Genomic DNA, 72,089 nt, shown 5'->3' with positions numbered 1-72,089 from the left:
GCTTGATCCTCTTACACGGGAGGAATGAATTGTTGAGACTACTAACATTATCAATCATACATATGTTTTTAAGTTACTTCTCCTATTAGAGTATGACCACTTTGAAAACAGGAATTTCCATTAATCATCCTAATACCCTCTGTATAGTGTTTAAAAAGTATATATATGGAATATTTCTAAGTTACATTGAAAGGGAAAATACTTATATGACTCAACTATAGGGTCCATCTCTGACTAGTTCTATTATTGCTGTTTCTATTTCCACCCACCTTTGATACTGAATGTAAAGAAAAAAAAAAAAAAACGAAAGAAAAAAAGAAACAACAGCCAGAGTCTGATGCTCTGGATCAATTTAGTCATTTTTCAAAACAATATAAGACTATATATTCACAGTGTATTAATGGATGCAATAACGTGCTCTCCATGTGAGCAGAAAGGTAAGCATTTTTAGGGGTATGATTTCTAAAAGCTCTGCATTCTGTTGCCAGAGTTTAAGGGATATTCAAAGATTGAAATTGGGGGTTCTTGTTGGTCCCAGGGGGTAAAAATTCCTGTAATTGAGATTCACACTGAGAATATAAAGTACTTTAAGATGCCATTAACTTCAAATACTCACACTCTATAATACATTAAATCTAATTAATATGACATTATAGAAATATGTAGTATACAAATGTTCTTTAAGCTATTTACAATAGTGAATATAAAAGTGCATTTGGCATCAGGGAACATATTAACTTAATTGTAGAAGAAAAAAAAAAAAGCCACGGGCTGTAGAGAAAATCCAGTACAAAGTATATTTGAATATATGTTCACTATTCTCATGAATAGCATGGCCAATTCAATTCATTGAAAGTGAATGACTTTCAAATGGACTAGTTTCACAGGACCGAAAACTGGAATAGAAACAAGAGAGGACAAAACAAGAATAGTATACCTCAGTTATTTATTGATTGTTTTATTTTCTTCAATTACTTTTGTTGCTGTTTTTTTTCTCTCTTTATAAATTGTTTTCTCATTGGCATTGCTTTGATATCCCAAACAAACAGCTGCCAAATTTGCCAAAGGTCAATTGAGTTTTTAATGCTTTGTTTTGTGTTAGCATTGTTAAAATCACTAAATGAATTTCTAACAAATCACACTAGTGGACTGTAGTTGATTTGCCATGCAAAACAATCTGCCGGAATAAAGCTCTCTCTGGTTTCACAATATCTTGAAACAAGTAGGCATTTTAAAGATAAATATGCTATGATCATGCTTAAAACTAGATGTAAAGCACAAAAATGACTAATTGCATAAAACCCAATCAACTAGAAGGAACTATAACTTCTTTCCCTCTTCCTCTCCCTCTCCGGCTATATCAATCTTTCTGTGAAGAGTCTAATAGTTACTGAATGAAAGGAAGGACCTCCAACAAATGTGCAAGCTTTGTTATATGTGTTGTTGTGTATATGTATAGGAGTGACTAATTTAGAAACAACAACAAAAAGTAGACCTGTGTCATTTATCAATCTCATTATAAATGTGAGCCGATCAAATCTCCCCAAATTATAATCAGACTCACAATATAAAATTGTTCTTTCACATCTCATATCCATAAATTGCTAAAACTTCATTGTCTCAATAATGTGTATATGTAAAACATTTTTTTAAAATTACTTCACCAGGACTGAGGACCAGGATCGGGGCGGCTGCGGGTGGGAGAAAGGAGAGGAGATAAAAGGATAGGCAGTGACAGAAAAGGGGGAAAGAAAGGAGCGGGAGAGCACGCGGCTGTAGGCGGCGGAGCAGGCGAGGAGGAGGGAGCCAGCTCCTCTGGGTGGGAGCGCCGGAAGCCGGAGTCGGGCTCCCCGGCCGGGGATCAGGCTTAGAGTACGGCCGTGGCCCGGCAGGGCAGGGTGAAGGGGCAGGGACGCCCGAGGGGGCCCCCCTGGGAGCATCGGCGGACCTAAGGCAGGGCCAGCCCGGGAGGACCGCAGGGCCACTCCTCAGGCCCCGCTCCGGGGGCTCCGGCAGGCCGGGGCCAGGGGCCTTTGTGAGCGCCCCAGGAGGGCGAGAGTCGGGAGTGCAGAGCCGAGTGTGCGGCAGCGGGTGTGTGTGCGCGCCCGGGTGTGCGCGTGTGTGTGCGAGTGTGAGCGCCCAGGAGGGTGGGAGCGCGCGTTAGGGATTCTGCTGGCATCACAGAGTGGAGAGCAGGAGGCAGGAGCGGGGCGCGCAGGGGAGCGCGGGGCCCTCCCGTGCACACGCATACACACCGCGCGCGCTCACACACACATACACATACACACACACGCACACACGCCCTCCCTGCCTCGCTCATTGCCGCGGCCACCATCTCAGAGACAAGCCCTGCGGAGCGGGAACCCAAGCCGGAGCGGGAACAGGAGGGAAACGGAGCCGGGGAATGCGGCCCCAGAGCGGAGCTGCGCGCGAACTGCGCGCCCGGGACGCCTCCTGCTCCCACAGGCCCTGAGGCTCCTGTGCCCACAGGCAAAGAGAGAGACCGAGTCAAACTAGGCTGATCCCCCAGCAGCTGCACTCCCCAAACGCCTGTCCGACCTGAGTGGCTGGGTAAGATGGCGGAAGAGTAAGACGCGGAGATCACCTTCCTCCCCACGGATACACCAGAAATACAGCTACACGTGGAACAACTCCTACAGAACACCTACTGAATGCTGGCAGAAGACCCCAGACCTCCCAAAAGGCAAGAAACTCCCCACATACCTGGGTAGGGCAAAGCGGAGAGATCCCCGCACAGAGGATCGGTGCCGAGAGGCACTCACCAGCCCGAGAGGTTGTCTGCTCGCCCACCAGGGCGGGCGGCGCTGGAAGCTGAGGCTCGGGCTTCGGTCAGAGCGCAGGGAGAGGACTGGGGCTGGCGGCGAGAACTCAGCCTGAAGTGGGCTAATGTGCCACAGCTAGCCAGCAGGGAGTCCAGGAAAACTCTGGAGCTGCCGAAGAGGCAAGAGACTTTTTCTTCCCTCTTGGTTTCCTGGTGCGCGAGGAGAGGGCATTAAGAGCGCTGCTTAAAGGGGCTCCACAGACGGGCGCGAGTCACGACTGAAAGCGCGGAGCCCAGTGACGGGCGTGGGACGCCGGGGCTGCTGCTGCCGCCGCCAAGAAGCCTGTGTGCGAGCGCAGGTCACTGTCCACACCGCCCTTCCGGGAGCCTGTGCAGCCCGCCACTGCCGGGGTCCAGGGATCCAGGGGCGGCTTCCCTGGGAGAACGCACGGCGCGCCTCGGGCTGGTGCAACGTCACGCCGAACTCTACCGCTGCAGGCTCGCCCCGCACTCCGTGCCCCTCCCTCCCGCCCGGCCTGAGTGAGCCAGAGTCCCTGAAGAGGCTGCTCCTTTAACCCTGTCCTGTCTGAGCCAAGAACAGACGCCCTCCGGCGACCTACACGCAGAGGCGGGGCCAAATGCAAAGCTGAGACCCAGGAGCTGTGAGAACAAAGAAGAGAAAGGGAAACCTCTCCCAGCAGCCTCAGAAGCAGCGGATTAAATCTCCACAATCAACTTGATGTACCCTGCATCTGTGGAATACATGAATAGACAACACATCATCCCAAATTGAGGAGCCCGGAGTCAGTGCTGTGCCTCTGAGGTGGGAGAGCCAACTTCAGGACACTGGTCCACAAGAGACCTCCCAGCTCCACATAATATCAAACGGCGAAAATCTTCCAGAGATCTCCATCTCAACACCAGCACCCAGCTTCACTCAACGACCAGCAAGCTACAGTGCTGGACACACTAAGCCAAACAACTAGCAAGACAGGAACACAACGCCACCCATTAGCAGAGAGGCGGCCTAAAATCATAAAAAGTCTGCAGACACCCCAAAACACACCACCAGACGTGGACCTGCCCACCAGAAAGACAAGATCCAGCCTCATCCACCAGAACACAGGCACTAGTCCCCTCCACCAGGAAGCCTACACAACCCACTAAACCAACCTTAGCCACTGGGGACAAACACCAAAAACAACAGGAACTACGAACCTGCAGCCTGCAAAAAGGAGACCCCAAACACAGTAACATAAGCAAAATGAGAAGGCAGAAAAACACACAGCAGGAGAAGGAGCAAGATAAAAACCCACCAGACCTAACAAATGAAGAGGTAATAGGCAGTCTACCTGAAAAAGAATTCAGAATAATGATGGTAAAGATGATCCAAGATTCTATTTCCCAGATCCAAAATCTTGGAAATAGAATAGACAAAATGCAAGAAACAGTTAACAAGGACCTAGAAGAACTAAAGATGAATCAAGCATCGATTAAAAACACAATAAATGAAATAAAAAATACTCTAGATGGGATCAATAGCAGAATAACTGAGGCAGAAGAACGGATAAGTGAGGTGGAAGATAAAATAGTGGAAATAACTGCTGCAGAACAAAATAAAGAAAAAAGAATGAAAAGAACAGAGGAGAGTCTCAGAGACCTCTGGGACAACATTAAACGCACCAACATTCGAATAATAGGGGTCCCAGAAGAAGAAGAGAAAAAGAAAGGGACTGAGAAAATATTTGAAGAGATTATAGTTGAAAACTTCCCTAATATGGAAAAGGAAATAGTTAATCAAGTCCAGGAGGCACAGAGAGTTCCATACAGAATAAATCCAAGGAGAAATACGCCAAGACACATATTAATCAAACTGTCAAAAATTAAACACAAAGAAATCATATTAAAAGCAGCAAGGCAAAAACAACAAATGACACACAAGGGAATCCCCATCAGGATAACAGCTGATCTCTCAGCAGAAACTCTACAAGCCAGAAGGGAGTGGCAGGACATAATTAAAGTGATGAAAGAGAAAAACCTGCAACCAAGATTACTCCACCCAGCAAGGATCTCATTCAGATTTGATGGAGAAATTAAAACCTTTACAGACAAGCAAAAGCTGAGAGAGTTCAGCACCAACAAACAAGCTTTACAACAAATGCTAAAGGAACTTCTCTAGGCAAGAAACACAACGAAGGAAAAGACCTACAATAACGAACCCAAAACAATTAAGAAAATGGGAATAGGAACATACATATCGATAATTACCTTAAATGTAAATGGACTAAATGCTCCCACCAAAAGACACAGATTGGTTGAATGGATACAAAAACAAGACCCATATATATGCTGTGTACAAGAGACCCACTTCAGACCTAGAGACACATACAGACTGAAAATAAGGGGATGGAAAAAGATATTCCATGCAAATGGAAACCAAAAGAAAGCTGGAGTAGCCATTCTCATATCAGACAAAATAGACTTTAAAATAAAGACTACTAGAAGAGACAAAGAAGGACACTACATAATGATCAAGGGATCAATCCAAGAAGAAGATATAACAATTGTAAATATTTATGCACCCAACAGAGGAGCACTTCAATACATAAGGCAAATACTAACAGCCATAAAAGGAGAAATCGACAGTAACACAATCATAGTAGGGGACTTTAACACCTCACTTTCAGCAATGGACAGATCATCCAAAATGAAAATAAATAAGGAAACACAAGCTTTAAATGATACATTAAACAAGATGGACTTAATTGATATTTATAGGACATTCCATCCAAAAAAAACAGAATACACATTTTTCTCAAGTGCTCATGGAACATTCTCCAGGATAGATCATATCTTGGGTCACAAATCAAGCCTTGGTAAATTTAAGAAAATTGAAATTGTATCAAGTATCTTTTCTGACCACAATGCTATGAGACTAGATATCAATTACAGGAAAAGAGCTGTAAAAAATACAAACACATGGAGGCTAAACAATACACTACTTAATAACGAAGTGATCACTGAAGAAATCAAAGAGGAAATTAAAAAATACCTAGAAACAAATGACAATGGAGACACGACGACCCAAAACCTATGGGATGCAGCAAAAGCAGTTCTAAGAGGGAAGTTTATAGCAATACAATCCCACCTTAAGAAACAGGAAACATCTCGAATAAACAACCTAACCTTGCACCTAAAGCAATTAGAGAAAGAAGAACAAAAACATCCCAAAGTTAGCAGAAGGAAAGAAATCATAAAAATCAGATCAGAAATAAATGAAAAAGAAATGAAGGAAACGATAGCAAAGATCAATAAAACTAAAAGCTGGTTCTTTGAGAAGATAAACAAAATTGATAAACCATTAGCCAGACTCATCAAGAAAAGAAGGGAGAAGACTCAAATCAATAGAATTAGAAATGAAAAAGGAGAAGTAACAACTGACACTGCAGAAATACAAAAGATCATGAGAGATTACTATAAGCAACTCTATGCCCATAAAATGGACAACCTGGAAGAGATGGACAAATTCTTAGAAATGCACAACCTGCCAAGACTGACTCAGGAAGAAATAGAAAATATGAATAGACCAATCACAAGCACTGAAATTGAAACTGTGATTAAAAATCTTCCATCAAACAAAAGCACAGGACCAGATGGCTTCACAGGCGAATTCTATCAAGCATTTAGAGAAGAGCTAACACCCATCCTTCTCAAACTCTTCCAAACAATATCAGAGGAAGGAACACTCCCAAACTCATTCTACGAGGCCACCATCACCTTGATACCAAAACCAGGCAAGGATGTCACAAAGAAAGAAAACTACAGGCCAATATCACTGATGAACATAGATGCAAAAATCCTCAACAAAATACTAGCAAACAGAATCCAACAGCACATTAAAAGGATCATACACCATGATCAAGAGGGGTTTATTCCAGGAATGCAAGGATTCTTCAATATACGCAAATCAATCAACGTGATACACCATATTAACAAGTTGAAGGAGAAAAACCATATGATCATCTCAATAGATGCAGAGAAAGCTTTCGACAAAATTCAACACCCATTTATGATAAAAACCCTGCAGAAAGTAGGCATAGAGGGAACTTTCCTCAACATAATAAAGGCCATATATGACAAACCCACAGCCAACATTGTCCTCAATGGTGAAAAACTGAAACCATTTCCACTAAGATCAGGAACAAGACAAGGCTGCCCACTCTCACCACTCTTATTCAACTTAGTTTTGGAAGTTTTAGCCACAGCAATCAGAGAAGAAAAGGAAATAAAACGAATCCAAATTGGAAAAGAAGAAGTAAAGCTGTCACTGTTTGCAGATGACATGATACTATACATAGAGAATCCTAAAGATGCTACCAGAAAACTACTAGAGCTAATCAATGAATTTGGTAAAGTAGCAGGATACAAAATTAATGTACAGAAATCTCTGGCATTCCTGTACACTAATGATGAAAAATCTGAAAATGAAATCAAGAAAACACTCCCATTTACCATTGCAACAAAAACAATAAAATATCTAGGAATAAACCTACCTAAGGAGACAAAAGACCTGTATGCAGAAAATTATAAGACACTGATGAAAGAAATTAAAGATGATACAAATAGATGGAGAGATATACCATACTCCTGGATTGGAAGAATCAATATTGTGAAAATGACTCTACTACCCAAAGCAATCTACAGATTCAATGCAATCCCTATCAAACTACCACTGGCATTTTTCACAGAACTAGAACAAAAAATTTCAAAATTTGTTTGGAAAAACAAAAGACCCCGAATAGCCAAAGCAATCTTGAGAACGAAAAACGGAGTTGGAGGAATCAGGCTCCCTGACTTCAGACTATACTACAAAGCTACAGTCATCAAGACAGTGTGGTACTGGCATAAAAACAGAAAGATAGATCAGTGGATCAGGATAGAAAGCCCAGAGATAAACCCACGCACATATGGCCAACTTATCTTTGATAAAGGAGGCAGGAATGTACAGTGGAGAAAGGACAGCCTCTTTAATAAGTGGTGCTGGGAAAACTGGATAGGGACATGTAAAAGTTTGAGATTAGATCATTCCCTAACACCATACACAAAAATAAGCTCAAAATGGATTAAAGACTTAAATGTAAGGCCAGAAACTATCAAACTCTTAGAGGAAAACATAGGTAGAACACTCTATGACATAAATCACAGCAAGATCCTTTTGGACCCACCTCCTAGAGAAATGGAAATAAAAACACAGGTAAACAAATGGGACCTAATGAAACTTCAAAGCTTTTGCACAGCAAAGGAAACCATAAACAAGACCAAAAGACAACCCTCAGAATGGGAGAAAATATTTGCAAATGAAGCAACTGAGAAAGGATTTATCTCCAAAATTTATAAACAGCTCATGCAGCTCAATAGCAAAAAAACAAACAACCCAATCCATAAATGGGCAGAAGACTTAAATAGGCATTTCTCCAAAGAAGATATACAGACTGCCAACAAACACATGAAAGAATGCTCAACATCATTAATCATTAGAGAAATGCAAATCAAAACTACAATGAGATATCATCTCACACCAGTCAGAATGGCCATCATCAAGAAATCTAGAAACAATAAATGCTGGAGAGGGTGTGGAGAAAAGGGAACACTCTTGCACTGCTGGTGGGAATGTGAATTGGTACAGCCACTATGGAGAACAGTATGGCGGTTCCTTAAAAAACTAAAAATAGAACTACCATATGACCCAGCAATCCCACTACTAGGCATATACCCTGAGAAAACCATAATTCAAAAAGAGACATGTACCAAAATGTTCATTGCAGCTCTATTCACAATAGCCCGAATTTGGAAACAACCTAAGTGTCCATCACCGGATGAATGGATAAAGAAGATGTGGCACATATATACAATGGAATATTACTCAGCCATAAAAAGAAACGAAACTGAGCTATTTGTAATGAGGTGGATAGACCTAGAGTCTGTCATACAGAGTGAAGTAAGTCAGAAAGAGAAAGACAAATACCGTATGCTAACACATATATACGGAATTAAAAAAAAAAAATGTCATGAAGAACCTAGGGGTAAAACGGGAATAAAGACACAGACCTACTTGAGAATGGACTTGTGGATATGGGGAGGGGGAAGGGTAAGCTGTGACAAAGCGAAAGAGAGGCATGGACCTATATACACTACCAAACGTAAGGTAGATAGATAGTGGGAAGCAGCCGCAGAGCACAGGGAGATCAGCTCGGTGCTTTGTGACCGCCTGGAGGGGTGGGATGGGGAGGGTGGGAGGGAGGGAGATGCATGAGGGAAGGGATGTGGGAACAGATGTATATGTATGACTGATTCACTTTGTTATAAAGCAGAAACTAATAAAAAAAAATTTAATAGAAAAAAAAAATTACTTCACCATTCAAAAATCCTGATTTTTCACCTTTTGGACAGATCACTGGAATGAAAGTTGAATTATAAGTCAATACATATATTGCTATATTGCTCTCTCTATATATAGCATTTTTTGCTACTATATAAATGGAAAGGATGGTTCTGGATATTATATCTTAAATAAAAGTTTATGGGCTTCCCTAGTGGCACAGTGGTTGGGTTTCAGCCTGCCGATGCAGGGGACACAGGTTCGTGCCATGGTCCGGGAAGATCCCACATGCCGTGGAGCAGCTGGGCCCGTGAGCCATGGCCACTGAACCTGCGTGTCCGGAGCCTGTGCTCCACAACAGGAGAGGCCGCAGCAGTGAGAGGCCCACATACCGCAAAAAAAAAAAAAAAAAAAATTATGTAGCAGATAAAGAATAACATTATGAAACTCTACATTTTCCAGTGTCTTATCTCTATAAATAGAATTTCTAATGTCACTATTCTATATTCTATATTTGCTGTATTTTATATCAATGTGTATACACACACACACACACATATATATATATATATATATATATCATAATAAATACTGGAAATACACTTTTAAAACCATTTTGTTGCTCTTTCTTCTTCTTTTTTTTTTTGGGGGGGGGGTTACGTGGCCTCTCCCGCTGTGGAGCACAGGCTCCGGATGCGCAGGCGCAGTGGCCATGGCTCACGGGCCCAGCCACTCCGTGGCATGTGGGATCCTCCTGGACTGGGGCATGAACCTGCGTCCCCTGCATCGGCAGGCAGACTCTCAACCACTGAGCCACCAGAGAAGCCCTCTTTCTTCATTTTTGGTGATCAAAGTTTCCCTCTGGTATCATTTACCTTCCACCTGTAACATTTCATATCTATCAAGTCTATTGGCAAAATTTTCTCATAGTATTCAGTCATTTGAGAATTTATTTATTTCATCCCCTATCCTGAAAAATATCTTAGGAGACATTAAAATTAGGTTTGACAGTTCTTTTCTTTCACAATTGTATCTACATTGTCGCAATGTCTTTGCCACCTGTGATTTCTATTGAGAAATCCAGTGACGTTTCAATCATTCTGTCCTTGTATGTATTGTTTGGCTCTCGTGTTTTATTCTTGCTTCCTTCAAATTATTTTATTTATCTTTTGTGTTCAGCAGTTTCATTAAGATTTATCTAGTCATAGTTTTAGATTATCCTATTGGAGTTCCACTGAGCTTTTTCTGTAAATACAGTATGTACATTTATGTCTTACACCAAGTTTAGAAATTATTTCTTCATTTTTTTCTGGACAAATATCATTCTCCTCTTCACTTGAGATTCCAATGACATAAATACATTTGGATATTAGAACTTCAGGTACTTGTTTTATTTTTTAATTTTGTCTGTTCTTCATATTGGATAGTTTATGTTGCTCTAGCTTAAATTTAATTGAGTCTTTCCTTTATAACTTCCATTCTGGTACTATACAATTGAGTATTTTTTAAATTTCATATATTATATGTTAGTTATGAATTTTCCATTTGGTATATTGTTTAGCTTATATCCATTTAATAAATATGTCTTTCAATTCATTTCAAATGTATTTACCTTCATTTCATGGATCACAGTTATAGTAATATACATTGTGTAGTTGTCTGAGAAGTCCAATATTTTTGTAATACCAGGATTGAGTTCTGCTGGGTTTTTTTTTTTTTTTGAGAATTTGTTACATTTTTCTCATTCTTTATATGTTAACTTATGTGGGATTTTCTGAACATTGTAGATGTTATGTTTTATAGACTCCAGGCCTTGTTATAATATTTTGGGTACATATTTTTTAGAACACAATAATTCTGGTTACATTCACACTGAAATTTCTACATCATCTTCTGTGACAAATTATTCTAAATCAGTTCACTTATCAAAAAATGTGTCTAGGGGCCTCCCTGATGGCGCAGTGGTTGAGAGTCCGCCTGCCGATGCAGGGGATACGGGTTCGTGCCCCGGTCTGGGAGGATCCCATATGCCGCGGAGCGGCTGGGCCCGTGAGCCATGGCCGCTGGGCCTGCGCATCTGGAGCCTGTGCTCTGCAACGGGAGAGGCCACAACAGTGAGAGGCCCGCATACCGCAAAAAGAAAAAAAACATGTGTCTATTCTATCTTGGCTCTCTCCTGCATATTATCTGACAGGATTTAGCCTGAAACTGTGACCATGTGTAATCATCAGATTAATTATCAAACACTGTTTTATACTAGTTTGGTGTATCCCAACCAGCCAGAGTTCAGGGTTAAGTCTGAGTTGCGTACAGGTTAACTATCAGTAAACAACTACTGTAAGGTTTTCTACTTTCTAATATGTGAAATTAATCAATATGATATGCAAGAAAATATGCAAGTCAGAAGAAAAAGGAAGAAAAGAAAAAAAATATGCAAAGGATAGGAATGGCAGTTCTTCAAAGTGAAAGCCTAAAAGCAAACAAGAAAAGGGGAAGAAACATATAATCAGATCTGGAAAAATGAAAAGACAATGAATTACCATAAAATTAAAAAAAAATCAAAAGTCAAAGATTGTCTAACATGGCTAACTATGCTCTGTAGAAGTGTAAATTGATGCAAGCATTCTTGAACGAAATCTGGTAGTAAGAAGTGAATTCTTGTCTTGTGATCCAGCTTTCTATTTATGAATATATTTCTTTGAGGAAAACTTACACGTCTGTAGTAGGACTTGAATTAGAATGGTGTGTTATCGGTGAATGTTTGTCAATTAGTTGGAAACAATTGTAATGTCCAGCATGAAGAAATTTATGTATAAAATGTCATGGATATTTAGTATAAAATACTATGAGTCATTTAGAAGTGATTAACTTGATGTCTTTTGGCATACAGATAGATTTTTAAAATATATCTCAAAAGCACAGTGGATAGCTATGTAAAGGAGGATATTTTAAAAAATTAGGAGGATTATAGCTATCTTTGCTGGTGACACCTGTGTAGCTGACACCTCTTGATGTCTCAACCATTAACATTTTGTCATTCATTGGCACAAGCCAATGGTTTCTTACTGAAAGCACCTGGATTTCTGTCCAAAGACTTTCTCTGGTTTCACAAGTGTGCATGGTTTATGCTCAGAGCAAGGCAGAAATGAAAGCTCATCAAATATCCAAAGCCACTCCCAACCAATAATGACTAAACATTAGAGGATACCTACTCCAGATTCTTCTTGCATTGACAGGGACAGCTTAGCCAACTATGCTTTCTGAGAAGATCCAAAGGAAACTATTTCAACAAATGGGAAAATTATAATACTGAGGGGAGATCAGTGGCATTTTTTGAGAAATTTAGTGGTGGCTGTGCTCAGTAGACCAGATAGTAGGAACTGGATGCTACTATAACTTAGCTGCCTAAGTATAAATTTGGATAATGAAATTACAGAGTAATAGAGCAGGTTGGAGTGGAACTTAGCTGTTGACAACAAGTTGGATGTAATTATATTAATAGGTAGCAAACTAGAAATGGTTAACAGGGACATTGAATCATAGAGATCTGTGACAATAGCTTATTGAAGATAGTGCTCTAAGAACTTAGATGGACAGTCAATGAGAAAATTGTTTTACTTACACAACCCAAAAACTCAACAAGAGGTGGCCATAGAGTCAGCTCCTGCAATAGAGAGCCCCAAATTCTTTGCCCAATATCTGGATTTGAGACAGTTCTTAGACCCAGAGGTCCATCAATTGAATGGAACATTGTACTCTCTTGAAGACTGTATATAGCATCTATTAATCCCAACCCTTTCCTAGAGTGATATATGGCTATGTCCATATCAAACTGACTGTACACTGAAGGAAGGGGAAAAGGGAATACAAACATATTCTGAGAGATGTTGGTCTCACTTGAAATGATCACAGGAAAGTCCAAACACTCTCATTTATTCACTATTATATTAGGATCATATAGAGCAAAATGATAAGTGAAGTCCTTGCCTAATTCCTTCTCATAATGGATCTAATGGATGGGGGCTATTCTGTGGCAGTTCCTTTGTTCTTTGCATACTTGTAATAGATATACATGGAAGCTGAAAAACTTACATTGGTCCCTCATGGTGGAGTCATTAGAAAGAAAAGGCTAAGTGAAAACCCATGCAACTATTAGCCAACATATCCAAGAAAGTAACTGAGAAACAATACCAAACCTGGGTGAACTGGCTAATATTAGTGCCACTTCCAAAGACGTAAAGAATGCAGGTATGAAGGTCCCTATCAGATTGCAATTTAATTCCCAGTCAAGTTTCTGCAACAACCGGACAGATCACAGGATAGTTACAATCATTAACTAGTGGTATTTTATTAGAATACTACTATACTAACAACTTGGTACGTGACTCATTTTGGTGAATCAGTTCATTTTAATCTGCCTCAGGAAGAGGAATAATGATTATTATCTGTCTTTAACCAGAGCTTTGTTCAATCTCCTATATATTAACTAAATAATTCAAAGAGATATAAATCATTTTTACTTGATGCAGAACATGACGCTATATAAATATAATGTGTTGTTCACATTTCCCCATAATATTCTAGTTAGTTCAGAACATCTGAGAAACAGATACCAAAATAAGAATGAATGTGAATGTAATATATTGTGAAACACATGTTACAGAAAAAAAGAAAGGCAGCCAGAGAGGGCAGAAGAGCTGTGGGAATGCATTGCAGCCTGTGAAGGAGATAAAAATAAGGAGGCTGCATAGTCTCACACTGCAGTGTAGTTCTAGGAAGGTTTTGCCTAAAAGATCTGGATATATATATATATAGTGTGTGTGTGTGTGTGTGTGGTATGCATGCCTCTCACTATTGTGGCCTCTCCCGTGCTCCGGACGCACAGGCTCTGGGGCCATGGCTCACGGGCCCAGCTGCTCCATGGCATGTGGGATCTTCCTGGACTGGGGCAGGAAACCATGCCCCTGCATTGGCAGGCGGACTCTCAACCCCTGCGCCACCAGGGAAACCCCATCTGGGTATATTTGATCCAAAGTCTCAGGACAGAGGATTTTCATATCTAGTAGGTATGACCTACTGTTTTTAGTCATTGGTGGAGAGCTGCATGTGGGAAGTATAGCGTAAGCAAGAATGTGTTGATGGATTCAGAATGCAGCAACTGTGGCTGTCCGCCAAATACTTTCCATCAGCAGTAAATCTGAGTGGTGTATTTTTGTTACCACTACATTAATGTATACTTTATTTTTGAACATGCTAATTTCTCTACTATAACACCCTACTTAATCCTCTCTGCCTGAAACTCTGCTTGCTTTTGAGAACCAAAGTTAAATATCACCCTTCTGGGGATGAAGAATTTTGGAAAGGGGATATTCACAGGTATCAGTCTACTTCAGATTTGATTCTTGTTGAAAGTTATGTTATTTTGCACTATTTCTAATCTCATTCTATCTTATATATAGAATACAACTATCATGTTATATTTGATTTTATACACCTGTCAAAGTTCTTTGACATTATCGAATGCCCAGAATCAAATGCTTATATTCATATATCCGTGATTTCTAGCACATACTTTGGCTCCTAGTGATCACTTTTTAAAAAGAATATTTTATAAAAATAAAGTGATGTTAAAAATAAAATAATAAATGAATCAATGTAAGTAAATCTCTTTTTGTTTCTTTCACTTGTAGAACATTGATAATAGTGATTAGACATTATAAGAAAACATACTATATAGATTCTCAACTGATCTTTTTTTTTTTTCTGTCTTTTCTTCCCCGACTACTCCAGACAAATATAAAAGCTTCTATAAAACTGGTATTGTACTCACCATATATTATATGACGTTTGTTTACATTTACTTTCCTGTTAAGTCAGGGTCTAGATAACAAAAAACATTGTATTCCATTTGTATTTTTTTTTTCTTATCGATACTTTTTTTTAAACATCTCTATTGGAGTATAATTGCTTTAAAATGGTGTGTTAGTTTCCATTTTATAACAAAGTGAATCAGTTATACATATACTATGTTCCCATATCTCTTCCCTCTTGAATCTCCCTCCCTCCAACCCTCCCTCTCCCGCCTCTCTAGATGGTCACAAAGCACTGAGCTGATCTCCCTGTGCTATGCGGTTGCTTCCCACTGGCTATCTATTTTATGTTTGGTAGTGTATATATGTCCATGCCACACTCTCACTTTGTCCCAGCTTACCCTTCCCCCTCCCCATATCCTCCAGTCCATTCTCTAGTAGGTCTACATCTTTATTCCTTTCTTGCCCCCAGGTTCTTCTGACCACTTTTTCTTTCTTTTTTTTTTCCTTTTTTAGATTCCATATATATGTGTTAGCATATGGTATTTGTTTTTCTCTTTCTGACTTACTTCACTCTGTATGACAGACTCTAGTTCCATCCACCTCACTACAAATAATTCAATTTCATTTCTTTTTATGGCTGAGTAGTATTTCATTGTATATATGTGCCACATCTTCTTTATCCATTCATCTGTTGATGGACACTCAGGTTGCTTCCATGTCCTGGCTATTGTAAATGGTGCTGCAATGAACATCATAGTACATGCTTCTTTTTGAATTATGGTTTTCTCAGGGTATATGCCCAGTAGTGGGATTGCTGTGTCGTATGGTAGTTCTATTTATATATTTTAAAAGAACCTCCATACTGTTCTCCATAGTGGCTGTATCAATTTACATTCCCACCAACAGTGCAAGAGGGTTCCCTTTTCTCCACACCCTCTCCAGCATTTATTGTTTGTAGATTTTTTGATGATGACCATACTGACTGGTGTAAGATGACATCTCATTGCAGTTTTGATTTGCATTTCTCTAATGGTTAATGATGTTGAGCATTCTTTCATGTGTTTGTTGGTAATCTGTATATCTTCTTTGGAGAAATGTCTATTTAGTTCTGCCCATTTCTGGATTTTTTTTTTCGTTTTTTTTAACATTTATTTTTAAAATTTATTTATTTTAATTTATTTACTTTTGGCTGTGTTGGGTCCTCATTGCTGGGTGGGTTTTTTCTCTAGTTGTGGAGAGTGGGGGCTACTGTTCATTGCATTGCACAGGCTTCTCATTGTGCTGGCTTCTCTCTTTGTAGAGCACTGGCTCTAGGCATGAAGGCTTCAGTATTTGCAGCATGTGGGCTCTGTAATTGTGGCTCATGGGCTCTAGAGCACACGCTCAGTAGTTGTGACACATGGACCTAGATGCTCCATGGCAGCTAGAGATCTTTCCAGATGAGGGATCGAACCTCTGTCCCCTGCATTGGCAGGCAGATTCTTAACCACTGCACCACCAGGGAAGACCAGCTTTTTGTTTGTTTGTTTGTTTGTTTGTTTTTGATATTTAGTAGCATGTGTTGCTTGTATGTTTTGGAGATTAATCTTTTTTCAGTTGCTTCATTAGCAAATATTTTCTCCCATTCTGAGTGTTGTCTTTTCATCTTGTTTATGGTTTCTTTTGCTGTGCAAAAACTGTTAAGTTTCATTAGGTTACATTTCTTTATTTTTGTTTTTATTTTCATTTCTCTAGGAGATGTGTCAAAATGGATCTTGCTGTGATTTATGTCATAGAGTGTTCTGCCTATGTTTTCCCCTAAGATTGTGAAGGTGTCTGGCCTTACACTTAGGTCTTTAATCCATTTTGAGTTTATTTTTGTGTATGGTGTTAGGGAGTGTTCTAATTTCATTCTTTTACATATAGCTGTCCAGTTAACCCAGCACCAATTATTGAAGAAACCGTCTTTTCTCCATTGTGTATTCTTGCCTCCTTTATCAAAGATAAGTTGACCATATGTGTGTGGGTTTATCTCTGCGTTTTCTATCCTATTCCAGTGATCTATATTTCTGTGTTTGTACCAGTACCATGCTGTCTTGATTACTGTAGCTTTTTAATATAGTCTGATATCAGGGAGCCTGATTCCTCCAGCTCTGTTTTTTTCTCAAGATTGACTTGGCTATTCAGGGTCTTTCCTGTTTCCATACAAATTGTGAAATATTTTGTTCTACTTCTGTGAAAAATGCCAGTGGTAGTTTGATAGGGATTGCATTGAATCTGTAGATTGCTTTAGGTAGTAGAGTCATTTTCACAATGTTAATTCTTCCAATCCAAGAGCATTGGTATATATTTCCATCTCTGTATCATTTTCAATTTTGTCATCAATGTCATAATTTTCTGCATGCAGGTCTTTTCTCTCCTTAGGTAGGTTTATTCCTAGATACCTATTCTTTCTTTTGCAGTGGTAAAGGGGAGTGTTTTCTTAATTTCACTTTCACATTCTTCATCATTAGTGTATAGGAATACAAGAGATTTCTGTGCATTAATTTTGTATCCTGCTATTTTACCAAATTCATTGATTAGCTCTAGGAGTTTTCTGGTAGCATCTTTAGGATTCTCTATGTATAGTATCATGTAATGTGCAAACAGTGACAGCTTTAATATTTCTTTTCAAATTTGGATTCCTTTTATTTATTTTTCTTCTCTGATTGCTGTGTCTAAAACTTCCAAAACAATGTTGAATAATAGTGGTGAGAGTGGGAAACACTGTATTGCTCCTGATCTTAGTGGAAATGGTTTCAGTTTTTCATCATTGAGGACGATTTTGGCTGTGGGTTTTTTATATATGGCCTTTATTATTTTGGGGAAAGTTCCCTCTATGCCTACTTTCTGGACGGTTTTTATCATAAATGGGTGCTGAATATTGTCAAAAGATTTCTCTTTATCTACTGAGATGATCATATGATTTTTCTCCTTCAGTTTGTTAATATGGTGTATCACGTTGTTTGATTTGTGTATATTGAAGACTCCTTACATTACTGGAATAAACCCCAATTGAACATTGTGTATGATCCTTTTAAGGTGCTGTTGGATTCTCTTTGCTAGTATTTAATTGAGGATTTTTGCATTTATGTTCATCTGTGATATTGGCCAGTAGTTTTCTTTCTTTGTGACATATTTGTGTGGTTTTGGTATCAGAGTGATGATGGCCTCATAGAATGAGTTTTGGAGCGTTCTTTCCTCTGCTATATTTTGGAAGAGTTTGAGAAGCATAGGTGTTAGCTCTTGTCTAAACGTTTGATAGAATTCACCTTTGAAGCTATCTGGTACTGGGCTTTGGTTTGTTGTAAGATTTTGAATCACAGTTTCAAATTCAGTGCTTCTGTTTGGTCTGTTCATATTTATTTTTCTTCTTGGTTCAGTCTTGGAAGGTTGTGCATTTCTAAGAATTTGTCCATTTCTTCCTGGTATCCAATTTATTGGCATATACTTGTTTGTAATAATCTCTCATGATACTTTGTATTTCTGCAGTGTCAGTTGTTACTTCTCCTTTTTCATTTCTAATTCTATTCATTTCAGTTTTTTCCCTTTTTTTCTTGATAAGTCTGGCTAATGGTTTATCAATTTTGTTTATCTTCTTAAAGAACCACCTTTTAGTTGTATTAATCTTTGCTATAATTTCCCTTCATTTTTTTTTCATTTATTTCTGATCTGCACTTTATGATTTTTCCTTCTGCTAACTTGTTTTTTTTTTTTTTTCTTCATTCTCTAATTGCTTCAGGTGTAAGTTTTGGTTTTTTATTTGAGATATTTCTTGTTTCTAGAAGTAGGATTATATTGCTGTATACTTTCCTTGTAGAACTCTTTTTGCTGCATCACATAGGTTTTGGGTCATTGTGTTTTCATTGGCATTTGTTTCTATGTATGTTTTGATTTCCTCTTTGATTTCTTCAGTGATGTCTTGGTTATTAAGTAGTGTGTTGTTTAGCCTACATGTGTTTGTATTTCTTACAGATTTTTTCCTGTAATTGATATCTATTCTCATAGCATTGTGGTCAGAAAAGATATTTGATATGATTTCAATTTTCTTAAATTTACCAAGGCTTGAGTTGTGAGCAAAGATGTGATCTATCCTGAAGATTGTTCCATGAGACCTTGGAAGGAATATGTATTATTTGTTTTTGGGTGGAATGTCCTATAAATATCAATTAAGTCCCTCTTGTTTAATGTATCATTTAAAGCTTGTGTTTCCTTATTTATTTTCAGTTTGGATGATCTGTCAATTGGTGAAAGTGGGGTGTTAAATTCCCCTACTATAATAGTGTTACTGTCGATTTCTGCTTTTATGGCTGTTACTATTTGCCTTATGTATTGATGTGCTCCTATATTGGGTCCATAAATGTTTACAGTTTTTATATCTTCTTCTTGGATTGATCCCTTGATCATTATGTAGTGTTCTTCTTTTTCTCTTGTAATAGTCTTTGTTTTAACATCTATATTTTCTGATATGAAAATTGTTATTCCAGCTTTCTTTTGATTTCCATTTGCATGGAATATTTTTTCCATCCCCTCACTTTCAGTCCATATGTGTCACAAGGTCTGAAGTGGGTCTCTTGTAGACAGCATATATACGGATCTCATTTTTGTATCCATTCAACTCGTTTATGTCTTTTGGTTGGAGCACTTCACCCATTTACATTTAAGGTAATTATCAATATGTATGTTCCTATTACCATTTTCTTAATTGTTTTGGGTTTCTTATTGTAGATCTTTTCCTTCTCTTGTGGTTCCTGCCTAGAAAAATTCCTTTAGCATTTGTTGTAATGCTGGTTTTGTGGTTCTGAATTCTCTCAACTTCTGCTTGACTATAAAGCTTTTAATTTCTCCTTCAAATCTGAATGAGATCCTTGCTGGGTAGAGTAATCTTGGTTGTAGGTTTTTCTCTTTCATCACTTTAAGTATGTCCTGACACTCCCTTCTGGCTTGCAGAGTTTCTGCTGAAAGATCAGCTGTTAACCTTATAAGGTTGCCTTACATGTTATTTGTTTTTTTCCCCTTGTTGCTTTTAATATTTGTTATTTGTATTTAATTTTTGATAATTTGATTAATATTCATCTTGCTGTGTTTCTCCTTGGATTTATCATGTATGGGACTCTCTGTGCTTCCTGGACTTGATTAACTTTTTCCTTTCCCATAGTAGTGAAGTTTTCAACTATAATCTCTTCAAATATTTTCTCAGTCCCTTTCTCTTTCTCTTCTTCTTCTGGGACCCCTATAATTCTAATATTGTTGTGTTTAATGTTGTCCCAGAAGTCCCTGAGACTATTCTCACTTCCTTTCATTCTTTATTCTTTATTCTGCTCGGCAGAATTTATTTCTACTATTTTATCTTCCATGTCACTTATCCATTCATCTGCCTCAGTTATTTTGCTATTGAACCCTTCTAGAGATTTTTCAATTTCATTTACTGTGTTGTTAATAACTGTTTGTTTGCTGCTTAGCTCTTCTAGGTCCTTACTAAACATTTCTTGTATTTTCTCCATTCTATTTCCAAGATTTTTCATCATCTTTACTGTCATTTTTCTGAATTCTTTTTCAGGTAGACCTCCTATTGCCTTTTCATTTTTTAGGTCTGGTGCATATTTTCCTTGCTCCTTCATCTGTTCTGTGTTTCTCTGTCTTCTCATTTTGCTTAACTTACTGTGTTGTTGTCTCCTGTTTGCAGGCTGCACATTCATAATTTCCATTGATTTTGGTGTCTGTCCCCAGTGGCTAATGTTTGTTCAGTGGATTGTGTAGGCTTCTTGGTGGAGGAGACTAGTGCCTTGTTCTGCTGGATGAGGCTGGATCTTGTCTTTCTGGTGTGCATGTCCACGTCTGGTGGTGTGTTTTGGGGTGTCTGTGGCCTTACTATGATCTTAGGCAGCCTCTCTGCTAATGGATGGGGTTGTGTTCCTGTCTTGCTATTTGTTTGGCATAGGGTGTCCTGCAGTGTAGCTTGCTGGTCATTGAGTGGAGCTGGGTCTTGGCGTTGAGATGGAGATCTCTGGAGGTTTTCACCATTTGATATTATGTGGAGGTTGGAGGTCTCTTGTGGACTAGTGTCCTGAACACCACCACAGTGTCACAGCCCTGATGCCTGGCTGGAGCACAAAAAGCCTGTCCTCCACAGACAAAAAATAAGAAGATAAACTAAAGTAAACTAAAATAATGTTATTAATATAGAAAATAAAAAATAATAATTATGAAGAAAAACATTTTTATGTAATAAAATATATAATAATAAAGGACAGACAGGATCCTTGGGCAAATGGTAAAAGCAAAGCTATACAGAGAAAGTCACACACAGAAGCATACACATACACACTCAGAAAGAGAAAAAGGGGAAAAATATATATATAATCATTGCTCCCAAAGTCCACCTCCTCAATTTGGGATGATTCATTGTCTATTCAGGTGTTCCACAGTTGTAGGGTACATCAAGTTTATTGTGGAGATTTTATCCACTGTTCCTGAGGTTGCTGGGAGAAATTTCCTTTTCTCTTCTTTGTTCATACAGCTCCTGGTGTTCAGCTTTGGATTTGACCCGCCTCAGCATGTAGGTCACCTGAGGGCATCTGTTCTTTGCTCAGAGAGGATGGGGATAAAGGAGCCACTGATTCGGGGGCTCTGGCTCACATAGGCCAGTGGAAGGGATGGGTACAGATACTGGACGAGCCTGCAGCAGCAGAGGCCAGCATGACATTGCACCAGCCTCAGGCATGCTGTTCATTCTCCCAGGTAAGGTGTCATTGGATATTGGAACCCTGGCAGTGGCAGGCTACACAGGGTCCCAGAATGGGTGTTGTGGATAGTGACCTGTGCTTGCACACAGTATTTTTTGTGGCTGCAGCAGAAGCCTTAACATCTCATGCCTGTCTCTGTGGTCCGCACTGATAGCCGTGGCTCTCACCTGTCTCTGGAGCTACTTTATGCAGTGTTCTTAATCCCCTCTCTTCACGCATCAGGAAACAAAGAGGCAAGAAAATGTCTGTTGTCTCTTCAGCAACTCCAGACATTTTCCCATACTCCCTCTTGACTAGCTGTGGTGCACTAACCCCCTTCAGGCTGTGTTCACACAGCCAACCCCAGTCCTCTCTCTGGGATCTGATTGAAGCCCAAGCCTCAGCTCTGAGTCCCAACCTGTCCCAGCAGGTGAGCAGCCAAGCCTCTTGGGCTAGTGAGTGCTGGTCAGCACTGATTCTCTGTGCGGGAATCTCTCTACTTTGCCCTCCACACCACGGTTGCTGTGCTCTCTTCCATGGCTCTGAAGCTTCCCCCCTCCACCACCCACAGTCTCTGCCCAGGAAGGGGCTTCCTAGTGTGTGGAAACCTTTCCTCCTTCACAGCTTTCTCCCAGAGGTGCAGGTCTCATCCCTATTCTTTTGTCTCTGTTTTTTCTTTTACTTTTTTTTTTCTGCCCTACCCTAGTACGTGGGGAGTTTCTTGCCTTTTGTGAGGCCTGAGGTCTTCTGCCAGTGTTCAGCAGGTGTTCTTCAGGAGTTGTTCTACATATAGATGTATTTCTGATACATTTGTGGGGAGGAAGCTGATCTCCACGTCCTACTCTTCCTCCATCTTGAAGCTCCAGCCCATTTGTATTTTTATTATAAATATTGGATGCATATCATGTTTATGGTAAAACAAAATAATTGTTACTGAATTCTTATCCCATTTGGATTATAATCCTGATTTTCAAAGGGTTTTTGTAAAATTTTATCTAATTTAATAACATAAACAGCAAGTTACTATCTTACTTGGTTTAATAAAATGTTAGATCTTCATCAATATTAATTGTTTTGTCAGGAACACAAAGACAGTAATTTTCTGTTCCCCAAGTTATTTTTGCATTATGTTTGAAATAAATTGTCTAGTTTTGTAACTGCTATTCTCTCTGAAAAGCAGAAACTTCTTAGGGGATAAGGAAACTACCAGATAGCAAATGTAATTAATTAGTGATTGTTTCAAGTTCACAAAGATGGAAGTACCTCAGTAATAAAAAGCTATAGACATAATAAATGAACAGGTTGATATCTTTGATGAATATTGATGTAAAAATCCTCAACAAAATATCAGCAAACCAAATCCAACAATACATAAAAATAATTATACACCATGGTCCAGTTGGCTCTATTCCATTGTCACAAGGATGGTTCAACACAGGCAAATCAATCAATGGGATATACCACATCTAAAGGTAATGGTAAAATAACATGATCATCTCAATAGACACAGAAAAAAAGTTGACAAAATTTCACCTTCATTCAAGCTAAACATTTTTTTTTAAGTTTATTTATTTATTTTTTTAATTAGTTTCTGCTTTATAACAAAGTGAATCAGTCATACATATACATCTGTTCCCACATCCCTTCCCTCATGCATCTCCCTCCCTCCCACCCTCCCCATCCCACCCCTCCAGGCGGTCACAAAGCACCGAGCTGATCTCCCTGTGCTCTGCGGCTGCTTCCCACTATCTATCTACCTTACGTTTGGTAGTGTATACACGTCCATGCCTCTCTTTCGCCTTGTCACAGCTAAACATTTTAATCAAAGTTGATATCAAGGGAAGATACCTCAACATAATAAAGTCCATTTATGACAAACACACAACAAGCATAATACTCACAAGTGAAAACCTGAAAGCCTTCCTGCTAAATTTAGTAACAAGAAAAGGATGTCACTCCCACTGTTCCTATTTAACATTTTATTGGATGTCCTAGTCACAATAATCAGACAAGGAAAAAAATAGTCATCCAAACTGGAAAGGAAGAGGTAAAACTGTCACTATCTGCAGATGACATAAAACTCTATGCAGTGATCCCTAAAGTTTCCACCAAAAATCTATAAGAACTAATACATGAATTCAGCAAGGTAGCAGGATACAAATCAATATATAGAAATCTGTTGTGTTTCTATATACTGATAATGAAATATCAGAGAAAGAAGGTAAAAAAAATCCAATTTAAAATCACATAAAAAATATCTAAATAACTTAGGAATAAGCTTAAACAAGGAGATGAAAGACCTATACACTGAAAGCTATAAAGCATTGATGAAGGAAATTGAAAATGAGGCAATGAAATAGAAAGATATCCCTTGCTCTTGGATTGGAAGAATTAATATTGTTAAAATGGTCACACTACCCAAAGCAATCTACAGATCTATTGCAATCTCTATCAAAATACCCATGACTTTTTTTTTTTACAGAACTAGAACAAATAGTCTTAAAATTTATATGGAATCACAAAACCCTGGAATTTCCAAAGAAATCCTGAGAAACTGAACAAAGCTGGAGGTGTAACCCTCCTAGACTTCAGACTATACTACAAAGCCACAGTAATCAAAAGAGCATGGTACTGGCACAAAGACAGATATGTAGATCAATGGAACAGGATAGAGAGCCCAGAAATAAACCCATGCACTTATGGTCAGTAAATCTATGACAAGGAGGCAAGAGTATACAATGGAGGAAAGACAGTCTCTTCAACAAATGGTACTGGACAGCCACATGTGAAACAGTAAGATTAGAACCCTTCCTCACAACATATACAAAAATAAACTCAAAATGGTTTAAAGACCTATCACCTCACACTTGTCAGAATGACTATTATCAAAAAGTCTACAAATAACAGACTTTGGAGAGGATGTGGAGAAAAGGGAACCCTCATAAGCAGTGGGGATGTAGATTGGTACAACCACTATGGAAAAGAGTATGGAAGTTACTGAAAAAATAAAAATAGAACTATTATATAATCCAGTAATTCCATTTCTGGGTGTATATCTGTAAATAAAATGAAAACTATAATTCAAAAAGACACATGCATCCCCATGTTGACAGCAGTACTATTTACAGTAGCCAATATATGGAAGCAACCCAAGTGCCCATCAATGAAGTATTGTATTAAGAATTTGTGGTCGTGACATCACCCTGCTGTGACACGCACACAGTAGGAAAACTGACTAATTAAAAGGATTTACCCTGCATCTTATGACTCTTTACTGGAGCCTCAGGAGATAGGTAAAGATGAATGTTATGTCTCAACCAACACTGAAAATGTGAAGTTTAGAAGACATTTGCTAAGTCAAGTCACCTCATGGTCAAACCCAGGTAGCTGTTATCTCTTTAGTCTACTCCAATTTGCAGCAATTTCTTGATCTTTTCTTTCTGAGACCTGACACTTTGAAGAGTAACAGTCAGGAAGGAGGCCAGGCAGCCTGTAGGAACAGAGAGAAGATCCCAGCTCCCAGGCAAGCAGGAAACAGGACGTTGGAACTGTAGCAACAAGACTGGATTCTGCCAACATCCTGAATAAGTTTAGAAACAGGTTCTTCCCAAGAGCCTCCAGTTCCCTGACCAGGGATCAGATCTTCACCCTCGGGACTGAAAGCTCTGAGTCTTAACCACTGGACCATCAGGGAATTCCCCCGAATTCCCCACTTCTTAGTACCTCTGCCACCCTAGTCGAAGCCACCATCATCTCAGGTTTATCCACTGAGCAGGACTGGGAGTGGCAACATCTCAAAGCAAGGAGCCCACTTAGCAACCAGATCTTAGATTCTGAGGGCTAAGAAATCTGGCAGAGACCATCTTCATATAATGAATCAAGCAAACAAAGTTAACATCACAAGGAGTTCAACAAGTTAAAATTGTGCACCCCTGATAGGATGCATTAAGAAGAACACAGCATCACTTACGTGATGTACCTGCCAAAGTGTATCACTTGAGACCTGTGACTTGTATGAGTGGCACCTCCACTGGAATCCTGTGGGACATAATTCTTTTTCCATGTGCATAGAAATTATCAAAGCAAAAACTGCCCTGGACACATTTATAGAGCCGTGTGACTGACAGGGTCTTGGTGCTTGAGCTGGGTGTAAGGCCTGAGGCTCTGAGGTGGAAGAAACAAGTTCAGGACATGGGTCCACTGGAGACCTCCTGGCCCCACATAATATCAATTGATGAGAGCTCTCCCAGAGATATTTGTCTCAATGCTAAGATCTAAATCCACTCAATGACCAGCAAACTACAGTGCTGGACACTCCATACCAAACAACTAGAAAGATAGGAACACAACACCACACATTAGCAGAGAGGCTGCCTAAAATCAAAATAAGTTCAAAGACATCCTAAAACACACCACCAGATGCAGTCCTGCCTACCAGAAAGACAAGAGGCAGCCTCATTCAACAGAACACAGGCACCAGTCTCCTCCACCAGGAAGCTTACACTGCCCACTGAACCAACCTTAGCCACTGGGGGCAGCCAGCAGAACAATGAGTACTGTGAACCTACAGCCTACAAAAAGGAGAGCCCAAACACAGTAAATTAAGCAAACTGAGAAGACAGAAAAATACACCACAAATGAAGGAGCAAGGTAAAAACTCATCAGACCAAACAAATGGAGAGGAAATAGGCAGTCTACCTGAAAAAGAATTCAGAGTAATGATAGTACAGATGATCCAAAATCTCAGAAATAGAATGGGGAAAATACAAGAAATGTTTAAAAAGAACCTAGAAAACCTATGGAGCAAAAAGACAATGATGAACAACATAATAAATGAAATTAAAAATACTCTAGAAGGAACCAATAGCAGAATAACTGAGGCAGATAAGGGACCTGGAAGATAAAGTAGTGGAAATAAATGCCACAGAGAAGAATAAAGAAATAAGAATGAAAATAATTTAGGACAGTCTTAGAAAATCCTGGGACAACATTAAACACAACATCATTCATATTATAGGGGTCCCAGAAGAAGAAGAAAAAAAGGGACTGGGAAAATATTTGAAGAGATTATAGTTGAAAACTTCCCTAATATGGGAAATGAAACAGTCAATCAAGTCCAGGAAAGGCAGAGTGCCCCTTACATTAAAAACCAAAAGAGAAACATGATGAGACATATATTAATGAAACTAAAAAAAATTAAAAACAAAGAAAAAATCTTAAAAACAGCAAGGGAAAAGCAACAAATAACATACAAGGGAATCCCCAGAAGGATAACAGCTGATCTTTCAACAGAAACTCTACAGGCCAGAAAGTAGTGGTAGGGTATATTAAAAATGATGAAAGGGAAAAACCTAAAACCGAGATTACCCTACCCAGCAAGGGTCTCATATTCTCATATTCAACAGAGAAATTAAAACCTTTACAGACAAGCAAAAATTAAGAGAATTCAACACCACCAAAACAGCTTTACAACAAATGCTAAAGAAACTTATCTAGGCAGGAAACACAAGAGAAGGAAAAGACCTACAAAAACAAAAAACAATTAAGAAAATAGTAATAGAAAGATAAATATCAATAATTACCTTAAATGTAAATGGAGTAAATGCTGCAGCAAAAAGACCTAAACTGGCTGAATGGATAAAAAAAATAATAATAATAATAAATAAATAAATAAATAAATAAGACCTGTATATATACTGTCTACAAGAGACCCACTTCAGACCTAGGGACACATACAGACTGAAAGTGAAGGGATGGAAAAAGATACTTCACGCAAATGAAAACCAAAATAAAGCTGGAGTAACAATTCTCATACCAGAAAAAATAAACTTTAAAAATAAAGATTATTACAAGAGACAAAGAAGGACACTACATAATGATCAATGGATCTATCCAAGAAAAATATATAACAATTATAAATATTTATGTACCCAACATACGAGCACCTCTATACATAAGGCAAATGCTACCATCCATAAAAGGGGAAATCAACAGTAACATAGTAATAGTAGGGTACATTAACACACCACTTTCACCAAAGGACACATCATCCAAAATGAAACTAAATAAGAAAACAGAAGCTTTAAATGACACATTAAACAAGATTGATATTTATAGGACATTCCATCCAAAAACAACAGAATACACTTTCTTCTCAAGTACTCATGGAACATTCTCCAGGATAGATTACATCTTGGGTCACAAATCAAGCCTTGGTAAATTTAAGAAAATTGAAATCATATCAAGTATCTTTTCTGACCACAATGTATAAGACTAGATATCTATTACAGGAAAAAAAAAATCTGTAAAAAATATAAACACATGGAGACTAAACAATACACTAATGAATAACCAAGAAATCAAAGGGGAAATCAAAAAATACCAAGAAACAAATGACAAAGAAAACATGATGACCCAAAACCTATAGGATACAGAAAAAGAAGTTCTAAGAGGGAAGTTTTTAGCAATACAATCCTACCTTAAGAAATAATAAACATCTTAAATAAACAACCTAACTTTACACCTAAAGCAATTAGAGAAAGAGAGAAAAAAAAGTTAGCAGAAGGAAAGAAATCATAAAGATCATATCAGATATACATGAAAAAGAAATGAAGGAAATGATAGTAAAGATCAAAAAAAGAAAAAAAAAACCTAAAAGGTGGTTCTTTGAGAAGATAAACAAAATTGATAAACCATTAGCCAGACTCATCAAGAAAAAAAGGGAGAAGACCCAAAGCAATAGAATTAGAAATAAAAAAGAAGTAACAACTGACTGCAGAAATACAAAAGATCATGAGAGATTACTGCAAGAAACTATATGTCAGTAAAATGGACATCCTGGATGTAATGGACAAACTCTTAGAAAAGCACAACCTTTGAAGACTGAACCAGGAAGAAATAGAAAATACAAACAGACCAATCACAAGCACTGAAATTGATCATCTGATTAAAAATCTTCCAACAAACAAAAGCCCAGGACCAGATGGCTTCACAGGCGAATTCTATCAAACTTTTGGGAAGAGTTAACACCTATCTTTCTCAAACTCCTCCAAAATATAGCAGGGGTAGGATCACTCCCAAAATTATTCTAAGAGGCCACCATCACCCTGATACCAAAACCAGACAAAGATATCACAAAGAAAGAAAACTACTGGCCAATATCACTGATGAATATAGAGGCAAAAATCCTCAACAAAATACTAACAAACAGAATCCAACATCACATTGAAAGGGTCATGCACCATGATCAAGTGAGGTTTATCCCACGAATGCAAGGATTCTTCACTATACACAAATCAATCAATGTGATACACCATATTAACAAATTGAAGAAGGAAAGACATATGATCACCTCAGTGATGCAGAAAAAGCTTTAGACAATATTCAGCACTGATTTATGATTTAAAAAAAAAAAAAACCTCCAGAAAGTAGGCAGAGAGGGAACTAATCTCAACATAATAAAGGCCATATATGACAAACCCACAGCCAACATTGTTCTCAATGGTGAAAAACTGAAACCATTTCCACTAATATCAGGAACAAGACAAGGTTGCCAACTCTCACTGCTATTATTCGACACTGTTGTGGAAGTGTTAGCCACAGCAATCAGAGAAGAAAAAGAAATAAAAGTAATCCAAAATAGAAAAGAAGAAGGAAAGTTGACACTGCTTGCAGATGACCTGATGCTATACATAGAGAATCCTAAAGATGTTACCAGAAAGCTACTAGAGCTAATCAATGAATCTGGTAAAGATTAATTAATCTGGTAAAAATTAATGCACAGAAATCTCTTGCACTCCTATACATTAATGATGAAAATCTGGAAGATAAATTAAGGAAACACTCCCATTTACCATTGAAACAAAGAGAAAAAAATACCTAGAAATAAACCTAGGTAAGGAGACAAAAGTCCTATATGCAGAAAACTATAAGACACTGATGAAAGAAATGAAAGGTGAGACAAACAGATCGAGAGATGTACCATGATCTTTTTTGGAAGAATCAGCACTCTGAAAGTGACTGTACTACCCAAAGCAATCTACAGATTCAATGTAATCCCTATCAAACTACCAATGGTATTTTTCACAGAACTAGAACAAAAAATTTCACAATTTGTTTGGAAACAGAAAAGACCCCAAATAGACAAAGCAATCTCGAGAAAGAAAAACGGAGCTGGAGGAATCAGGCACCTGTACTTCAGACTATACTAAAAAGCTTCAGTAATCAAGACACTCTGGTACTGGCACAAATACAGAAATATAGATCAATGGAACAGGATAGAAAGTGCAGAGATAAACCCACACACATATGGTCACCTTATCTTTGATAAAGGAGGCAACAATATACAATGGAGAAAAGACAGCCCCTTCAATAAGTGGTGCTGGGAAATCTGGACAGCTACATGTAAAAGAATGAAATTAGAACACTCCCTAACACCATACACAAAATTAAACACAAAATGGGTTAAAGACCTATATATAAAGCCAGACATGATAAAACTCTTAGAGGAAAACATAGGCAGAACACTCTATGACATAAATCACAGGAAGATACTTTTTGACCCTCTCCTAGAGAATGGGAAAGAAGACAAAAGTAAACAATGGAACCTATTGAAACTTAAAAGCTTTTGCACAATAAAGGAAACCATAAACAAGATGAAAAGACAACCCTAAGAATGGGAGAAAATATTTGCAAATGAAGCAACTGACAAAGGATTAACCTGCAAAATTTACAAGCAGCACATGCAGCTTAATATCAAAAACATAAACAACCCAATCCAAAAATCAGCAGTAGACCTAAATAGACATCTCTCCAAAGAAGATATACAGATTGCTAACCAACACATAAAAGAATGGTCAACATCACTAATCATTAGAGAAATGCAAATCAGAACTACAATGAGGTATTACCTTACACCAGTCAGAATAGCCATCCTCAAAATTCTACAAATAATAAATTCTAGAGAGCATGTGGAGAAAAGGCAACCCTCTTGCACTATTTGTGGGAATGTAAATTGAGACAGCCACTATGGAGCCACAATATGGAGGTTCCTTAAAAAAATTAAAAATAAACTACCATACGAACCAGCAATCCCACTACTAGGCATATACCCCAGGAAAACCATAATTCAAAAAGAGTCATGTACCATAATGTTCATTGCAGCACTACTTACAACAGCCAGGACATGGAAGCAACCTAAGTGTCCATCGACAGATGAATGGATAAAGAACATGTGGTACATATATACAATGGAATATTACTTAGCCATAAAAAGAAATGAAACTGAGTTATTTGTAGTGAGGTCGATGGACATTGAGTCTGTCATACAGAGTGAAGTAAGTTAGAAAGAGAAAAACATATACCATATGCTAACACATATATGTGGAATCTGAAAGAAAAAAAAAGGTTCTGAAGAACCTATGGGCAGGATGGGAATAAAGACACAGACCTACTAGAGAATGGACTTGAGTACTCAGGGAGGGGAAGGGTAAGCTTTGACGAAGTGAGCGACTGACATGGACATATATACACTACCAAATATAAAATAGATAGCTAGTGGGAAGCAGCCGCATAGCACAGGGAAATCAGCTCAGTGCTTTTTATTCACTTTGAGGGGTGGGATAAGGAGGGTGGGAAGGAAATGCAAATAGGGAGAGATATGGGCATATATGTATATGTATAGCTAATTCACTTTGTTATACAGCAGAAACTACCACACTATTTTAAAGCAAGTATACTCCAATAAAGATGTTAAAAAAGAAAGAATATGTGGTATATTCCTAGGTATAAAATGGAATATTACTCAGCAATAAAAAAGAATGAAACACTGACATTTGCAATAATGTTGATGGACCTAGAGAATATTATGCTTAGTCAAATGTCAGATAAAGCAAATACAGTATGATACTGCTTATACTTGGAATCTAAAAATATATACTATAAATGAATGCATACCAAAAACAGAAACAGACTCACAGATATAGAAAACTTGTGGTTGCAAAGGGAAGAGAGAAGGGGTTGGGACAAATTAGGGGTATGGTATTAATGGTTACAAACTACTATATATAAAATACACAAGCAAACAAGACATACTGTATAACACAGAAAATTAAAGCCTCTATTTTGTAATAATCTATAATGAATATAATCTGCAAAAATACCAAATCACTATGCTGCACACCTTGTGTGAAAATCACACAAGGATATTTCATTTAAATCAGGAGTATGATAATTTTTTGATGTGTATAATAACGTGATAGCACATAAATGACCAAGTTGTTCTGTTATCGTTTGCCTGATGTTGTGTATTTAGTATAGAAAAGCATGACAAGCTACTTCATTTTCCTGACTTACAGCTAGTTCCATAAAATTCAACAGCAACATATTTGATAATCACATAAAATGGTTAAAATGTAAGAATATGCCATTAAATCCATGATTTTTATAAAAAATACATAAGAGGCAAATATTATTTTGTTATCAGAATATAAAACACAATCTATTTTGTCCACATGCAGATCCTTAAATTTATCTTCTGTACACTTCTTCCCAACTAAGTTAGTAGATACAAAGAACATCTACACTAGAAAGGATCAGGGACTTGCTTTGCTTGGATGAAGAACAATTATATACTGTACATGAGATTTATATATTCCTTGGAATCTTTGGTTTAGAGGGTTAGAAAAAATCATATTCCTCAATCTTATACTTTAGGTAAAAATTGCCTCATGTTTGTTTTATTAACAGTTACAAGCATGCCATATCATTCCTTCCAAGAGTCCATAAAAAAACAGCACCATCATTTAAGAATTTTATCTTTTTTAAAAGTAGGCTCTTCTCTCAGACTCTGAAACATCCCTTTGCACAGCATGAGGAACACAAATAACTTTGGTTTTAAAACCCCTAAACCCCATGTATGCTCCATGCAGTGCACAATTTAGCCATTTATTTTATAACATTTGTAAGTGAATATTGTATGATCCTGTCTCCAAATAGGGGTGTTTACAGAGGTGATGAAAGGGCACAATGCAAACAGTTGGTAAACTACCAATTAACAGATCTAAAATATAGAAAATTCAAGACTCTAAGAGTTAAAGAATGATGACATGGCTAAAAATAAATGCAATATTTTGTGATGTGTGAGATGAATTATTTTAAATGAATGGAGAATCTCCTCTCATTCTTTATAATATTATATTTTAAATGTGGGTTCATTGTTGTAAATGCAAGCTTTAAAAATATTAGATATGTCAGCATTCAATTACTTGAGGTGTCAGAAACAAAGTAAAATGAGCAATAAAATTAAGGAGTATTATACTGTCCCTGTTTTTTCACCAGTTTTGTATTTTGCTCAGGGTGATGGTTATTGGCATATATGTCAGCTAGTTTGAAATTTTTTATATAATATTTTTATTTCTTGAAGAAATTATTGCAATACATTTTATTTGCTAGTAGGGAATTCTTCTCGTTCATATTTTAAACACATCTTTAATCTTTGCAACTCTACTTTTTTCTTGCAGTCTCAAAATGGAGATGAGACTTTATAAAATTTTAGCTCATCAATATTAGGTGAAACTCCAAAAAAGAAAGGGTGTTTCTTCTGTGGTGTATCATGATATGAAAATAGCATGATAATCACTCTTCATTTCACAGTGATGTTTACCTATGAACAATTTCTGTAGGTGATTTAGAGTTTCTTGTCATCTGTCAATACTCCGTCTGTTCAAAATAAACTACAACTTCCCAATTGTCAAAACCTTTTGTTTTTAAGCATATTACTGCTTCTTGATTTGATTTTTAAGAACCTTGATCCTTTTGTTGCTAAATTTAATGCTTCTTTGCTAAATTTAATGCTTCTTTACTATATTTATTACTTTCACACACTGACTTTGTCTCCACCAAAGTGTCGTTTGGAAACTGCCCTGTTTTCTGAATAAGCGCCTCTGGCAACTCAGACTTCTCCTATTCATCTCCTTCATCTGGCTTATACCAACTAAATGTCAGCATACTTCAGATGATACCATATTCAAAACCCTTTATTCCAAATAGAATAATCTTACTCCCTTTCAGGGTGACTCACATGGAAGAAGTAAAATATACTTCAATACCTTTGATTACTTTTTAAAAGGTCAGTATTATCATATACTCATCGTTCAACTGAAAGATAATTCACAGCGGACCTGTGCTGTAAATCAGTCCTGAATTCACTTCAATTTTTGAAACTCCTTGTTCTTGCCTTTCTTGTTACTTAATAACCCTGGATAAAATTATAACAAAATATATTTGTAAAGCAGTTTATATAACATGTGACTGGATTGATAAAATCCTGAAATTTTTAAATTCAAAATAATGAAAAGAAGTATTTTCAGGAAAAAAAAAAGCAAATTGCTTGAATTTTATTAGTCCGGTTCAAGTTGAAAACTAACTAACTTTACAAATAAATAGAGAATAATAAAAAATATAACAGAGACAATTGAGATTCCAATTCTCAATTTAAATTAAGCTACTTAGTTAACTTTAAGAGGACAGAAGTCATCAATTAATAAATAGATAGATAGATAGATAGACAATAGATAGGCAGACTTACATGATAGACTAGGTATGGGAAAAACATCCCTGGTGACCATTAAGTGGTAGGACCTACATTTTTAATACTTTCTTAATGGGCATAGTTTTTGAAATGAAGGTTAAAAGTGTAACATTTATTAATCTGATAACAAAATAGAACAACTAAATTCAAATCCTTTTAATACAACTATTTTTTCTTACATATATTTTCAAAAATTTTAAATCCATCAAAAGATCTAAAGATGGAGCTATTTTCTTGATTCAAATGTATTTCTGGAAATGTCTGAGGCTATCCCTGTACTTCACAAACAATACAAGATGGATTAGGAGATTACAATAATACTGGTACTGTTATCTTTTTCAGTATTACAGTCATCTATCTGATGATAAATTTTACTTTTCTGGTTCATCATTCTCTCGGCATCTTTAAAATACTCTCATTTTCAGAAATATAAAGCTATGGTACTCGAAAATATCACACTTTGTTTATAATATTATTTCATTTATAAAAGTTGAAAAATACTTCCCAATTATGTAATTTGAGATATAAATTGAGGGAGATTAAAAGTGAGTGAAAAGACATGAGAATAATTATTGCCTTACCTGTGTTTTGGCTCTACTTTTTATTTTGAAGAGCTGCTTATTAAATGTAGCGACAATAGTAGATTAGACAGAGAGAGGTGTGACCCAAGAAAACTGAATATCAGCATAACAACTCTATACATTGAATCAAAATGAATTATTATGCCAATGCTGACAATGTAGGTATTCACATTTCTCATCAGGTTTCTCTTTTAATTGATTATAACACTGACTACCATTGAATCTACTGCAACTTAGGGTCTATTCTTATATTTACACCTGAAGACTATAAGAAGGTAATCTTTTAGTTACTCTTGGAATTTCTGGTCCTGTTATAAACTATTTTGAGACCAGTTGGTTGCTATTTGTTTAGTTGCATTGTCTCCTTAAATTTAGGGAACCAAGTGTCTCTTCACTTATATTTCCCACACATAATTAAATTCAACTTCTCATAAAGATATTCAAAATGTGAACCAATTGTCATCTTGACTATACACAGTCAACAGACAGAAGGATCTCATTTTTGAATTGTTTTCCCCAAAATCAGTGGGTTTCAATTAATTTATGTAATTTTATAAAAGAAAGGAATTTTAAAAATCCCCACAGATTTCTCTCAAAGTCTGGCTCTTTGCTTCCAATACAGGGTTGAGTGAGAAATATGGCAGTAAGCCAACCTGACTTTCTTCCAAAATCAACCACAATAGAATCTGCTGGGTTGAAATAGAATATCAGGAGTTTGGTTTGGCATGCAGTACTTTTGACCAGTACTATATTTGTGACATGATTTACTGGGCCAACTGCCCAGAGAAGCTCTGTGTCTGACTGACCAGTTTTGAAATATGGAGAAGAGTTCATGACCACCATGCTTTGTAAACCTACATTTCTGAAAATTATATTTCTCTATTTAAAAAGGCTGTGAGATATCCAGATGTGTGTATTAGGAAAAATCAAACATTTTGTGAAAAGGCTTTTTTGTACAATTTCTAAAAACCATTGGTATCACTTGAATTGGTTACACATTGCTTTCTGGCAGAGCAATTTCTGTACTTCTATAGTTGGCTAAAAATCATCAGCATTGAAATTTAATTCAAAGATTCTACAAATATATCATCAGTGATATTGTGTTTTATTTAGTATGCTGTTAGTAAACTATGTGGCCCAGTGGAAAGAACGTGAACTTTGTGTCAGAGAAATCTGGGTATGCATCCAAATTTGTTCACATACTTGTTATGAAAGCATGAACAAATTTATTAACTACATTTCCCATTTGCTCTTCCAAACATCTGTAAAATTGCCTCATTGAGTGGTTGCTGAGGATTACATGTGATAACCTATGCAAACCCTGACAGCAACATTCTATAAGGTAATGGATGTTATTTTACTCATTTTTAAAATAAACAAGATGATTAAATTAAGTAATTTATTCATGGTCAGAAAGAAGACAGGTGACCAAGCTCATGTTTAAATGCAGACAAAATAAACTCCAAACCCAAAATATACCTTAACAAGTACTATCCCTTCTAATATCACCTTACTTATTTGTTCATCAACATCTTCCTAATCAATAATCATTTTAATAGCATTGGCATTATTGTCTCATAGTTGTATTCATTAAATTATCATATCATCACCATTGTCATTATCATTATAAACACAAGTTCTCAAATATGGAACACCATTCATGTTGTTCTAAAACCTCCTAGCCATGTAAACTTAGCAAGTCACACCTCTAAATCTCAGTTTTCTCATTTTCAAATTGGAAGATATATTTTTTACCTTTATCATAGTGTCATGGTCAAGTTTAAGTTAAAATATTTGAGTAAAATATTTAGAAGAATAGATATATAGGGTGAATGTAAATATGGTTGGCAGTAACAATTTGAATAATTATTGATAAGATGAAGTACAAATGTTGAATATTTTGCCTTAATGTGTGCTCAATAATAACAGTTTTTATTAAGTTCTCTTAGATTTGGATTTAAGATGATTCTCAAGCCAAAATACAACAAGTTAAAGCCAGTATATTGCAGCTTAAAATACACTAGATAGGAGTCAAAATATTCTGAGTTGAGCTGAGGTCTTAGCATTGTCATTATCAAAATATGTGATCATTTGCTACATCTCTACTGAGTCTGACCCTAATCTTAGTCATCAAAATCTTTATAAATGTCAAGCAAAAACTTCGCTACATACCTCCAAGAATGCTGGGAAGGATTGCACTATATTAATAAACATATGAACTGAAAGCCAATATCAAAGTAACATTATCTGCAGTGTTTCCAACATTATTGTCCTAACTAAATTAAATTTTTGGCTGGAAGTACGGAAGATGACTAGACATGTTTCTGGATCAAATCATGTGACTGACGAGTATGACTGATTATGTATAAATGTCATTATTTTTAGATTTTTTATACAAATAGAAAAATGACCATAAATTATACCACAAATATCAATACTCTTACAATTAGGTGTCACAAATCAGAAAGTAATCCAGAGGAATAGCAATAGTTACTCTGCATGTGAATAAGTAAGGTATCGATAATTTTTAATAATTAGATTTCACAAAGGAAAATAAGCTAATGGATGCTATAATAAACTTTTTATATTAATCTAAATATATTTATTCTACATTTATGCAAACAGTCCTAATGAGGACAGTGCTGTTTGAGTATTTTGACCCTTTGTACATAACTTCTTTCCAAGGCAAAATTTTACTTGCTCTCTTTCTCATTAAGCTTCTGTTTGAAATTGATTCATATTCAGAAATGAAGGTGAAGAAACCTGGGCATCCATTTAGATGATTAATTAGGAAGAAAAATCGTATTCAGTCTGAAAAATGATACACAACCTTATTAACCACTCAGCATTGGCTGAAAATGAGATGTGATTCCCAGAAGTATGATTCGTTTTCTGGGGATGATTGAATTACTATCAGGATTAGGCTTTTACTAACTAAGCTGACTTTACTGCATTGGCAAAATATTCCAAATGTGGTCATGACATCAGCTTACAAGTACCCCCATTTGTTTAAGCACACAATTGGAACTACCATTGATTTACTCATATCCTTCATATTTAACAAATAGAATAACTTTTTCTGAAACAGAATAAAGATATGTAACAGACTCTTGTTTAAGGTTGAATACTTTTTCTGCTTTAAAGTTTAATAGGCTAGATTTTAGAAATCTATATTTCATAGATATCCTTCATGTTTTTTCTACCCACAAGTTTTCCATCTAATACACTTTAATCACTGTTGTAGTCATAAGTAATAAAGAAGCCTACTTCTACATCTTCCACTGAACTTAATAATAAATAATATAGCTCTACTTTATGCTGCATAGTTTTCTCAGGCACTGGTAGTTTGTAAACAGGAAATTGAAAAATATTTCATGGATAATACATAAAATTAGGGGTTTTTTATTGTTTTGTTTTGTTTCTGTTTTTGTTTTTTGACTAGTGTTTATGTCAGGGTACATAGCTCTGAAACAACTAGGTAAGCAATTTTTTGTTATGGTAAAGAAAGTAATAAGCTGTGACTAGATCATTTAAAGAAAATTTCTGTAACTAAAAAGATATTGTTATAACAGTAAGGCAAGACTGCAGGAAGTTTGCCTAACAAAAAGAATTGGAAACTTTAGAGCACTTACATATGAAGGGAATAATAACAAAGAAAATAACTGACATTTATGGTATGAAAATATTGCAAACTTAATTAAGGCAATTTTTGTATTTACATTCTTTTGTCAGATATTGATAACATTAAATAATTGGAGACAAGTTATGGATAAAAGTATTTCACCTACCCCCTACCTAAACCTGCTACCAAGTAGAAGCAAATGTATTGATAGATTGAAATTTTGACACACATGAACATGCATTCGTAAGAAGGCAAAAAAACTATCATATAACTTGTAATTTTGATAAAGCTCTAACATTGTCATTTTACCATGCTGTAAAGACTCTTGTGTGGAATGTTTATTTGAGATTATTATGGCAATATTCTACAGACAATCTTTACCTTACACTTTAATCTGACTGAGTGAAAATCTTCTTACTGGCTAAACATGCAGAATGGGATGTGGATACAGGCCTAGGACATCCTTCTGAAGGGTCACCTTCTGACTCATAGATTTCTAAAGCATTATTCATGAAAGATGGGAGTATTTGAAAAATATTTCCTTTCAAACCACATGTCTTGAACACCATTCAAATGGAAAAAAAACCCATAATACTTCTAATATGAATTATGCCAATTAAGACATACTATACTACAGAGATAAAGATATATCTTTGACTCAAGTCTTTGAATCTTAAAAAAAATGCCTATAGTATATATTTTGTTCTTAGTATACTTCAAATAGGAACTACCAACTCTAGGTTGTACATTAAAACTAATTTACACCCATGTATAGCTACAGTTAATGCTAACATTTCAAAAAGAAAACTATAAATGATATAATTATCAACCCCTAAATATTTCAATATGATTCTCTAGAAAAACATTCCCTTATATTGTGAAGATTAAATTATAACTATTTTGTGATAATTTAATAATAATTCATTAAATATGCCAACTTAACAGTTTTCCTCTAATATTATCTTTACAGCTCATTTCCCCATATCAAGATCTAATTCAGGACCAATCACATTTGGTTATGTGTCTCCATACTCTTTCAACGTTTAACAGTCCTTTTTGTAAATAATATTCTTATTTGTTTAATGGAGCAGATGTATGTGACTGACCTCTTTAGGTGAAGTTTAAATTACTCCAATTCCCTGTAATTCTTTTAAAATGGGAAGTCAAAAAAAAAGGCTTGACTTAAGTTAATCTTTTCTGTCTTAAAATTTTATTATGCATGATATTCAATGTTTAATTTTGCATTAAGTATGCTGCATTTTTTTCGCCCCAATATGAGTGATATTGAGATTGGGCAATTGATTAAAATGGTGAGAATTTGATTTCTTCTTCATGTACTTTTCCTTTTCTTATCAAAACATAGCTTGTTTTGATATCCAGATAAATGAATAATAAATATCCAGAACCCCTTCTCCCCCTAGACAATTTCCTTTACAAGTTGCTGACTCTTGCCTAAGTGAATGGTTATATTAGGAGTCTAAAAGGAGGGATTAAAAAAAATCTATAATATAATCTGCAGTGATTAATTTTTATCTCTAGGGTAGAGCTTCCCCTGTTTGTTTGCAGGACTACTCATCTTCATGAAGATGCATTTTCTGCTGGAAATAAATGATAATGTTAGGTTCTTTGCTTAGATTTCCTCCAAAATTTTTACCTATTCATAATTTTCTCAATATCTTTTGCCTTGTTTCCTCCTTGTGATGGACCACTTAGATTGCTTTAAAATTATTATTTTATTAACTTGGTGATTAAATGTATCACAACAGTTACTTAGGAATGAAAGTACAAATTGTTGTTTCTTAGATATATTTCATGTTGTTGTTTAAACTCTCTTTGGTATCTAAAAATACCCTAGTCACAGACCTTATCATATCTTATATATCAGACAAATTGATGAAACTGAATTCATCCAAACCACCATTCTTGCTTGGGCATTTCCATGATATTCAACAATTCCTTTTTTCTGTTTTTGAGTGGATGAATTGTATGTAAATTCCTGTTACTCTGAACTTGTTATTCTCTTGTCTTTCATCCTTCTACACCAGGGCAATTCCTCTCCATCTACAGTTATCACAGGCTTCTCTTTGGGGTGAATTCAGGAATTCTTTAGATAGGAAATAGTCATTATTCTTGGTAGGCAATCATCCTCAGAAATCTTGAGGATGGTATGCTATAAGGTTGCTTTATATATAAAATCATTTGGTTTTATCATAATGTTTCTACTAGTTTGTCTTTTGAGATTGTACTAGGAAGTTCATTTAAATGATGCCAATATTGATCTACAAGTTCAAGTCTCTTTGTACTTAATCCAGACATTTTTCCCAGTTTACCACACTTGAAGTGCTGGTGTATTGAGTATAAACATGTTTTTTTTTTTTTTTTTTTTTTTTTTTTTGCGGTATGCGGGCTTCTCACTACCGTGGCCTCTCCCGTTGCAGAGCACAGGCTCCGGACGCGCAGGCTCAGCGGCCATGGCTCACGGGCCCAGCCGCTCCGCGGCATGTGGGATCTTCCCAGACCGGGGCACGAACCCGTGTCCCCTGCATCAGCAGGCGGACTCTCAACCACTGCGCCACCAGGGAAGCCCCTAAACATGTTTTTGAATAAGGACTTTTAACAAGAGTTTATCAAAGACATTTTGATTAATATTTTACTTTGCTTGATATAAACCTAATATAACCTTATTAAGGTTTAATGAAGACACATGTAATATCTTAGTCTGTGGGACCTTCCAATAATCTGATTGGTAAAGATTATTATCTAAATTTTCTTAGTGTAATAGCCTTAGAGTGCTATGTAATCATTGTACTATAAATGCAATGATGAGAGTCTATGGTTATGATATAGTCTACTCTCTCCCATATAGCCATAATTTAGACTCTGTTCTAGAGGTAAATGTATGTTTAATGTTTGCCACTGTTCCTTATGTGGAATTCTTACCAGTCATTTTCTTGTCTAAACTTCATTCTCTACTAAATTCTTCAGAAAGGGCTCATAAGAGAACCCCCTCATGATGTCTTGCATATTTGAGTGCTTGAGAATTCTTTAAGGTTATTTTGTCTTTATTAAAAATCTATGATTCACATTCTTTTCTTGTGTATCTTACATGTTACTCAACTTTATACTAGCATAAATTCCTATCAAAGTTATGATGGCAATTTGATTTTCTGTCACTTAAAAATGATTTGTCCTTTTGACTGGATACCCACTGATATTTTAAAGCCAGTACTTTTAATATAAAATGTCCCAGAGTTTTCTACTGTGTGTTGATTTTTTTTTCAGGTATATATTACATGCAGTTTCAAGTTCATTTTCACTTCAGTAAACTTTTCTTGAAGTATTGCTGTGAATATTTGTTATATTCCTTTCATTTCTGTTTTCTTCTTTGAATATTCCTATAAGTGTATTGTACTTTTTTCCTTATCTACTATAACTCTCACTTCTTTTTAATACTATTAGTTTCTTCTCTCATTTCTTTTAATATTTTGCTTCTCTTAAAGCATGTTTTGAACTTATATACACTTGATTTCCTTCTGGTTTAGTCTTTATATTTGTTATGAATTTCTACATTTCATTACATTGTTTTCCTGAGTTCCATCACCTCTATTTTCAAATATTCTTTTTATCTGAACCACAAATTTATGAGGTTTTCTAGTACTAATTTTTGTTTTTCTCTATTGCTTCTATAATTTTCTTAATCTATTTTATTACATTATAAAATTTTAACATTATTTCCATCTATTTTTATAATAATGCATTTCTAGCATTCTTCCATAGATGGTAAAAGTGTTATTCTCTCTTTATTCTCTTTTTTGCTTTGTTAATTTTGTGGGGGATTACATTAAATGCTTTTCTCTTGCTCATTTTTAATGTGAAAAGAAGTGCTCTTATTCTCTTAGAAGGAGAAGTGGGTCAAGATTACTTTTCTATCTTCCTGGATTCCAAGTTTTCTCTCTTCTTGTTTCTGCAGAATGATGGAATTAATGATCTTCTACATTCTGAGACATTCTTCTGCCCACCCACAACAATTTCCCTTGACTCAGCTGTTTTGCTCTAATGTCCCTGCCCTGATTAATTTGGATCTTACTATCAGCAGTTTCTTCTGAGTTTGAGGTTTTATATTAAATGGAAGAGATCACAAGGCTCCAAATTCTCCAGTTATAAAGATGTTACATGTCGCAGCTTCCCTTGCACTCACTCGTGTATGACCTGCACAGTCACTGTCCAGGTGTAATTGTTGTCCTCACCTTCACCTGCTGTGCTTTCTAGTAAGTACTTTTTATCTGTTTTAGAGTTTTATGTGTTCAAGAGCCACCAGAATCCCAATGTTCCTTCTGTCTCCTCCTCTTACAATTATCAATGGTGTAGGTATCAGCTTCCTTCCATGCATATTTGGCAGATGGTGGGAACAATATATCCCTTAGTTTAGTGGATCTTTTGTTTTGCTAATCTAGTTGTTCTGTCCTTTTTTTTTTTTTTTGCATTTTTAAGGAGACGTTAAAGGAGATTCACAAATTATGCTACTAATACTATTTTCCTAGAATTCTCCAATCCATTTATATTTAAATGTAGAATCACTATTTAACATCGTTCGGGCTCTAAGTACTGATCTAGGTGAGTATTGGCCTGAAATACTCAGAAAATTCCCCAGTCAACAGTGAGTTTGTGTGACAGTTGATGAATTTTGTAACTCTTTCATTTATTAGGTAAAGTCTTTCATAGGTGAATGCTAAGAGATTTCTATATGTAGCTCTCAATATTTATTAGCTCAACTAATAAATGAATGTGATTTAATCAGGCCTTTTCCTAAAGATTATATTTAAAGAGCAAGAAAGCATTTTGTATAACAATGATTCCTTGATTCCCATGCTTCCTCCTAATGATGGCTTGACAAAGATTATTGCTTTGCAAATTTATGAAACTGACTAGTGATATCCTTGTGAGGTCTTCTACCAAACAGTTTGTATAATTGTTCATAACATATCTACCTTTGAAGCTGATGAATCTAACTACAAAATTTTAAAAGCCAAGCATGCTAGAAGATATAGAAACACTGACCTATTCTCACCCTTTGGTGTTGTATCACAGGCCTAGAACATTGACTGCATCCACATTCTACCATAAACAAGGGATTCTATCACATGACCTGACTGGAAGATGACCTGAAACCTAAAATATAGTATTGTCAGTTCTGTCTAGAGTAAACTCTAAAAATACTTGTTAGAGAGGATATCTATGTTTTTATCAATTCTATAAGATAAAGTTACATGATTATTTTTTGTGTGATATTGTCAATACCTGTTTTTATTTGTGATAGAATTTTATATTGGATATGCATTTATTGTAATATACAGTCTGGTATCTCAGTAGCAAAAATAGGGAGCCATGTCCTCACCTATCTTTAATTATGTGAGACTGTTGATTTTGTTAATAAATACTGAAAGACCTCAACAATAATGAATAACAAAACTGGATGTGGTAAATTAGTGAAATGCAGACATAAGGCTGAATAGTATGGAAAGACTTCAACTTTTTAAATTTAAAAGATTGTACTAAACTTTAAAAGAAACATATATCCAAATCAAATAGACTACTGAATACTTTAAAAAATCTATAACCCTCTCATCTGAAAAACAATGTATCATATCAGAGCTAAAAAGATATTTTCGAGGAAAGTATTCATGCATTCTCAGTCACCATTTAGTTGAGGCAATGAGAATTTCAAAGAGACTATATTCTTTTATGCAGCACATCAGTTTAAGTACTAACCCAGAAATTACATTACTAATATTTCCAGAAGATCTTTGATCTTGGACCCTGAGATGACACTCTTTTGCTCATAAAAATGTAATGTAATATAAGTGATTTTACTTAGGCATACCTTGTTAAGCAAGTCAAGGTCTTTATTTATTATTAGAAAGAAAACATTAAAGAATCACATTGTATTACTGTAAAATATTTATTACCAGATTTGAGGATGTCAATATAACATAATAAAATTGTCTTTAGAATGGTAAAAAATTGAAACATTTTAATAACAAGCTCATAAAGAACATAGTAAAGAAACATTAGAGGTAAAAATTGTATACAATAATTGAATAAGTGTTACACTTAATGTTATTAATGGTAGGTTCCGGTCATGCCTTATGTTATTTAAAATTTTATAAGACAAGATAGCCAAAAGGTAGCCAAGGATTGTTCAAATTTTAATATATATTATATGTATGCAGTAATATATGAAGGGGAAAAGGATGTCATTGTGGGGGATGTAAATATTTTCTTCCTTCCTCTTTTGATTCTTTAGGTTGGTTGAATAATTAAAATGATATAAGACCGATTAACAGGAGAAAATCAAATTTAATACATAGGTATGGAGAATTCACATAAGCATAAGGAATTCTAAGGACAGTAAAGCAAGATGAGGTATATATGTCATTCTGGACTGAGGAGAAGGAGGTAGAGGTCTGGGGGGCTTCAAATGGAAGTAAGGTAATTCACAGAAAGATAAAAAGAGTTAATATTTGGTAACAAATATTTGCTGGGCCATCTAAAGACAATGGGAGACAGAGAGGACTTTGATCAAAATGGTCTTGCTAGGTTCCTCCCTGTCTACCACACTGAGTTCATATTTTCTGTAATTATCTATGGGTGATAACTCTTTCTTGGAACAGGTTTTCTACCTTCAATTCTTTTAAACAGTTAGGGAAAAGTTTAAAAGATCTTTATGAGTCTTTTGGACCTTGCTTATTTTTAGCTCAAAATAACCTGCGTGCCAGAGTAGCACTTCTTGGGGAGGCCTTCCTTGAACCCCATCATTATATATTCCTCCTATTGAAGGAGGTCATCAAAAAGACATGAAAGCCAGTTGATGTCAAGCTGGACCCTGGCAAATGGAGGCTCCCACCCCTTCTCCTGTCCTTGGAATGTGCATTCAGCTTGCCTTCCCCACAGCCCAGAAGCTGCTCCAAGGGTACAACCTTGAAATAGAAATGTGGTGTTGAGATTGTCTGCACTGAATACACAACTGAACCCAGCTAAGGCCTCTATATATTATTTTTTCAACATTGTCGAGGGCAGGTGAGGAAATCTGCTCATTTGGTGGCAGTCCAAGTCTAGCTTCATAAGTAAGGTCTCTTGCTTATTAAATCTGCCACTTGGTCAATCTAGAGTGGTCTGCCTCTTTCTTCAGTCTCTCCCTGATCTCTGTAGGGGAGATTGACTTCAGATTATCCCTGGGAAGATCCCAAGGAAGTTGCAAAGCAAAACCCCCTTACATCTATTACTATTTTCTGGAACAAGTTTAGGATACTTTTTTTTTCTGTTTTTTTTTTTTTTTAAATGATATTTTATTTATTTACTTTATTTTTGGCTGCATTGTGTCTCTGTTTCTGTGCACGGGCCTTCTCTAGTTGCAACAAGTGGGGGCTACTCTTCCTTGAAGTGCATGGACTTCTCATTGTGGTGGCTTCTCTTGTTGCAGAGCATGGGTTCTAGGCATGCGGGTTTCAGTAGTTGTGGCTTGTGGGCTCTAGAGAGCAGGCTCAGTAGTTGTGGTGCATGGGCTTAGTTGCTCCATGGCATGTGGGATCTTCCTAGGCCAGGGCTCGAGCCCGTGTCCCGTGCATTGGCAGGCAGATTCTTAACCACTGCACCACCAGGGAAGCCCTAGAATACTGTTCTATATTTATACTCATACATATATGAGTGTAAATCAATATGGAATCCAAAGCCATGTGACCATCAGTTTTTTTCAATAAGGAATTGAAATGGACAACGTTTTTCTTCTTTTACTACCATTTTTTTCCCTCATAAATACTGATGACAAGCTTATCATTTATTTTCTGCTACAATCCCAATGGATAGATGCCATGTTTGTGATCATGCAGGGGAAGAGCTGATATTCCTCAAAACATGCATATTGACATTTTAATATAGAACTGAACTCATGTTTCTGCCATATCATATTTTAATAAATTCTAAAAACTGCTTCTTACTGAGGGAGAGTGTGAGCTTACTTAATTATGCAGCTAAAAACCCCTCAAGGTCTGTCTCTTTCCAACACTAACATCCACCTTGGTTAAATCACTGTGTTCTGCCCCAAAATGCAGTGGGCCAAATGAGCCCTTGTTCCTTCTACTGCTTCTGTTTCTGTGAATGTTCACAAATAAATGCTTCTTTAGCAGGGTTAGTGCCTGTGTATTCTAAACTTTTGCCTTCATGTTTGGTAGAAATATTACAATTATTAAATAAGCTATTTTAAATTTCTTATATTTTTTCACATTTCAACTTTGAGCATATATAAACAAAAAATGTATCCATGGTAAAAGATTTAAAAATATGTAAAATTCCCTACCTTTCATAGCCTAAATATTCTATATTAATTTTTCTATTCATATCAACCAGTTCACATTTTCACATAATGCAATACTCTGTCCTTATGAGCATTGGTTATCCAGCATTTTTTAGAAAAAAAATACTTAATTAAAGTTTCTAGAATTTATTCCAAGCTATTGAAACACATTTTTCAAATGTTTATGTTGGTATTACATGAGTATGTTTTATTTGACTATATTCACAGGGTTTTTGTTTTTGTTTTTGTTTTTTCTTTAATCAAGGTACTTACTTGTTCTTGGAATTTAAGCTTCTCTGTACAAAATCCCTGGGATGTTTTAACAAACTGGTAATCTAAACAAGATATACATTGTTTATAGTAATCTCTTTCTCTCTCTTTATTTTTTTTTTCAGATATTACAAGAAATTTGAATTTGACAAGTTCCTCTTTCATTTTTTCCTATGGGCAACGATTGAAAATTATTTTGCAGGTTTCAGTATAATAAAATAAGATGACTTTCCTATTTGGGAGTGTCTTCCTTTCTTAAGGCCTATGAAGTATTTGCTTGTCACTTTCAAGAAAATTTGAAATTACAGCCATTCCTTCAATGATGAATATTTGCTCACTAATGTCTTATTTATGCCCTGCAGTTCTGCTTCTGTGCCTCTGCATACACAATAACAGTTTATGTTTCAATGCTGAGACACAGCTGAACATATTAAAAGACATTTCTAATGGTAATCAAGCTTGACATGTGTAGTTCCAATAATGCACATGATTCAATTGAAGTAATTACGGTATGAATAACTGAGACCAAGGTCATACATGGCAGGTAACGAGAGCTCTGTCATAACTGTTAACACTCTTACTGTAAGGCTGTTAGCATTGTCAGATGTATCCCACTATTAGAAATACTAACTGTGCAAAATACATTGCTTAGTGTCAATGAAATATTTGCTTAGAATTAATAAAATCATTTCTTATGTATTTCAGGTAAAAGTTTTAACCTAAGATATAGATATAATTGTTTCCATTATTAAATTATTTTTTCTACTAACTCATGTTGCTTTTTCTTAATGGGAAGATATTTACTCCTAAGTATTATGTATGTATTGGTATATATACAACATTTACACTTCCATATTTGTTCTAATAAAACTCATGTATACTTCAAAACATTAAAACTTCTCTTCGAATATACTTAATTAGTAATACATATATGTTAAAGGTTTGAAATTTTAGAGGAATATCAACTCTTCATGAAACATAGTACACTCAAAATTGAAGGTATGAATGCACTGATAAAAAGCTTAAAATACATAGATTTAAAATATAAGGGGAAATATGTCTATATTTTACATATCTAGATATACAAACTTTGATATGATTTTATTAAAATTTTGTAAGCAGTAAACCCCAGCAAAAGGAAAAATTTTGCTTAAAATATAGGCTGAGAAATTTACCTTGAAAATGAGGTGTTGAAATAATTCTTATGATAAGACTATGAGTTAGTAAAAGAGATTTATTAAGTAGACTTACTTGCTAGTCATTGTCACACATAGTAGTCTTTAAATTAAAAAAATATTAATCAGTAAAGTCTATAGTTATGTACATAAGTATCAAAATTATAAATAGTATTTAATATAATAGTATTTAATATTTAACAAAAAGACCAAATAGAAAGTTTTCTTATTTTCCTTTCTTATTTCCTTTTGTTCTTAGCACATTAATTTCATTAATTTCCCTACTCTCAGTTCTTGCCCATTTCCTCTTTCATGTTCCCTTCATTCCCCTTCTATTTCTTTCTTGTATCCCTCCCTCCCTGTATTTTCTCTTCTCTGTTTCCCTCATTTCTTACATTTAGTTTAGAAGAATATAATAACAGAGGCAAATCTGAAGGAATTTTTTATAGAGACTTTGCTCCTTTTCAGTGGAAAAGTCTTCACCTCTTTATTCTAAGAATTTGAACTTTTTTCCTATAACATTAAATTGCTATATGCTTCAATGAAATGTATGAGTAATGAAAGGACAAAGCAGTGTATATATTAATGATCAGAGAAGACAGAGAGGGAGGAAAGGTCATAATATTTATTTTAAGTAATTTTTATGGAAATACAACATATTTATTAAAAGTGAAAAACTTTTATGGCTCAGTGATTTTATTTCAATGTCAAGATCTGTGTGAACACCATGCAGATCCAGAAACAAAATATTAGTAGCATTCAATATATCCCTATACCTTCTTGCAGTCTTTCCTCTTTTCAGTTCCCAAAGTTAGCTCTGAGCTTGATTTATGTCCGTATTCATTGGTTTTGCCTGATTAAACTTTACAATGATGGAATCAGACAGTATGTATCCTTTTGTGTCTGGCTTCTTTTGTTTAATATATAGAAGTTAATTTATGTCATTGCATGTAGCAGTCTTCTGTCCACTGTCATTGCTTTATAATATTCAGTTTTAAAATATATCATATATATTATCTAAACACAGTTGCAGGAGTTAGGTGTTGCTTCCGTGTAGAGCCATTATAAACAAATATTCTCAAACATGTCTTCTGCCACACACACACACACACACACACACACATGTTTTTTATATACCCATGACTGGAATTGCTTTTTCAAAGAGTAAGCATATATTGAACTTTATTACACATAACAAAGAGTTTTCCAATGTAGTTGTACCAATTTAAACTCCCAACAACAATGTCCATACCTTAAGTTGCTCTATATTCTGGATCTTCCTGTTGACTAAGGATTGTGCTCCTTTCACATATTAGTTATTTGTCATTTTCCTATCATTTTTTGTGATGTTTCTATATATATATTTTACCTAATTTTATTTGAATGCTTGTATGTTTATTATTGATTTTATGGGAACTTAATATTAGCTTGAGGACTAAAAAAATATTTTATTCTAAAAATGGATGGTGGGACTTCCCTGGAGGTTCAGTGGTTAAGACTTCACCTTCCAATGCAGGGCGTGTGGGTTCGATCCCTGGTCATGGATCTAGGATCCTACATGCCTTTGGCTAAGAAACCAAAACATAAAACAGAAGCAATATAGTAACAAATTCAATAAAGACTTTAAAAATGGTCCATATTAAAAAAAAATCTAAAAATGGATGGTAACCAACGATTTCATAGGATAGCTCTAATCAATTCTGTGTAGAAACCCTTCACAAATGCATGCAATGACTTATCTGAATCAGTGGCTTTTAAAAGACACATATTTAGATATTTAATTAGTCTGAAAATATGTTATAGTTTTCTGTTTATAGAAATTTTCATTTCCTTTATTCACTTTTTTGGGGTTTAATTTCCTGTGATTTTCCTAACTAGTTGTGAGGTGTATATATATATGTGTGTGTATATATATATATATATATATATATATATATATATATATATATATATATATATAATTGAATTTTCATCCTTTCTTTTTTTCTAATATTTGTATCTAAAGCTATAGCTTTCTCTGTAGGCACAGTTTTAGCTGCCATGCACATTTTTTGATATGCTTCACTTTTTATATAGTTGAAAATATTTTCTAAATCTCATTTTTGAATTGGTAAATGTCTTTGTTGTTTTATGTAGAGATAATAATTTATAGCTATATAGAGATAATACATAGAGATAATATTTTTTCTAGTTATCTAATGTTACTGAGTTCTACCTGAATTCCTCTGAGGTTGGAATACATATGTTTAAAATACATGTTTTATTCCTTTGGAATTGGTAGAGACATTTTTAAAATCAACCTGTCATCAATTTTGGTAAAAGAATACTGCAAATAATATTTATTCTGTCATTGTTCAGTGCACTTTTATAATATGCATTCTATGTGAGTACTGTTAATCAGATCGTTCAGATGTTTTACTATCTTCCTAATTTTTGTTTTGTTTCTTAATAATTTTTAATGAGAAAGGTGATATTATTTGTGTATTTCTCCTCAATATTGGTTAATTTTCCCTTTATACATTTAAAAGCCATAATACTAGTTATACATAGATGTTTAGGTAGAACTCTTGTATAATGTGAGAGGATTAACCTTTAATTTTTCCATACATACATCTTTGTTTCTATAAATCTTTCTTCCCTTAAGTTTATATTTTATATAATGTTAATATAGATACATTAGTTTATCATGGTTAGATTTCTTTTTTATTTCACGTTATATCTTCTTTTATCCATACTTTTCCCTTAACCCTCCCTATCTACTTATATATGTGTGTACCTCTTATAAGATATGTGTACCCATGTTATGGGTTTTTTTTAATAATTAAGAAATTTAGTTCATGTGAATTTTATGTAGTTGTTGATATTTTAATTTAAAGATTCAATCTAAAAATATGTTTTCTGTTTTTCCAATCTCTTCTTTATTTCTGTAAGCTCTCCTTAGGACATATTGGATTAAGTATTTTTATTATTAATATTCTCTTATTTTAGCTTCTGCTTGTTTATATTTTTCTACTCTTCTGTTTGTTCATTTTCTGCTCTTCTTTTAATTCCTTCCAATGTAATAATGTAAATCCCACCTTATTAGTGCTTTACCCATATTTCTGTTTAATTCAATTGGAACATCTTAACTTCCTTAAACCCTCTTGCATTTTGTGTTTGTCATGCATTTTAGTTTTCCAGATATTTTAGTCTAAGAGAGAGCATTAGTATTAAAGTTTTGTACACCATTATTTATTTAGATATAGCTACATATCTTCCCTTTTATTTATTCTTTATTTATTCTCATCTTGGATCACTCTCCATAGGATAAAAAAAATACTCCAGAATAAATTCTTGTCAATTTTCTAAACACTATTCCTTCCACAGGTATGAAAATATTTTTATTTTACTCTGACTGCTTAAAATATTTCCATAGTGTAGAGTTTTATATTGTAGTGCAATATGTGAGTGTGTGTGTGTGTGTGTGGTTTTCCTCATTTATAGGGGGAATAAAATTGCAAGTTTCATTGTTGCTCTTTTGAACATAATGAATCCGCTTCCACCTCTACCCTAATACTCATGCTATATTTACTTTATCTTTGGATATCAGTAGCTTTGTTATGATGTGCTTTGGTGTAATTTTCTTTCCATTCATTCTTCTTGGTATATGTGGAGGTTCTTAAATATGTTGTGTAATGTCTTTCCATTTTTTGGAAAATTCCTAACCATTATCACTTCAAACATTGTATTTGCTCCATTTTTCCACTCTTCCTCTTTCACAAGTTCAAATAAATATAACTTAGACCTTTCACTGTGTCCCACAGGTCTATTCCACCATTCTCTGTATTTTATTTTTTTTTAATTATTCATCTTTCAGAAGGTATATTTTCTATTTACCTATCTTTCCGTTCTGTAATTCTCTCTTCATGCTATTTCCAATCTCCACTGTTCTCAATTCTGAATAGAGTTCCCATTTTTTTTTTTTTTTTTGCGGTATGTGGGCCTCTCACTGTTGTGGCCTCTCCCGTTGCGGAGCACAGGCTCCGGATGCACAGGCTCAGCGGCCATGGCTCACGGGCCCAGCCACTCCACAGCATGTGGGATCTTCCCAGACTGGGGCACGAACCCATTTCCCCTGCATTGGCAGGCGGACTCTCAACCACTGCGCCACCAGGGAAGACCCCATTGTTTTTTAATCATAGATTTAAGATCTCTAGTAAGGTTTTTCATTTTTGTCTATCTTCTGGAATGTATTAATAACTGTTATTATAAATTCTATATGTGAAAACTCCAATATAAAGATTATTCATGTATTCCTATTTACTTTTTCTTTTTTTTCTCTTGTGGTCTTCTATCTTGGAATGCCTGTTATTTATTTATATTTTTTATTAGATGTTAACTGTTATATCCAGAAAACAAAAGAGCTTTTGGATACTGTCATTTGCTCTTAGAAAAAAAAAATCGTATTTCCCAGAAGGGAGTTAAATTAGGGTCAGATAATCTAAATCAAATAAGGAATTTAATTGACTACAGCCTAAGTGTCAGTCTTGGTTTTCCTTCATTTCTAAGTATAGAACTGAATAAATTCCAACTGAAAAACTTAGGTGCTATCAGAACCATATCTTTGGTGGATTTTTGAGACCAACATTTGTTCCTTAAGACTCTGCGGTTGCTAAATAAAAATGTTCCTATTTGCAATTTGTTTTTGCTCAATTTCTTGCCATCTTGGCCTTAAAGATGTCCTACGGGTAAAAACAGTGCAGTGTTGATCTATCTCTGCAATTCCCTTCTCTAGTGGATCTTAATATCTGAAGTTGTGACTGTCTCAAAATTTCTTCAATACCTGTAAAAAAAGGTTTTTATTGTATTTTAAACAAACTTTCACTTGTTCTTAACAAATAATTTATGTACATTAAATCACTCTAGTATTTGGGGGAATCATATTTGAAGAAATACTATATCTATTCATCTACCTGATTTTCTAGTGTAAAGTACCCAAGATTAATGTTTAATTCTTTATAATTCTAAAACGATTTTGCCATCACTGATAAAAAGACACTGGTAAAACAACAACAGCAACAAAATAGTTGCCAATGGTAAATATCAATGCGATTTTGCTGTAATGGAAACTAAATTGTTAAAGAATTTTAGGTACAGTTACTGTGTTCCTGACTCCAAACCTTTGAATTAAATAATTGAAGGCTTGACATAAAATAAAAGGCATGACTTCCACTTCTGGCCAAGATGGAATAGCAGGAATCAGCTTTATCCTCCTGCCTCAAATGGCTAAAAAATTGGGAAAAAATATGTGAAACAATGACTTTCAAGAAAATATATATTGTGCAAAAGAGAAAAATAAGAAATAGGAAGCAAATGAGATAAAATCTACAATTTCCATAATTTACTGTCTTAGATGAGTTTGCAGGCTGTAGTACAGGGAAAATGAATCAAGAGAGAACAGGGAAGACATTCTGTGGTGAAGATCAATCATCTAAACTGACCCAGAACTGACACAGTTGTTAGAATTAGTGGGCAAGGGTATACAAGCTCTAATAACTGAGATAAACACATTAAATAAGCTAATGGGAAAATTAATTATGTTAAACTGAGAAATGGAAGATATGGAAAAGAGCCAAACTCACTGTATTGAAATGAAAACTACAGTGTCTGAAATGAATAATATACTGGATGTTATTTAAAAAAGATGTTATTGTAATACAGAAAGAAAAGAGATTTTAAAAAATGAGCACATCATCCATGTTAGGCCACATTAAATGGCCTAACACATATGTGTTGGAATTGCTGTAGAGTAGGAGACATGGGAACCGAATATATATTTGAAAAATAATGGCTAGACTATTTCCGAATTTGATGATAGCTATATATCTACAGATTCAATAAGTGTAACAGCCTTCCACCACAACCCCCACACAAATCAACATTACAAAAACTACACCAAGGCTCATCATAATCATATTCCTCAAAATTAGTGATAAAGATAATTTTTAAAAAACAGCCAGAGATAAATGACATTTGTGCAGAGCAAAAAAGTTAAATATAGTAGCAGCTCTCCCATTGGAAACAATGCAAATGAGAAAATAGTGAAGCAGTATCTTTAAAATACTGAAAATAAAACTTATTAATACAGAATTCCATACTCAGTGAAAAATATTCAAAAGCAAAGATGAAATACTTAAGACAAACCAAAGAGCAAAAAATTCATTATCAGTAGATCTGCACAATAATAAAAAAAAAATCTTGAGGAAGTCCTGTAAGCAGAAAGAAAATTATACCAGATAGAAATCTCGGTAAATAAAAGTGAATAATGACCATCAGGGCTTTATAAATGGTAAACATATATATAAGGTTTTTTAAAAATAAATATATTAAGAGATAATTAACTGTTTAAACAAAAATAAATGCAATATTTTGTGGAAGATATAAAATAGGTAGAATTAAGGTATATAACTACAATAACACAAAGTCCTGGAGAGGAGAAACAGAAATACAATAATGTAAGAATCTTGTATATGAAGGAGTTTAATACAGCTTTAAGAAAGAGGGTGACAAGTTACATATATAGTATAAACCATTAAGCAATGACTTAAGTAACAAAGAATAGAGAAATTGATAATAAGCTGATAAATGACTTAAATCTGAATCTTGAAACATAGTTAATACAAAGTAAGGCAGAAAGTAGGAAAAGGAGAACAAGGAAGAGATGAGGGAAAAAAGAAACTACAACAGAAAGAGCAAGTTGACAGATTTAAAGTCAATCATATCAATAAGCATGCTAAATATAAATGTATAAATACCTCACCTGAAAGATAGATTGTCAGATTGGAAAGCAAAGCAACACCCAACTATATGCTGCTTACCAAAATACTCACATTAAGTATATATATATACATTAGATAAAAGTAATGGAATGCAAAATGATACATCATGCCAACATTAATTTTAAGAAAAAAGTGGGAGTAGTTCTATAGACAATGCAGGTTTCAGAGCACATAATATTAACACATGATCATGGTTATTTCATAATGATAAACGTGTCTATTAGCCCAGAAGACTTGATCTTAAATGCGCATGAATCTAACAACAGAGCTTAAAAATACATAAAGTGAAATCTAATGCAATTGAAATTGCAGATAGACATATTATAAGTTAGAGAGACCATTTGAATACTACTTCCTCTAAAACAGAAGAAGAATTAAAATCAGTAATGGTATAGAATACCAAACCCTATTAAAAATCTTGATCTAATTAATATTTATAGAACACTTCACTCAACATCAGTATAATACACCTTATTTGCAAATACATCTGGAATATTTCCCAAAACAGACCACATTATAGGCCATAAAACAAAGCTTAATACATGTAAAAATGATTCAAGTTATTTAAAGTATCTCTTTGATCGAATTAGAATTCAATTAGAAATCAAAAAAAAAATCTGGATAATCCCCAAATATTTGAAACTAAATAACATACTTCTTTAGTCTTAGATATTTACCCAAGGGAAATAAAAACATTTGACCAAAGAGTGACCTATACATATATATTCATAAAATATTTGTAAAACAGAAATAGTTCAAATATGCATCATTATATGAATGGATAAACAAATTTTGATAGCTGTATAAAATGACACATGATTCAGTAATAAAGGTAATAAATTATTAATATAGGCTTATATCTCAAAAAAATATGTGGATGTAAAAATAACACAGAAAAAATGTATAACCTGTATGATTCCATTTATCTGAAATTTTATATATGCAAATTAATATATAGTAACATTAAACAGGCTACTGATTACCTGAAGAAGGTAAGGGGTTTAGGGTATGTGGGGAGAAACAAACAGAAAGACAACATTGATTAAAAGTCACATAAGAGGAGACCTTCAAGATGGCAGAAGAGTAAGATGTGAAGATCACCATCCTCCCCACAAATACATCAGAAATACATCTACATTTGCAACAGCTCCTACAGAACACCTACTGAACGCTGGCAGAAGACTTCAGACCTCCCAGAAGGCAAGAAACTACTCACATACATGGGTAAGGCAAAAAAAAAAAAAAGGAAAAAAATCAGAGACAAAAGAATAAGGATGGGACCTACACCAATGAGAGGAAGCTGTGAAGGAGGAAAAGTTTCTACACAGTAGGAAGCCCCTTCACTGGTGGAAATGGGGAGTGGGCAGTGGGGAAGCTTCAGATCCATGGAGGAGAGCACAGTAACAGGGGTGCAGAGGAAAAGGTGGAGGGACTCCTGCACAGAGTATCAGTGCCAATGAGCCCTCACCAGCCCAAGATGTGTCTCTGCACATCCATTGGGGCATGTTGGGGCTGGAAGCTGAGGCTCAGGCTTTGGAAGGTCAAATTCCATGGAGAGCACTGGGGTTGGCTGCGTGAACATGGCCTGAAGGGGGCTAGTGTGCCAGAGCTAGCCGGGAGGGAGTCTCGGAAAATTTCTGGAACTGCTGAAGAGCGAAGAGACTTTTTCTTATTTAGTGGTGTGCTAGGAGAGGGGTTTAAGAACACCGCCTAAATGAGCTCCAGAGACGGATGCAAACCCCCGGCTATTAGCGCAGACACGAGAGACAGTCATGAGATGCTAAGGCTGCTCCTGGAGCCACCAAGAAGTCTGTATGTAAGCACAGGTCACTATCCACACTTCCGCTCCCAGGAGGCTGTACAGCTCGCCAATTACAGTGTCCTGTGATCAAAGGACGGCTTCCCCAGAAAACACACAGCACACCTCAGGCTGGTGCAATGTCCCACTGGCCTCTGCCACTGCAGGTTCACCCCTCATTCCATAACCCTCCCTCCCACCAGCCTGAGTAAGCCAGAGACCCATAATCAGCTGCTACTTTAACCCTGTCCTGTCTGAGTGAAGAAGAGATGCCCTCAGGGGACCTACATGCAAAATCGTGGCAAAATCCAAAGCTGAACCACAGGAGCTGTAGGAACAAAGAAGAGAAAGGGAAATCTATCTCAGCAGCCTCAGGAGCAGTGGATTAAATCTCCACAATCAATTTGTTGTACGCAGCAGCTGTGGAAAACCTGAACAGGCAAGAAATCATCCCAAATTGAGGTGGTGGACTTGGGGAAAAAAAAAAATATATATATATATATATATATATTTTTTTTTTTTTTCTTTTCCTCTTTTTGTGAGTGTGTATGTGTATGCTTCAGTATGCAATTCTGTCAGTATAGCTTTGCTTTTGCCATTTCTCCTAGGGTTCTACCTGTCCAATTTTTTTTTTCTTTTTTTTAGTAGAATTTGTCATGCTTGTTATCATAGGTGGATTTGTTTTTTCGTTTGGGTGCTCTCTTCTTTCTTTCTTTTTTTAATGACTTTTAATTTTTTTATTTTTTTAATAATTCTTTTTTATTTTAATAAATTTTATTTTTCTTTCTTTTTCCCACCCTATATTTCTGAGCCTTGCAGATGACAGGTTATTGATTATCCAGCCAGGAGTGAGGCCTGTGCCCCTGAGGTGGGAGAGCCGCGTTCAGGACATTGGTTCACCAGAGACCTCCCAGCTCTATGTAATATCAAATGGTGAAAACCTCCCAAAGATCTCCATCTCAACACCAAGACCCAGCTCACTTAGCGACCAGCAGGCTTGAGTGCTAGACACCTACCAAACAACTAGCAAGACAGGAACACAATGCCACTCACTAACAGAAACACTACCTAAAATCATAATAAGGTCACAGACACCCCAAAATACACCACTGAACACGGACCTGCCCACCAGAAAGACAAGATACAGCCTTATCCACCAGAACACAGGCACTAGTCCCTTCCACAAGGAAGCCTACACAACCCTCTGAACCAACATTAGCCACTGGAGGCAGACACGAAAAACAACAGGAAATACGAACCTGTAAACTGTGAAAGGAGACACCAAACACCATAGGTTCAGCAAAACGAGAAGACAGAGAAACACACAACAGATGAAGGAGCAAGGTAAAAACCCAACAGACCAAAAAAATGAAGAGGAAATAGGCAGTCTACCTGGAAAAGAATTCAGAGTATTGATAGTAAAGATATCCAAAATCTTGGAAATAAAATGGAGAAAATACAAGAAACTTTTAACAAGGACCTAGAAGAACTAAAGAGTAAACAAACAATGATGAACAACACAATAAATGAAATTACAAATGCTCTAGAAGGAATCAATTGCAGAATAACAGAGGCAGAAGAACAGATAAGTGACCTGCAAGATAAAATAGTGGAAATAACTACTGCAGAGCAGAATAAAGAAAAAAAAAGAATGAAAATAATTGAGGACAGGGCTTTCCTGGTGGCGCAGTTGTTGAGAGTCTGCATTCCGATGCAGGGGACATGGGTTCGTGTCCCAGTCTGGGAAGATCCCACATGCCATGGAGCAGCTGGGCGCATGAGCCATGGCTGCTGAGCCTGCACATCTGGAGCCTGTGCTCCACGATGGGAGAGACAACAACAAAATAATTGAGGACAGTCTCAGAGACTTCTGGGACATCATTAAAGGAACTAACATTCAAATTATAGGGGTCCCAGAAGAAGAAGAGAAAAAGAAAGGGACTGAGAAAATATTTGAAGAGACTATAATTGAAAACTTCCCTAACATGGGAAAGAAAATAATTAATAAAGCTCAGGAAGTGCAGAGTGTCCCATACAGCATAAATCCAAGGAGAAACATGTCAAGATCTATGAAAGTATCAAAAATTAATTACAAAGAAAAAATATTTAAAGAAGCAAAAAAAAAAAAAAACCCAACAAATAACATACAAGGGAAACCCCATAAGGTAAACAGCTAATCTTTCAGCAGAAACTCTGAAAGCCAGAAGAGACAATTAGGACATATTTAAAGTGATGAAAGGGAAAAACCTACAACCAATATTATTCTGCCAAGCAAGGATCTCATTCAGATTCAAAGGAGAAATTAAAAACTTTACAGACAAGGAAAGCTAAGAGAATTCAGCACCACAAAACCAGCTTTACAGCAAATGTTAAAGAAACTTCTCTAGGCAGGAAACACAAGAGAAGGAAAAGGCCTATAATAAGAAACCCAAAGCAATTAAGAAAATGGTAATAGGAACATACCATTGATAATTTCTTTAAATGTAAATGGATTAAATCCTCCACCAAAAGACATAGACTGGCTGAATGGATACAAAAACAAGACCCGTATATATGTTGTCTGCAAGAGACCCACTTCAGACCTAGGGACACATACAGACTGAAAGTGAGGAGATGGAAAAACATATTCCATGTAAATGAAAACCAAAAGAAAGCTGGAGTAGAAATTCTCATATCAGACAAAATAGAATATAAAATAAAAACTGAGACAAGGAGGACACTATGTAATGATCAAGGGATCAATCCAAGAAGAGTATATAACAATTATAAATATTTATGCACCCAACAGGGAAGCACCTCAATACATAAGGCAAATGCTAACAGCCTTAAAAGGGGAAATCAACAGTAATATAATCATAGTAGGGGAAATTAACACTCCACTTTCACCAAAGGAAAAATCATCCAAAATGAAAATAAATAAGGAATCAGAAGCTTTAAATGATACATTAAACAGGATGGACTTAATTGATATTAATAGGACATTCCATCCAAAAACACAGAATACACTTTCTTCTCAAGTGCTCATAGAACATTCTCCAGTATAGGTCATATCTTGGGTCATAAATCAAGCCTTGGTAAATTTAGAAAAACTGAAATTGTATCAAGTAGGTTTTCTGACCACAATGCTAAAAGACTAGATATCAATTACAGGGGAAAAAAATCTGTAAGAAATACAAACACATGGAGGCTAAACTATACACTACTTAATAACCAAGAGATCACTGAAGATATCAAAGAGGAAACCAAAAAAATACCTAGAAACAATGAAAACACGATGATCCAAAAGCTATGGGATCCAGCAAAAGCATTCTATAAGGGAAGTTTATAGCAATACAATCCTACCTCAAGAAACAAGAAACATCTCAATTAAATAACCTAAACTTACACCTAAAGCAATTAGAGAAAGAAGAACAAAAAACCCCCAAAGTTAGCAGAAGGAAAGGAATCATAAAGATCAGCTAACAATAGATGAAAAGGAGGGCTTCCCTCGTGGCACAGTGGTTGAGAGTCTGCCTGCCAATGCAGGGGACACAGGTTCGTGCCCTGGTCCTGAAGGGTCCCACATGCCGTGGAGCGGCTGGGCCCATGAGCCATGGCCGCTGAGCCTGTGCATCCGGATCCTGTGCTCCACAACAGGAGAGGCCACAACAGTGAAAAAAAATAGGAAATGAAGGAAACAATAGCAAAGATCAGTAACTCTAAAAGCTGGTTCTTTGAGGAGATAAACAAAATTGATAAACCATTAGCCAGACTTATCAAGAAAAAAAAGGAGAAGCCTCAAATCCATAAAATTAGAAATGAACAAGGACAAGTAACAACTGACACTACAGAAATGCAAAGGATCATGAGAGACTACTACAAGCAACTATATGCCAATAAAATGGACAACTTGAAAGAAATGGACAAATTTTAGAAAAGCACAACCTTTGGAGACTGAACCAGGAAAAAATAGAAAATATAAACAGACCAATCACAAGCACTGAAATTGAAATGGTGATTAAAAATCTTCCAACAAATCAAAAGCCCAGGACCTAATGGATTCACAGGTGAATTCTATCAAATATTTAGAGAAGAGCTAACACCTATGCTTCTCAAACTCTTTCAAAATATAACAGAAGGAGGAACACTCCTATACTACGAGGCCACTATCACCCTGATATGAAAACCAGACAAAGATGTCACAAAGAAAGAAGACTACAGGCCAATATCGCTGATGAACATAAATGCAAAAATCCTCAACAAAATACTAGCAAACAGCATCCAACAGCACATTAAAAGGGTCATACACCATGATCAAGTAGGGTTTAACCAAAGAATGCAAGGATTCTTCAATATATGCAAATAAATCAATGCGATACACCATATTAACAAATTAAATAATAAAACCATATGATCATCTCAATAGATGCAGAAAAAGCTTTTGAAAATTTTCAACACCGATTTATGATAAAAACCCTCTAGAAAATAGTCATAGAGGGAACTTATCTCAACAAAGTAAAGGCCATATATGACAAACCCAGAGCCAACATCATTTTCAATGGTGAAAAACTGAAACCATTTCCACTTATATCAGGAACAAGACAAGATTGCCAACTCTCACCACTATTATTCAACATTGTTTTGGAAATTTTAGCCACAGCAGTCAGAGAAGAAAAAGAAATAAAATAAACCCAAATCGGAAAAGTGGAATAAAGCTGTCACTGTTTGCAGATGATATGATACTATACATAGAGAATCCTGAAGATGTTACCAGAAAACTACTAGAGCTAACCAATGAATTTGGTAAAGTAGCAGGATACAAAATTAATACAAATAAATCACTTGCAGTCCTATACACTAATGATGAAATATCTGTAAGAGAAATTAAGAAAACGCTCCCATTTAGTATTGCAAAAAAAGAATAAAATACCTAGGAATAAACGTACCTAAGGAGACAAAAGAACTGTATACTGAAACTATAAGACACTGATGAAAGAAATTAAAGATGATACCAAATGATGGAGAGATACACCATGTTCTTGGATTAGAAGAATCAACGTTGTGAAAATGACTCTGCTACCTTGAGCAAACTATGGATTCAGTGCAATCTGTATCAAGATACCAATGGCATTTTTCACAGAAGTAGAACAAAAATTTTCACAATTTGTATGGAAAAACAAAAGATCCTGAATAGCCAAAGCAATCATGAGATAGAAAAGCGGAGCTGGAGGAATCAGGCTCCTGGACTTCATATTATACAATAAAGCTACAGTAATCAAGACAGTATGGTACCAGCACAAACATGGAAATATAGATTAATGGAACAGGATAGAAAGCCCAGAGATAAATCCATGTACATATGGTCACGTTATCTTTAATAAAGGTGGCAAAAATATACAATGGAGAAAAGAAAGACTCTTCAATAAGTGGTTCTGGGAAAACTTGACAGCTACATGTAAAAGAATGAAATTAGAACACTTCCAAACACCATATCCAACAATAAGCTCAAAACGGATTAAAGACCTTAATGTAAGGTCAGACACTATAAAACTCTTAGAGGAAAACATAGACAGAACACTCTATGACATAAATCACAGCAAGATCGTTTTTGACCCACCACCTAGAGAAATGGAAATAAAACCAAAAATAAACAAATGGGACCTAATGAGACTTAAAAGCTTTTGCAGAGCAAAGGAAACCATAAACAAGAGGAAAAGACAAACCTCAGTATGGGGGAAAATATTTGCAAATGAAGCAACTGACAAAGGATTAATCTCCAAAATTTATAAACAGCTCATTCAGCTCAAATTTTAACAAAACAAACAACCCAATCCAAAAATGGACCAAAGACCTAAATAGACATTTCTTCAAAGAAGATAAATAGATTGCCAACACACACAAGAAGTATGCTCAGCATCACTAATCATTAGAGAAATGCAAATCAAAACTACAATGAGGTTTCACCTCACACCAGTCAGAACGGCCATCATCAAAAAATCTACAAATAATAAATGTTGGAGAGGCTGGGGAGAAAATGGAACACTCTTGCACTGTTGGTGGGAATGTAAATTGATTCAGCCACTACAGAGAACAGTATGGAGGCTCCTTAAAAAACTAAAAATAGAACTACCATATGACCCAGCAATCCCACTACTGGACATATACCCTGACAAAACCGTAATTCAAAAAGAGTCATGTAGCACAGTATTCATTGCAACACTATTTACAATAGTCAGGACATGGAAGCAACCTAAGTGTCCATTGACAGATGAATGGATAAAGAAGATGTGACACATATAAACAATGGAATATTATTCAGCCATAAAAAGAAACGAAATCGAGTTATTTGTAGTGAGTTGGATGGACCTGTCATACAGAGTGAAGTAAGTCAGAAAGAGAAAAACAAACACCGTATGCTAACACATATATGCAGAATCTTAAAAAAAATGTTTATGAAAAACCAGTGGACAGGACGGGAATAAAGATGCAGACCTACTAGAGAATGGACTTGATGATATGGGGATTGGGAAGGGTAAGCTGGACAAAGTGAGAGTGTGGCATGGACATATATACACTACCAAATGTAAAATAGCTAGTCAGAAGCAGCTGCATGGCACAGGATATTAGCTCCGTCCTTTGTGTCCACTCAGAGGGGTGGGATAGGGAGGGTGGGAGGGAGATGCAAGAGGGAGAAGAAATGGGAATATATGTATCTGTATAGCTGATTCACTTTGTTATACAGCAGAAACTAACACACCATTGTAAAGCAATTATATTCCAATAAAGATGTTAAAAAAAAAAAAGGTCTATGCAAAACATTAAAAGGACGGGGAAAAAAAAAAAAAGACATATACCAGAATGTTCATTGCAGCACTATTCACAATAGCCAGGACATGGAAACAACCTAAATGTCCATCAAGAGATGAATGGATAAAAAATATTTGTCTCATATATACAATCGAATATTACTCGGCCATAAAAAGGAATGAAATTGAGTTATTTGTACTGAGGTGGATGGAACTTGAGTCTGTCATACAGAGTGAAGTAAGTCAGAAAGAGAAAAACAAATACCTTATGCTAACATATATGCGGAATCTTAAAAAAAAAGTTATGAAAAAACAGTGGACAGGACAGGAATAAAGACACAGACCTCCTAGAGAATGGACTTGATGACATGGGGATGGGGAAGGGTAAGCTGGGCAAAGTGAGAGTGTGGTATGGACATATATACACTACCAATGCAAAATTGATAGCTAGTGGGAAGAAGCTGCATAGCACAGGGAGATCAGCTCAGTGCTTTGTGACCACTCAGAGGGGTGGGATAGGGAGGATGAGAGGGAAGGAGATGCAAGATGGTTATATATAAATATGTATAGCTGATTCACCTTGTTATAAAGCAGAAACTAATACAGCATTGTAAAACAATTATACTTCAATAAAGATGTTAAAAAAAGGCACATAAGAAAATTTTGGGGGAAAATGGATATATTCTTTACCATTTTAATGATGGATTTATGGTTGTATGCAGATGTCAAAACATATGAAATCACAAGCTTTATTCAATTTACTCTATATCAATTATACCTCAGTAGAGCTGTAAAAATCAGAGTTTGGAAAAAATATTTATTTTCAATATCTGGGTTACTTAGTGATATTCTATTTTATATCTTGATTTAAAATGAGAATTAAAATATTTAGATTTATTCTATCTTTGTAACATGTGAGCATGCAGTGATTTCTACTTAACATAGGTCACAGAGTGTCTGACAAGTAAAATAAATAACAAAAGATTATTTGTGTCAGATTAACATTTATGTTAGCATTTATTTGAAAGTTTAGCATGTTTGCTTAGCTTTTAATTCTTGATTCAAACATATTTGCATAACATTTACTTATAAACAACTTAAATGCTTGAAATTGCTTACTAATAATTGCAGTTTAGTTGTCTACCTGTATAATTTAGCTTTTTAATCCTGACACTACTGCATAAATTTGCATGGTTGCATAAAATGTCAGTATTATATTTGTTCATACACACTGTTAATGAATTCCTATTTTGTGTGTATCACTAATGCACCTGTGAAGTCTTCTTTATCTTATCTGAGATGTTGCTAAGGTATAGGGCATTTTGTGGCTTACCATGAAAAAAACCTGTTATAAACTGCTCTACTCAGATTCCTGTTTTCCAAAAGAATGGTCTACTTATAATGAACATTGTGAATCAGAGGCGTCTACATGTTTTACATCTGCATTTCTTCTTGCCTATGTAAAAGCAGTTTACTAGTTTAAGCCCCAGTTGTTAAGGCGTAATGGCACATTGCCCAATAGCAGCACATATACAAATGAGTAAAAATGGATATTCTGTTGAGTAAAAATACAGGGATTGATGTGAAATATTTTTCTATTTTAAAAGGTCACTAAACCTCAGAGCAACATTAATCAGGTATTCAATTTGCAATTTGAGATACTATCACTTTAAAATCCATCAGACGTGTATGGACAGGCATAATCAATCACACCCTGATTGTTTTGCAAGAAAAAGGCATTTCTATTCCCATCTCATGGGGTTCTGCCACAGGAAATAGTAATATAATTGTTTAAAAGCACAATACAGACGTTTTGATACTTAAACTGTCTGAACTATAGTAGTCTGTGTCTGTTGGTGTTTGTTAGAAAAAAAATGCCTGCTTATTATTATAATTATCAATCTGATTACAGGTAATTCTCAAGTTTTGAGGTCTAGCTCAATGAAGCAGTGTTTCTATTTTATTTAAATCACATGTTTTATAAAAATGAGGAAAAGAAAGGATCAATGTTGATTGTGGCTACTTCTCTAAATATTTGACATACGTCATCTTTTATGAAATTAAAAGACCTAGATAAAGTTGAAGAAATTTAACAGTAAGATTTTCAAGGTTTTTTTTTAGGATTCTTTAAATTATTTACCTCTCAAGTTTGAATAGTGACTTATAAATGGCAATATTCAATATAGCCATTTGCTGTTGTTCAATCATCTTTTTTCTTTTTGTCTGAGAATATTAACATTTATTTATACTTTTATATGCATGACTATTTATGTATTTAGTATTTTAATACATGCTTTGTTTAGTAAAATATTATGAAATATATTTGACAATATATTCAATATTTTAAATTTTTAAAAATAATTCAGTATTCTACCTCATCTCTTGAGCTAGACCAATAGGTTTAAGTGCTGTCAAAATGCCATCCAAGACGCATTTAACTATAATAATTTAATAATTTTCATAGTCGTCGTTTCACTAGGTAATTCCAACCTTGAAAAATGACAATTTAATGCTATTAATATTGTGTTTTCAATTGTCTCTTGAACTATGCATGTATCTGATGTTCTTAAGTTTTGCTACACACTCTATTTGTGGAAACCTGGTAATTTGCATATAGGCACAATTAAAAACATGTTGTGGACAAAAACTATTGTTCTGTTTGCATGAAGTAGACTGAGGGTAGATATCTCTCTTATATTCCATGTTATTGAAATTAGAGAAAAAAGTACTTCCATGTAAGAAACTATAACTATTAAAAAACAAAACAAGAACATCATAGTATTAAATTGCCCATGGATAATACAGGAAGAAAAAAGAAATTAAATTTATGAAGAAAATAATATAAGCTATAATTCAAAATACATGAATTATAGCCCTTCTCTGAGGAAAATCAGGACATACTCCTGATTCTGAGTCTATAGATAAAGAGTGGTGTGTCAGGCAATCCCTGGGAGCAAAATTACTACAGTTGGAACATCTGAGTGAGTCAGGAGCTCAGAACTTCACTTCTCTCACCCTTTTCTATCCCTCCTTCTCCTTCCACCTCACCAGGAACTTTCTATCATTCCTTTGTATAGCACATACATTGTGAAGTTAAGGCATTTGGTTCATGGAAAAACCTTATACTTCTATATAAATTCACTTATTGTCTGGATATGTTTATGATGTACATGTGTAAGGTTCTAAATGAAGAGTAAAATATCACTTCAACACACAGTGAGATGGTAAAAGGAAAAGAAAAAAAATAGAAAAGGTAAAGCGACTAAATTTACATGAGTGATATACATAAAAGAAAAAAAAAACCTACTAAGGATGAAAGACATTCTAATTTTAATGAACATAAATGCTTTTACACACTTGTGTTTGACAGACTTATTGGAGTTAACTCTTTATTTTTGACCTAACAATTGTGTATTATTGAGATATGACTTACAATGTATCCCAGTTTACTCCTTCCAGTACTTTTTAGAAAATCTTCCTTCTTTCTTCCACCAAACCACACACACACACACACACACACACACACACACACACACGATGCTCAACATAGTTGACTGAGTGTTCATTTTAAAATATAACTTAAACCATGCTTCACCTCTGTTCAAAAGTGCTGCAATATTTTCTTATCTAATATAAAGTAAAATTCAAAATCCTTACAACTGTTAATAAGGTCACACTAGAACTTTCCCAGTCCCTCTTCATCTCTGACTTTACTTCATCTATCACTACATTAGCCTCCTTATTTTTTTCTTTGATTACAACAAGTACACATCCTTCTCACAAGCCTGTAAACTCTCAAAACTTATGCATAGAAGACTCTTCCTCCTCATACGTTTATGATTGGTTCCTTCATAATTCTGTTCCATTCTCATCTTAATGCTGAGGACTTCTCACAAACCCACTCCACCGTGAGCCCTCTATTTACCTTATCATACTCTATTTTTGTCCTTTTAATTGTAAATTCCACGAATAAGGGGGCTATATTTTATTGATTGTTATATACTTATCACCGAGGTTAGTGCCCAGCATATATTAGACACCCAGTAAATATTATTTTTAGTGAACCAAAAGTTGTAGATACTGAATAATATTTGCATGGTTTTCATACAAATTAATTTCCTTAAAGATATATTTTAGTTCTGATTCCACAATTTCATAACATTTCTTTGCTGATTTGTTTAGTAGTTTGGTATTTGTAATGTGTTAACAGAAAATATGTGTACATATTTTTAAGAGCAGGGGTCCCCAACCCCCGGTCCATGGACTGGTACCAGTCCATTGCCTGTTAGGAACCGGGCCACACAGCAGGAGGTGAGCAATTGGCAAGTCCGAGAAGCTTCATCTGTATTTACAGCTCTCCCCACTGCTCGCATTACTGCCCTGAACTCCACCTCCTGTCAGATCATCTGCCGCATTAGCTTCTCATAGGAGTGCGAACCCTATTGTAAACTGTCCATGCGAGGGATCTAGGTTGTGTGATCCTTAAGAGAATCTAATGCCTGATGATCTGAGGTGGAGCTGAGGTGGTGATGCTAGTGCTGGGGAGGGCTGCAAATACAGATTATCATTAGCAGAGAGGTTTGTCTACACAGAGACCATAATAAATCAGTTGCTTGCAGACTCATATCAAAATCCTATCAGTGTGTGGCAAGTGACAATTAAGCTGCATCTGGTGTCAGGTTTTATAGTGGTAAGTGAGTTGATGTACTTCAATTGTACAGCTGCGTCTGGTGGCAGGCTTTAAGTCAGAATCCAATAGTTATTTTAGTCTGTGAGTGGCCGGTCCATTATTTTATTTACCACTTCCATCCGCTCCTCTTTCCTGCATTGTGCACTTGTCTCCGTCACCGTTTTGGTAAGCCCTCAAGCTAAACCTACCGAAAATGAGTAAAAAAATAAATGTTTCTGGAGAGCTTCTTTGAAAAGGGGGAAAGACACAATGATGAGACAGCAGAAGACTCTAAGACTGCCAACAAAAAGAAAGCTGCGTTTAAAAGAAAATACCAAGAATCCTACTTAACTTAGGGGTCCATTGCAACAGGTGGTTCACATTCTCCAAGCCCGCTTTGTATAATATGTGGTGATCGGCTAACCAAAACTGCTTTGCCACATGAAGACCAAACACCCTGCATTAAAAGACAAGGCTTTGGTGTTTTTCAAAAGAAAAAAAAATGTGAACAGAAGCAGTTATTGAAAGCCACTACTGCATCAAATGTGTCTGCACTGAGATCATAATTACTAGTGGCTAAACACATTGCTAAAGCTAAGAAGCCCTTTACTACTGGTGAAGAGTTGATCCTACCTGCTACTAAGGACATTGGTCATGAAATTTGAGGAGAGGCTGCAGTTCAAAAGGGGGCACGTGTTTCTCTTTCAGCTAGCATCATAACTAGATGAGTTGATGACATAGCAGAGGATATTGAGGCACAATTGTTAGAGAGGATTAACAATCACTGTGGTGTGCAATCCATGTTGACAAGTCTACTGATGTTGACAACAAGGCAACAATGCTTTTTTTTTTGTATGATATATTTTTCAGGAGGATGTACATGAGGATATATTATGTGCACTTTTGTTGCCAACCAACACCACAGCTGCAGAACTATTCGAGTCTTTGAAAGATTACATAGCAGGAAAACTGAATTGGTTATTTTACGTTGGTATATGCACGGAAGGAGCAGCTGCCATGACTGAACAGCTGTCTGGTTTCACTACTCAGGTCAAATAGGTCGCTTCTGAATGTGAGTGTATGCATTGTGTCATCCATAGAGTAATGCTGGCTAGCCGAAAAATGTCACCTGAACTTTACAACATTTTGCACGATGTGATTAAAATTATTAAACACATTAAAGTATATGCCCTTAACTCATGTCTGTTTGCGCAGCTCTGTGAGGAAATGGAGATGGAGCACACATCTTCTCTTATACACAGAAGTGATATGGCTTTCTAAAAGTAGATCACTGGCCAGAGTTTTTGAGTTATGAGAGGCACTGCAGAGATTTCTTTTAGAAAAACAGTCACCACTGACAGCGCATTTCAGTGACACAGAATGGGTCTCAAAACATGCTTACTTGTGTCACATATTCAACCTGCTCAGGTGTCACTTCAGAGGATAACGACAACTGTATTCAAGTCAGCAGATAAGGTGGCTGCATTCAAAGCCAAACTGGAATTTTGGGGGTAAAGAATGAACATTGGGATTTTTGACATGTTTCAAACATTAGCAGGGACTTTGAAAGAGACTGAGCCAGGGCCTTCTTTCTCACAGCTGGTGCATGATCACCTATCTCAGCTTTAGAAGAGTTTGAGCATTACTTCCCAACCACGAAAACCCCCCGAACTGGGAAGTAATGGATCTATGACCCATTTGTGAATAAGCCAGGTGAATCGATTTTGTCCATGCTAGAAGAGGAACAACTGCTTGAGGATGATGGTGACCTTAAAAGTATATTTGAGACAACTTCAAATACCCATACATTCTGGATTAAAGGCAGAATATCCTGAGATTGCTACAAAAACACTGAAAAGCCTGTTTCCATTTCCAACATCCTATCTTTTTGAAGCAGGGTTTTCTGCAGTGACAACAACCAAAACAAGATTACGAGTAGACTGGACATAAGCAACACACTTCGTGTTTCACTGTCTCCTATCACCCCCAGATGGAACCATCTACTTGCAGGAAAACAAGCTCAGGGCTCCCACTGATTCTGCATTATCGTGAGTTGTATAATTATTTCAATATATATATATATATATATATATATATATATATATATATATATATATATATATATATATAATTACAAAGTAATCATAATTGAAATAAAGTGTACTTTAAATGTAATTCTCTTGAATCATCCTGAAACCATCCCCCTCCAACCCTGGTCCATGGAAAAATTGTCTTCCACAAAACTCGTCCCTGATGCCAGAAAGGTTCAGGACCACTGTTTTAGAGAATTGGATGGAGAAGGCATATTAAAGAATATGTCTGACTGACTTTTTCCAAAATATTTGACTACTCAAATATTTTACATATTCATAAAACAAAGCTACAAATAAAGCTTTTTTGACACAATACAAAAGGCACAATCCATGAAAGAAAAAAAAATTAATAAACTGGAATTCATTAACATTTAAAAATTCTGCTTTGCAAAAGACACAGTTAAGAGAATAAGCGGACAAGCCACGATTGGTAGAAAATATTTGCAAAAGTCATCTGATAAAGGAATTGTATTCAAAATATACAAAGGACTCTTAAAACTCAATAATAAGTAAAAGAATAACTCAATTAATATGTGCAAAAGACATGGACATCTCCCAAAGAAGTTATAGAAATGGCAAATAAATATACAAAAAGATGCTCAACTTCATAAGTCATTAAGGAATTGCAAATTTAAATAACAATAAGATACCACTATATACCAATTAGAATGGTGAGAAAAAAAAAAAAACACAGACAAGATAGAAAGCTGCTGAAGATGTGAAACAACAAGAACTCTCATTCATTTCTGGTGGAAATGCAAAATGGTACTGACATTTTGGAAGACAGTTTAGTATTTTCTTACAAAATTAAACATAATTTTACCAGATGACTTAGCAATCATGCTTCTTGGTATTTACCCAAATGAGTTAAAAACATGTCCACACAAAAGCTTGCACATAAATGTTTATAGTAACTTTATTCATGATTGTCAAAATTTGGAAGCAACCAAGATGTCCATCTATAGGTGAAAGGATAAAAAATCTGTGGAAAATCTGAAAAATGGAATATTATTCAATGTTAAAAATACATGAGCTATCAAGTCATGAAGGTGTGGAGGAACTTTAAATGAATATTACTAACTGAAATAAGTTGATCTGGAAATAATACATACCATATGATTTCAACTATTTCAGAGTGTTCAACTATGACACTGTGGAAAAAGCAGAACTATGGAGACTGTAAATGGATCGGTGTTTCAGGGGTTAGGAGGAGGGAGGGATGAATAGGTGGTTCACAGAAGATTCTTAGGGCATTAAATTACTCTGTATGACACTACAGTGGTGGATACATGTGATTATACATTTGTCCAAACTCTTAGATTGTGCAACCCCAAGAGAGAACCCTAATGTAAACTCTGAACTTTGGTTGACAATGATGCATCTATATAGATTCACTGATTGTAAAAATTGTGCTAATCTGGTGTGGGGTTTTGATAGTGGGGATTAAGGAAAAGAAATAGTCTCATGCAATTTTGGAAGTCATGTAAATCAGAACTACTCTTTGGAGTACATTCTGAAAATATGTGTCAAAATGTATTTGAGTCACTCATGCCACTTGTTAAATTTATCCCAAGGAGATATGAGTCAAGTATGCTAAGATATGTTATAAAGCTGTTTAAAAT

The sequence above is a fragment of the Mesoplodon bidens genome, assembly GCF_964165515.1.
Source record: "Mesoplodon bidens genome assembly, chromosome: 17".
In the NCBI taxonomy this organism is placed as follows: domain Eukaryota; kingdom Metazoa; phylum Chordata; class Mammalia; order Artiodactyla; family Ziphiidae; genus Mesoplodon; species Mesoplodon bidens.
This window is presented reverse-complemented; position numbering follows the sequence as displayed.